The 72,089-nt window shown below is 44.7% G+C and overlaps 1 protein-coding gene across 1 annotated transcript; it reads left to right on the top strand.

Annotated features, from left to right (window-relative positions):
- The first annotated feature begins 51,828 nt into the window (after positions 1-51,828).
- On the top strand, positions 51,829-57,693 carry LOC119277416 (methionine--tRNA ligase, cytoplasmic-like). The gene is made up of 12 exons (XM_037558694.1): positions 51,829-51,986; positions 53,243-53,323; positions 53,415-53,582; positions 53,739-53,804; positions 54,320-54,400; positions 54,748-54,864; positions 55,583-55,806; positions 55,897-55,987; positions 56,092-56,160; positions 56,595-56,686; positions 57,101-57,164; positions 57,401-57,693. The coding sequence occupies exons 1-12, from the start codon at positions 51,909-51,911 to the stop codon at positions 57,503-57,505; spliced, it is 1,236 nt and encodes a 411-aa protein (XP_037414591.1). The 5' UTR covers positions 51,829-51,908; the 3' UTR covers positions 57,506-57,693.
- Positions 57,694-72,089: the final 14,396 nt, after the last annotated feature.

The following is a 72,089-nucleotide window of genomic DNA, read 5'->3' as shown; positions in this document are numbered from 1 at the left end:
GACACCTTACTCACTCAAAGTCCTCGTTCACGTCCTCGACTTCATCCTTGTCCCTCTTCCTCTTGGCCGATACTTCTTTGCTTGAACCGCACACTTGGCTCTTGCTCTTCATCCAACCCTTGTAGATATTAAAACAAAGGTAGCCATCCATTGCAGTGTAGTGGATGCGGTCTATATCTAGTACATTCCGCTGCCATGCATAACAATGAAATGTGTATGGAGGTTCCTCCAGTTTACCGTACGAAGGATGAACCATGGCTCCTGCCAGGGTCAGCATTGAAGGCTGAGGAGAGGACACCAGCCGATTCTTCTGGAGGTCAAAGGGGTTGCCTACAACGAGGCCTATCCGACCCAGGACTTCTTTGTCGTTACTAAAGTCTACAGTAACAAATTTGACTAGGTTGCTCTCAAGGAAGTCCTTAAAATCTAGGCATTCAACGTCGGCATGGCATATGTGGTAGACCAAGCATAAGTCATGCACGCAAACCTGGATCACGGCGGGCTTCTTCCTCTCTTCGTCCTTAGATCCTTGTCTCGTCCCAGGACTGTGGTGTACTCAACATCTAGCCCAGCGACCCACTCATCATCTGAGTTTTCGAACATGCGTCTGAAGCGAGAAAGGCATCCTTTCACCGTTGCGGAAGAACGGGTGTAGATGACTCGAACTCATCGCCGGTGATGGTTCTAACCTTGTACTCACCGCCAATCATGGAGATTTGGGACGCCATGGATTTGGGAGGAGGGTTATGATTAGTGGAACTACCGTAATGTGAAAGGACGGGACGACTAGGAGCAAACCGCTATAGTATTAAAGGACGTGCGGGGACGAGTAGGAGCGAACTGCCAGCATGCGAACGGCAGGGTAGTTGCTTTCCATTCTCCCATGATACGGGCTTCCGAGAGCCCTTGGATCTGAGATCGAATAGTTGCATGGTGTGATTCTAGACCTATGGGTGAATATCCTATCCTGGAGGGTTATTCTGCGAATTTTTAGCAACTTAGCATGCGACCGTTTGATCTCAGATCCAAGGGCTGCCAGCAGCCCGTATCATGGTCGCGCCTACCACGACCGTCGTGTCACTCGCGCGGTCGCGCCCTTGGAGATTTAACATGGTGCGTTAGGCTATCTGATGTTGGCATGTCATACATAGTCATCACTTAGTCACTCATACTACAACAAGGTTAGCTATAAGGTTGGCTATAAGTGTTTTTACATCTCTCTATCTCTTTCTTCGTGCTCCCTCCGTCCCATAATATAAGAACATTTTTTATACTAGTGTAGTTCCAAAAACATTCTTATATTATGGGACATAGGGAGTACTAGTATTTATTGCATTTGCCAAGGAGTGACCTCTTCCAATGAAATGGTGTGCTTATTAGTTTTTTGTTGCTAAGTTTGCTTCACTTAATTAGCTATAGACTCAAAATTGTCTTTTCATTCTCCTTGGGTCACCAAACTAGTCTCTCTCTTCTTGATTAACTTGCCACATCAGACTTTATGCCTATGTGGCAAGCTTAGCACCTGTAGGAGCAAGTAAGGCTGCTTGTAATGGGAGTATCATAGGTAGTAGTATCATGCATGCCAACTATGCAATCTTGATGAGGTGACGTCGAATTAAATGAAGGAAAGAGAGAGTTGAGTATCATAATATGATAATGTATCATATTAAATGATGTGCTACTATGTGTCATGCATGACAATAAATAAACTATCATATGATACCAACACATGATACTATGCATTACGGATGTAGTATCATACAAAAGTATATATGCATGATACTAGTATATGATACTCTCCATTACGACCAACCTAAGTACAATAGTGCGCTTTACATGGCATTTTTGCATATGTGGAGGAAAGAGAGGCAAGGAAAAAGTGGAGAAGTGGGCTCTCATGCAAGAGCCAGCCTCTACTACATGGTGGAGCATTGGGAGAGGCACCTGTATGGAGGTGGTCAGGAATCGGGAGACTCACGCCGGTCGTAGCGCCGTAGTTAAAATGATAATGGCAAGTCAAATCACGGGGCCCCACCTGTCCAGCAGTAACTCACGGTCAAATCACACAGACCTACATTTGCACCAGCCTACTCCCTCGTCTTCTCGCGTCTCTGTCGAACCGACTAGGCGAAACTGCCCCGCCTACCGTGCAGGAAAAGCCCCGCCCTCGACTTTTAAATACAACTACATCCGCTTAAGAATCCAATGATATACTTTTTCTGACATAGTAACTCATATTTAGTTAGTCAAATGGATGACCTAGAACTACGTCCATGCCCTATAAACCGAGATGCCTAAAAATAAAAAACCGAGACGGAGAGGGTAGTTCAGCACGTATCTTTTTAGATCAATATAGTCGGGATTCACCAAGGAGCAAAACCAAGTGGTAGGTTGCTCCTGTTGTGTTGGCGTAGCAACTCAAGCAGGGTCAGTCCGCACACGAAATGGCGACACACTTAACAGGACCCCTTTGGCTGACATGTGGCTCATCCACCATCTTGTTCCACGTGCGATGCACCAAATTACAGTTCGGAGCAGTGGTTGGAATTGGAGGCACCCCAGTCGTAGCACCGCAGTAGTAAAAAATGAGCGATGAGGGGTCAAATCACAAAGCCCCACATTTCCCGCATTAAGCTGGACAGACGAAGCAACCATCATTTCAATCTAGGGTGCAAGAGCATAAAGAAAAGAGAAAACAATGATGCGTGCGGCAGCTACCTAGGGCTCTAGTGTAGGGGTCTCCACTACAGATCCTTTTTTGAAAGCGCCTCCACTACAAATCGGCTTCTCCCTCGTCCTCTTGAAGAAAACCGATGATGAGTGCGGCGGTAGGGTTTGTAGGAGTACTACGACGTGCGGGGCCACGTCGTAGTAAAGGGGTTCGAGTCGACACCTTAAATATGTGTGGGCCGCTTGGTTTTACGGGAACGAGGCAACATTTTGGGTTCGGGGACCAGTGGAGATATAGTACATAGAAAAAATTGTGGACGTAGATTCAACCGAAAGGCAATGATGCATGGGCCCTGCATTTTGATATACCTGGGGCCGCGTGAAATTTGCAACTCTACTCAAAATTAGTAAGGTACACATGCATTGAACGCATGAGATTTTGAAACCAAATTATGAATAAATGCACACTATATCATGTAAAGCTTTGAGTCATATATGCATGATGTAGATGTTCGTTTAGTTCTTATAGTTCATCTCATTCAAAATCAATTACTTTTATAAAAATGTTAAGATTCATGGGGTTGTGCATTGTAAAGCATAAAGTAAAAACAAATAATGGTAATTCATTTAGAAAAAAATCAATTATGATACAGAAGATTCTAGAACAAAGGAGAGGTGCTTGTGTTTTGAGGTTTGTGCATTATGCTTAAGTTCAACCATGGAGTCTTCTAAATTGTACATGTGGCAGATCTGGTGGAATGTTGATGATATCCAACGGCCAGTAGTGCTCGGATTTACCATCTCTACACTGTCGGATTAGCTTCATCCAGCGACCATCTTTCAAAGTTATTAGCACACTATATAGTTCTTGTGCCATAGTTGCATGTTTTGGAAGAAAACTACTAGTGGGTTGTACTATCTATTTAGGAATAGAAGATGTATCCATGGAAGTTGTAGGGAAATAGATGACATGGAGCATCTCAATTCTTATGAGTAGGGATTGGAAAAGAGATGTCATTTGGTTCACATCATAGGAACTTTTCTGTTGAATCTAGAGATGAATGAAATGATATATACAGGGTATTTTGCATGTGCAATTTGGTACACAAAAACTCGGTAAAAGTTTGCGAGGTTCGAATTTTCAATAAAGCTATATGCACTATTTCGGAACGGAGGGAGCATACGGCAGTTGCTAACACTCGCGTGGAAGATTTGTGTGTAGGAGGAGTGGTTGTTCTGTTAAGTGACATGGAAAAACTGACACTGTCGAATGCCGATCTAACGGTTCTTACGGTGTTCGTCAGGAAAAGGCTTGTGGCGAATGTTTGTCAGATAATGATTTACGAACACATGCATTGCATTGATACGTGCCCCCCTCTCTCTCATGCACACGCACCCTCACAAGTCACGACTCTCCCGAGTCCTCTCGCAGACTCGCATGTCACACCCACCGTCTATCTGTAGGTAGACGTCATGCACATATGTGCTCTTCACACCCTACCCTCGGAACTTCTAAAAAACAAAAGACGTCACACACATTTTATTTTAGCTCACACGTCACACACTTATACTATTACTCTTGCGGCCAACGTTCTTTGGGCATAGTATATTGTACTCTTACGAAGAGAAGCGGTGCACGCACGCACTAGTTCTCTCACACCCATCGTGGGTACATGTAGGAGCGCATTTTTTGAAGCTGGTACAACAAAATCACTCCACTATATATATAAGCAGGAGCCTTAGCGCTTGCTTTACTAGGGTTCCTCTCGTTCACTCTCTCATGCTCTCCAGATCTAAGCAAGACATAGGTGGCCACACACTCTCTCAGCTCGCGGCTGGTCACAAATCCGGCCGGACAACCTCGACCGAGGCATGGGTGTAGGTGCATCGTTCACGTTGTCGTCGGCGGTGAGGGAGGAGACCAACAATTGCCCGCGCGTCCTGATCGGCGGCCGTGCCATTCTCTCCGAGAGAGCGCCGGCTCGGGAAGGCCTCAGGCCCCTTCTTCCTCCCTGCGGTATTGTGGCCAAGATGCGGCCTCCCGACGCCATGTTTGCCACATGCCGACGACCCTCAAGTATATATTCCTTCGAAACGGAACACCTACCTTGCTCTACTGCCCCAGCTCCCTTCGTGTGGATCTTTTTCTTCTTCCGTCCGCTGTTCCAAAGCCACCTAGACTTTTACTATTATTAGAGGTAAAGCTAGTTCATACAGTCGACTCTAAGAGTTGGTTCGAATAGGGAAGAAAGTGGGAAAGCTGTAGCATGAATCTAGGACTTGGTTCTAAGAGGAAACGGGGGAAAGTAGTAGATACTGGCTACCCAACCGGTCTCTTGGTTGAAAAGACGAAGAAAGCACGGTGGATGGCGAAGGGTGGGGGGAAGTGGACCTATCTCTTGGTTGAGAAAGGAAAGAAAGTGACGGGTGTTGGGGGACAACGCAAATGAGAATGAGCAGGTCTAGATTTGCTGTGCTCACATAGGAAAATGTCGCCGAGGAGATAACAAATGGGACAAATGCAGACATGCTGCCTGAGTGTTTGCCGCTCTCGGCAGCCACATCTGCCTCACCACTTTATGCCCCTACTGTCCCTACGCCCATATCGCTATCGTTAATGTAAAATCACATGAAGCATTAAGCAATGCCACCTAATGTCACTATAATTAATGGTCTAGTGTCGTCGATAAATTGAAGCAATTCCACCACCATTTTATGAAGTGCTTCTGTCTTGCTTTATTTCCCATGAATTGTGTTTTTGCAGTTACACTTAAATCTCACACCGCTAACATTGCTTCATCCCAGTGGAACTACACAAATTTGATTGCACATTTACTGACCATGTGCTACTCTCATGACAGTAATACTAATGCTATTGTTCTGCATGTTAATCTAGTGGCATTGTTGATGTGATGTGATGCTACTTACTTAAGGACTCTTCATACTATCAATCTAGTGCTAATATAACACAATAGATGTTGCTGTTAATCATACGCCACTGCAAATATCTGTCACTGTTTAAATAACCGTATTTCTTATTTGCCCAAACAGGGCTGTCTGTCTCCATATTGTTTCAGGATGTCTGTCTCCGTATCGTTTCTATCCGCGCAATCAAAAGCACACACCTCAATTTTAGTACAATTGCGCAAAATGAGATGGATATCCCTCGTTGTCGTTGTCTAACCTCCAGTCTTCAAGGTATTCCTACATTGGTAGTAACTAGGGTAGAATGACCAACGCAATCTAAAAGAAGCTGATTCGTACATTTTACTTCCTGATTGCAGTGCAGGGACGAGCGAAAACAACTCCATCCTAGTCCGGAATGCACTTTCTACCAGTTCATCCATGGACCGAGGACCAGCTAGCACGGCTGTGCGGCAGTTTTTTGGACAGGTGCGCGGACAAGAGGCATTGTGGTCTGCTTATTTCTATAAATAGCGGTGCTTAAATTTAGTGGAATGCACAAGAATTTCACCTGGACAGTACACTGCATGGTTCGGTTCAACATTCCAGCTGAGACCACAATTATAATTGGTTATTCTGGAATGAGAGAACCTAACCCTGGATGGTGGCAACAAGAAAAAACCAGAGTGAACTCCAGGAAATTTAAGCCTGCCGGGAGGCCCTTTGCTCAGAGAAGCCTTGCTTGTTTTTTTCTGATTTGTAAACCTTCTCACAACTTTGTCTTTTGCTGTGAACTATTATATGTTTGTTATGTTCTATGAATCATGGAGATGTATAAGATTTTCTTAACTTATGCTTTTCAAGTTTTTTATGAAGACGAGTTTAATGTGAGTGTTCCACATGAGCGTTGGACTAGCGTGTGAATGTTTGGAATTTACATTGTGGCCTCAGTTAACTGCATGAACCACTGTAACAAGATACATAGTTGCTTATATGTCAGACAACAGATTGTTGATTGTTAGCTGGTCGATAGCCTAGTGTTGAAGCGAGCTGAGCCAATGTGCCGTGTTTTGCACAACTGCTTACAAGTGGGGTAGCACCAATAGTGTTTACAAGTACTTATGTATACGTTGGTGCATAGTTCTCGAACGAGTGCTCTATTTCATCAAAACACACACTGCTTGTATGATAAACCGTGACAACTTATGTCTTACCATGCCATATTCATGAAAAAACTAGTGAGGACGCATCTGTGTCGGTAAAAATTACGATGGTTCTCACATGATTCACGAGCACACAAAAGTAGCAGCAGTTCCCATAGACAGATTCAAACAGAGTACTAGCCCCAGAGGGGTCGATAACAGGCAAGGTTCGGATAATTAGACACAATCCAAACTACTATTAAACACTAGCTGGGGCAACTATTTCATGCCTCGATCTAATTCGGGCTGGACACAAGACGGACCTTGCCATGAACATCGTCAAGGACATCCCGCAGCAGCTCAATCCTGTGAACCTTCATGAAGACAACCTTGTGGCCTTGCCACTGATAAACTTGTTTGTGGAGGCATGCCATGTCATCTTCTTGCATAAGCTTGACAAGAACAGTATGCCTCACAAACGAAGGAGTAGCTTTGAACTTCTTGTGCTTCAGTACACCCTGGACAACACGCCTGACAACAGTGAAGCTGGAATACAACTCTTCATTGGTATAACCACAAATGGCTTCTAGGATCCAATAGCCTAAGAACTCTGTTTTCCCAGTGCGTATATTCAGGTCATCCGCCTCATAGCGAGTGACATGTACAACCACACAATCCTTGTCTACATTCTACATCAGGGCTCTAATTGAAACAGAAACAAATTCTGAATTACTTTTCAGTATAAGAAACACAAGTTATTTAAACCACTATGTAGAGCATGGCATCGAAGCTAATAAAATTTTGCATTATTAATCACCACATACTTAGATGAAAAACCACAATCGAGATCGGCAAAGAAGAAAATCACCTTGGGCAGCTCAGCGGGGGGGGCACATACCCGAAGGGGGAAAACTGCTCCTGCAGTGCCACGGGGGCTGTAACCTCAAATGGGGCGTTGACCATCTCAGTAGTGGCCGTGAGTGTATCTGGGATTGGCTCGGTGGCTGCATCTAGGGCTGGAATTCGAGCCGAGTCGAGCCAGCTCGGCTCGACTCGCTAGAGCTCGTTTTGTTAGCGAGCTAGCTCGACTCGACTCGTTACTATAACGAGCTTAAACCCAAGATTGGCTCGACTCGTATAACTCGTGAGCTAGCTCGTTTAGCTTGTTAAGCTCATTAAAGATATGAACATAAAACCCTCAAAATGATAAAAATGATTATGTATATATTAAACATATATATCACTAAACAATTGTAATTTCCTTGTAACGCATGAGTCTCCTAGGCGGCTGGGCCTTGTGTTGTGCGCCTAGAACGTAGGGTGCTGAGTGGCTTATCTTTTTTGTATTGGAGTGGTTGATCTTTTGTACCGACTACCGAGCCTAACGAGTTACACGAGTACTTGTAAGATTGGCTCGTTTAACTTGGTCTATAAACGATCTTAAATTAAAGCTTGGCTCGACTCGTTATTCTTCGAGTTCGAGTCGATTCGAGCCGAGTCACGAGCTACTCGTTTAGCTCGTGAGCTTCGAGCTTTTTTTCCAGCCCTAGCTGCCTCCATCTTCTTGGAGCTCTCTGTCTTGTGGGGATCAGCCTCTCGCGTCTGCTCCAATATCGGCAGATCTTTGCCTGGTTCTCCTTGGTCCATCATGAAACTGACGAATACTAGGAGACCACTGAAAGGAAAACACAATCGCAATGACAATGAAACGAAAAAGAGAGTGAGGATCGGTTACTGCTTTACAAAAGTTCTTTTTTTCTCTGAACAAAAATATACCAACATCATGGATCCGCTTACCTTCCCTTCATTGGGAGAGAAGAACAGTGGCAGATGCAAGTGTTGCCTTTCTTGAAGACGGTGAGGGAGAAGGGGATTCAGCGAAGAGTGAAATGATGATTGCTTTGTCCATCAAACTTACACTGCGTGGAGGTGGGGTTTTGTGATATGACGGCTCGTTACTGTCACGCTACGAATGGGTGACTCTCTGCCTTCATACTGCCTTCTAATTTGGTGGATGGCATTTGGGCCTGCGTGCTGCATGGCCCGCATGTCGGTGAACAAAAGTATAACGGCATTCAGTAGAGGGAGACGTTTCAATGACCTAGGAGGAGCCAGAAGCGGTAGAGTGTCTCCACTGTACTAGTAGTGATTGTTTTTTTGGGTAGCTGTAGAGTGTCTCCACTATACTAGTAGTAATTGTTTCTCTGGGCCCAAGACAAAACAGCCCATCCACACTAGTAAATAGTAAAATCAATTCAAAAGCCCATATATTTACTGAATGAGAGGCGCTACCCACACCCAGCACACCGCCCCCCAAAAAACCTGGGTGCTCTTCTTCCTCCTCGCTCCCACCCACCTCACGTCAGCTCGCTCCACTCATACCCCAAAATTCCTCACCTCACTCCTACAGAAAACCCCAGCTCCCCTTCTTCCTCACTCCTACAGAAAACCCCCAGCTCCCCTTCTTCTTCATTCGCACTACTATTAGGCTCGTCATTTGTTACTCTGCTCATATCCGTGAGCGCGACACGACGCCCTCGAGGAAAATGGAGTCGGCTGACCCCAGCGCCAAGAAGATGAGGCTCCCGCCAGTAGCGACGCCTGTTGTAGATCCCGCACCCGGCAGCACGGGGAGAAGTGGTGACCCCACCCCCACCGGATCCCAGGAACTTGTAGAATCTCGGGTGGACCGCATCAGCGATCTCCCGGACACCGTCCTTGGGGAGATCATCTCGCTTCTCCCCACCAGGGATTGCTGCCACACCCAAGTCCTCTCAATTTGGTGGCGCCCTCTATGGCACGCCGTGCCCCTTAATATCGACTAACGTCAACTATCTCTCTTCAATGATTTTGAAATCCCCAGAGCCATCATCTCCTCCCACCAGGGCTCCGTTCAAAGCCTCTGCATCCCATCATGCTACCTAAGCAAGCATACCATGCCCTGCACAGCTGCTTGAGTTCTACTGTTCCCCTGGAAATCACATACCACATACCGAATGCCATGAACTTGTGCCCTCAGCACCGATGTCCATCTCGCGGTTTTCCTCCTCTCTCCACACCGCCACCTTTGCGCTGTGCTACCTACCAGACAATCTGGTACTAAACCTTCGACTCCCATTTCTCAAGAAACTTTCACTTGTGCGGGTTCGTATATCGGAGGCCTCATTGCACAGCATCATCCACTCCAGTTGCCCTGCCCTGGAGTGCTTGGTGCTTGTTTTCATAGTTAGAATCGGTCGTCTCCAAATAAAGCGCCTAACCTTGTAAGAATTGGAATTTCTTTTGACGGAAGGCAGCTCATCATCCAAGATGCCCCTTCACTTCAAAGGTTGATCCTTGATTCTAGTTATTCACCGTTGCAAATAACCATCCTCTCTGCGCCTAAACTGGAGACCTTGGGTGTAATACATGATCTCTGTGCTCATTTCAATATAGTGTTTGGCTCCACAGTTCTTCAGGTACTTTATATTATCATCTACACTTGTAACCATAAGTTGCATTTTAAATTTCTGCACATAAGTTATATATCATCTTGGAGTACACATTTTGTACTAATATTATGTTCTATGCTCAATGAAGAGTTTCTCCATGGATGGCCTATCAATGGTGTTGGATTCTGTCAAGATCTTATATATCCAAATGAATAGTTTTGATCTGAACAAGATTATTGGCTTGCTAATGCTTTCCATGTCTGGTGAAGTTGTATATAAAGGTGATAATTTCACGCACATTGGAAGCCCGCATATAGTGTACTAGAATTAACCGTTCAGCTGTTGCTCTTTCGACACTCATTTTTTAGACCTTAACTGTTTTCAATCTCCATGTCTATTTAGGTAACAGGACGGGGTAAGAAAGTTATAAGCAATCGGTGGATTCGTAAGCATCGGGATTTTCTCCCTTCTCATGAGATTCGATTGAAGACAATAACGCTAGAACGATATGTAGCCAACCGTGCAAACACTAGATTTATCACATTCTTCCTGCTGAATGCGTGGTTACTATTGTCCATCAGGCTTATGTTTATCAGCAGCATGGTTTTGACGGATGGGTATGTTGAAGAGCAAAAAAAGGAGTTTCGGGTGGGCAAAAGAGCTTCTGAACATGTCGGGCTTCTATTTACAACATATTGTGGTCATAATCCAGTAAATTTTACGACCCAAGATGTTCATTGTATGGACCTGACCGATCCATTTGACAGTGACTGCCGAAAACAGTGCTGGAGTTAGATGTTGTTGCCCTTTTCAACCTGGGTTTTTTGTAAACCTGATGAACAATTAACCCTCGTGACTGTCATATTTTATTTGAAACAAGGCAAATGGCTTGCTGTTCGTTTAATTTAGAGTGAAATATTATAACAAATCCCAACCAAGGAAAATAACATCACTCTCGCCGGCTGCTTGAGCTCACTGTGCATTACAGAAGCCAAGTGATTAGGCGATTAGCCCCCACCAGCACCCACAAACTTATTTCGAACTAGCACATCAAATGGCTGTAAATTTTCATAGGAAAGGTTGCATGACCATGACAGATTTGGATTCTGATATTTGGGACCCGCAAGGAAATAGCCTATCCAAGGTGGTGTCCACTTACTAGCCAGTCAACAAACGATTCTGCCTACCAGCCGTTGGATTGACATCCAACATCTGTTGTGTATCTTCTATCTCTTGTCTTCTTCTTCCTCCAGCCGCCCAAACCAAACCACCCCGTCGGCTCCGCCTGCTCCCGCCTCCCATGGCTGGCTGCGCCTCCGCCGCCCTACCGTATGTACCCTCCAACGTTGGCCAGTCCCTCCCTCTATTCCCCACACATCCTGTTATTCTCCGGCAATGTCAGCCCCAACACGCACCCGTGCTCAAACCAGTCAACCCTCATACTCCCCTCCGCCTGCGACTGGACCGGTGCATCTTCCATGGCTCATGTCCATTCCGTCTGAGGCCTCGCCGTCGTCCTCCTCCTTGCGGCCTTGGTTTTCTCACCGTGCGCGGTGTGCCGCCCTCTTGCGTTGTCAACGTCGTCAACAACCGAGAGGAACAAGGAGATGACTGTACGTGGAGAGGATGACAGTAGGGACCCACCAGCGTCATGGCAGTACGCAAGTAAGTGCCTCTATATTACAAGCCCAAAAATATGGTTCCTCCTAATGGTTCGACATCTGGGGCTCACGCCATTGTCAACATAGTCAATAGACGAGAGAATTACACTACGAGCGGCTGACACCAGGGACCCAGCAGGTCGCGCAATTTTTTTTGAGGAACAAGCAGTTATTATTTATACTAGTTTTAGTGACGGATCAGGGTAACAACGGGGCTGTGCGGGGGCTGTGGCTCGTCTAGCTAGGGTTTTATTTATGTTTACCACATCATGAGCCTAGTTGTGTTTTTTTCTTGCTGAAAATGGCTAGCCCAGTTCTATTTTTTTTTAAGAAATACCCAAACAAGGCCTACTTGCTTTATCGGCCCTGCTGGGCTGCAAATCTTTCAAGACGAGGAGAGTTTCATTCGGTTTGCCCAGAAATGGGTTGTACATTTTTAAAACACATCAAACCAGGAATTAGTTCCAATTTTTTTTCATTACAAGATTTTAAATTCCATTGATTTTTATGCGTGGACAATTATTTGGATTTTATATTTATATAAATTATTTTTCAAAATAGTTTGAATGTGAATCGATATTTCTGGATTAAAAAATTTTAACCGCACCGAAATATGCAAAATTTCATATACTTTTTAACTATGGCCACAATATGGGAGGTGATGCTAACAAAAAGAAGATGGGCTCCAAAAAAATTCTTAAGAATTAGCAAATGAGATGTACATTATTAGAAATAATGGCAGATGGGTTGTATGTTGTTTTCCACAGATTTGAGGCTGACTTGTGCGCCTACTACAGGTTGACGCGTATGATTTCATAAAAAAAGGTTGACACACACGCAACGCCCTGTCAACTTAGTCAACACACGAGAGCAGTGACTGTTGGATGTCCATCCAACGGCGGTCGTGCTTCTTCAATCTTTGCTCTTCATGCTCCAGCCACTCAAACAAGCGTCGGTGGGACTGCCTGCTCCCTCCTCCCGCGGCCGGCTATGCTGCCGCGCAGGCCTCATGGACCCACCGTACTCCCATCGCTGGCCTACCCATCCCTCTACTCACCCACATCTGTTGTTATTCTCCGGGGATGGTAGACGAACCAGTAAACCCTCGTACTCCTCCGCGTGGGAAACAACTGCCGAGTATTCCCTGGCTCCGTGTCGTTCCCTTCCTAGGCCTCGCCGTCGTCCACCGCCCTGGTGCTCTCGGTGCGGCCTGGTCAACATGGTCAATGAACGACATCCATCGGAAGTGGACTGTACGTGGAGAGGCTGACAGTTGGGTCCACGGCCGCATGCAAGGAAATGCCTCCTTATTACGCGCAAAATAATGATTCCTCCACCTGACAACTAGGACCCACAGGAAGGGCCTCTGTATTTCGTGAAAAAAACGTTCCCCATGCTGACAGGTCGGACCCACCAGCTATCTCTTCGCACGCAAGGAAGTGCCTCCTTATTATGCCCAAAAAATTGAATACCTCCCTGCTAGCTGGGACCCGCCATATTGTTGGGCTGACTTGTGGGCCTACTAAGTTGATGGGGATGGAGGGCTTTGTCAACTTAGTCAATACTCCAGTGACCGTATGATGTCCATCCAACGACCATAGTGCTTCTTCAACCTTTGGTCTTCTTGCTCCAGCCGCCCAAAGCAGCGCCGGTCGTGCCGCCTGCTCCTGCCTCCTGTGGTCGGCTGTGCTACTGCGGAGGCCTCACCGCCCCCATACTACTCCCACCACTGGCCAGGCCATCCCTTCACTCACCTACACCCCCTGTTATTCTGCGGCGACGGCAGCCTCACACTGCAGCCGAACCAGTGAACCCTCATACTCCTCTCCGCGTGGGCATCCACTGTTGCGTCTTCCCCGGCTCTGCATCGTCCCCTTCCTAAGCCTCACCATCGTCCACCACCTTGGTGCTCATGGCACGGCGTGGTCAATGTGGTCAACGACCGACTTCCATCGGAAGAGTACTATACGTGGAGAGGCTGACAGCTGGGTCCATGGCCGCAGCTGGATCCACGACCATAGCCCAGTTTTTTTGTGATTTGCCAAGTAAGTCGCTTTGTCAGGCCGGTTGGGCTGCAAATCTTTCAAGAAGAGGAGAGCTTCATTTGGCTAGCCGAGAAAATGGCCTATCAGTAATGAGAAATGGGCTGTACATTTTTAAAACACATCAAACCGGCAATTAGTTTCAAATTTCTTTTTTCCATTTCAAGATTTTAAATTGCATTTATTTTTATGCGTGGACAATTTGTTGGATTTTATATCGATATACATTTATTTTTAAAATCATTTTGAATGTGACTCAAAATTTCGGGATTAAAAACTGTTCGGACCCCACCGAAATATGCAAAATTTCATATAATTTTTTAACCGTGGCCACAATATGGGCTGTAATGCTAACAAAAAGAATATGGGCTCCAAAAAAACCTTAAGAATTAGCAAATGGGCTGTAAATTATTAGAAATAATGGTAGATGGGTTGTATGCTGTTTTCCACAGATTTGAGGCTTTCCTAAAAAAAAGGTTGACGCACAAGCAGTGACTGTTGGATTTCCATCCAACGACCGTCGTGCTTCTTCAATCTCGGCTCTTCCTGCTCCAGCCGCTCAAACAAGCACCGGCGGGACTGCCTGCTCCCTCCTCCCCGCGACCACTTCAATTATCCAGATCAAGAACTAAAAATATCAAGAACAAAAGTTGTGGAAAATCACAAGAAACATATACACTGATGCATGAAGGAAAATCAGAAGGGAAAAAATAAAGCGCATGGATATTACTCTAACAATGCACATGAAGAAAAACAAATCTAAGTCAGTCATATACATACCTTTGACCAGCAGTACAAAAACCTAACCTGGGGAAGTAACTAGAAGATAAAGCACCTCCCGTCCATGAACAAAGATATACTGCAAAGTTCCGTGTAGCTGCAGGTAACGCCAGCCGGATGCCGTCAAGTTTAGGCCTCGCTACTACTTGGCAGCCAAGATGAGACCTGAAAAATGTTGTTTAACAAATTATTCTTCATCATAAAATTTAACAATTTCCTTTTAGGAACTAATATACAAAGCTACAATGGCGTTTGACACCCACAGCCTACCTGTATGGCCATGTGGGATAACATAATTGGCTATTTTATCAGTTATTTCTCCTTGATTTCCGTTCATCACTAATAGCATAATATATATGTCCTGAACCTCCTGGTTGACTCTGCAGCACCACTTATAGTTCCTAAAGGTTGCATATATAGTTACGCAAAGGCAGTACTTGCTGGATGGATGCGGAGCACTTGTACACTCTACCCACTATTAATTCTATGCAATATACCAGGTTCCTCTTCTACACACACAAAGCTTATCCTACCAAATCAAGAATAAATCATACAATGGCTGATGGAGATGCACATACACATGAGAGAGGGGCACCTGGATGACCGGGAGGAAGAGGAGGCCGACAGGGAGGAGCCGCTGGAGAGGATGCAGCATCAACAATGGAGACGAAGCTTGCATCAGGGTCATGGGGCGGAGGCGCCGGATGGCATCGACTCGTTTTCCTTGCAGCCAGTGGTGGATCTCCTCCGTTCACCGCTACTGGATGGCCCTCCACGACTTGAGCAAGGGTTCTTCGTCGTCGTCGGACGTGCCGCGGGAGGCACCGCGTCCGTCCGCTTGTGCGTCGTCACCCCGTGGGAAGGGGAGGAAGATGGGCAGTGGCTGCGCAAGGGGAAGGAGGAAGGAGAGCGGCGACGCGAGGGAAGGAGGAAGGGAGCAGCGGCGGCGGTGCAGAGGAGAGGAGGAAGACGGGCGGCGGCGGCGTAGAGGAGAGGAGGAGGGCGGGCGACGGCGGCGCAGAGGAGAGGAGGAGGTAGGGTTACGGGAGGGAAGGACGGAGCGGGGTGCGCCCTGCGCGTGCGCGGGAGGTGGCGGCTAGGTTTGGGTTGCTGCACTTAGGCCTTGTACAATGAGAGGTGCTTAGGGGAGGTGCTTAGAGAAATAAATAAAGCTTTTCTTAAGTACCGGTGCTTATTTGTATAGGGTAGACAAGTGTCTCTCCTGTAGAAATAGGCACCGGTGCTTCAGAAAAACTTGGTTTATTTTTCTAAGCACCTCCCTAACCATCTCCCATTGTACAAGGCCTTATACGCCACAAGATTAAATGACGAAAGTATCCTTGGTGGGCCACCAAATTTAAAGGCGGTGGCATGGCGACTCCGAGCGGACGGCCAGGGTCATTGCTGGCTCGATCAGACAGTTAGAATCGGTCCACCCGAAGATCCGACGGCCAGGACGCTCTCGGGAAGACGATCGGACGGCTGCGAGGGCACATGGCCTGAGATTGCTTCATTTTGGTTCAGACTCTAACAACGGGATTTCTTATGTCAATATGAACTTTTATTTTGAATCATTTGGATCTGAACATTCATGCCATAATAAAGAAAAATACATTGATAAATATGCTAGGTAGCATTCCACATCAAAAAATCTGTTTTTGGAACAAATGCAAACCTGGAGACTTGGAGTGGAAGTCAAGAAACAAGGGAGGCGGCCACGAGGGTGCCCGGGGTGCCCCCCACCCTCGTGGGCCCCTCGAGCATCCACCGACCTACATCTTCCTCCTATATATACCCACGTACCCCGAAAACATCAGAACAGACCACGAAAACCTAATTCCACCGCCGCAACCTTCTGTATCCGCGAGATCCCATCTTGGAGCCTTCGTCGACGCTCCGCTGGAGGGGGAATCGACCATGGAGGTCCTCTACATCATCTCCAAGGCCTCTCCGATGAGTTGTGAGTAGTTTACCACAAACCTTCGGGTCCATAGTTATTAGCTAGATGGCTTCTTCTCTCTCTTTGATTCTCAATACAAAGTTCTCCTCGATCTTTTTGGAGGTCTATTCGATGTAACTCTTTTTGCGGTGTGTTTGTCGAGATCCGATGAATTGTAAGTTTATGATCAAGTTTATCTATGAGAAATATTTGAATCTCCTCTGAATTCTTTTATGTGTGATTAAGTTATCTTTGCAAGTCTCTTCGAATTATCAGTTTGGTTTGGCCTACTAGATTGATCTTTCTTGCAATGGGAGAAGTGCTTAGCTTTGGGTTCAATCTTGTGGTGTCCTTTTCCAGTGACAGTAGGGGCAACAAGACACATATTGTGTTGTTGTCATCGAGGATAAAAAGATGGGTTTTATATCATATTGCATGAGTTTATCCCTCTACATCTTGTCATCTTTCTTAATGCGTTACTCTGTTCTTTATGAACTTAATACTCTAGATGCATGCTGGGTGGCGGTCGATGTGTGGAGTAATAGTAGTAGATGTAGGCAAGAGTCGGTCTACTTGTCACGGACGTGATGCCTATATACATGATCATGCCTAGATAATCTCATAATTATTTGCTTTTCTATCAATTGTTCGACAGTAATTTGTTCACCCACCGTAATACTTATGCTATCTTGAGAGAAGCCACTAGTGAAACCTATGGCCCCCGGGTCTATATCTTATCATATAAGCTTTCAATCTACTTTTATTTACATCTTTACTTTTTCAATCTATATCATAAAAATACCAAAAATATATTTATCTTATCATATTATCTCTATCATATCTCACTTTCGCAAGTGGCCGTGAAGGGATTTACAACCCCTTTATTGTGTTGGTTGCGAGTTCTTGTTTGTTTGTGTAGGTGCGTGGGACTTTTGAGGAGCCTCCTATTGGATTGATACCTTGGTTCTCAAAAACTGAGGGAAATACTTACACTACTATTGTTGCATCACCCTTTCCTCTTCAAGGAAAACCAACGCAAGCTCACGACGTAGCAAGGGGCCGGGAAGCCGTATAGTGTGGTGGTTTTTAAGAGCTCAACAACAAATGACACAGGAAATTTGGCTTCCCTTACAATTTTGCTCGTTCATTATCGCACACGGTTCATCTCCGTCGCTTCTGGAAACAGTGTGCGCTGTGGCTATTGTGTGTTGCGTTATGATTGGCCGGAACCCAGCCATGCGGATCGCGCGTGTGCACCATAGGATGCGCCATGATCGAACGGCAATCCACGTCGCTCACATCACATCCGTGCAGCTGTAGCTGGATTGGATTTATATGCGCCAAATGCCTAGAAAATGCACATAATCCCCTAAATATGGTAAATGAGCCCGGAAAAAATGCCAAATTTGAACACGGTGATTTGTAGGGTGTATGTTCGTCGTAGAAAAAAAACTCCATGGCAAAGAACGAGCAAAATTTGGATTCCCCTTCAATCTTGGTGATTTCCCTCTCGAAAGCATGGAACTTCTCCGGTGATGGTTTGATTTATGAAGGGCGTGCATGACGACATAAGTCAAACCTTCTCAAATTTTTACCAGGGCATGTTGAATTCATACCATGGCACCATGCCAGGCGTCATGTTTTTCAAGCATTTATTTCATTTTTTCTATAGTTGAAAACCCAATAAACAAACGTTTGTGGTTGACTATTGCCACACATTTCATCGAAATATCTGTCCATTCCTTGTAAAAGGCATGACAATTTACTAAATGGCATGAGCATCATTTTCTAGGCCGTTCTTGTGTACCCTTTCATGCACCAATTGTTTGAACTTGAATTATGTGCATTAATGCCTAGAAAATGCACATAATCCCCTAAATATGGTAAATGAACCCGGAAAAGTACCAAATTTGAACGCGGTGATTTGTAGGGTGTATGTTCATCGTAGAAAAAAACTCATGGACAAGGACAAAGGAAATTTGGACCCCCCCCCCTTCAATCTTGGTGATTTCCCCCTCGAAACCATGAAACTTCCTTGGTGATGGTTCGATTTATGAAAGGCGTGCATGACGACATAAGGAAAATATTCTCAAATTTTTACCAGGGCACGGTGAGGCCATACCATGGCACCACCCCAGGCGTCATGTGTTTCCAAGCATGTATTTCATTTTTGTATAGTTGTTAACCCAGTAAATGACGCGTTTATGGTTGACTATTGCCACACATTTCCTTGAAATATCTGCCCATTCCTTGTAAAAGGCATGAGAATGTACTAAATAGCACGAGCATGGTTTTCCAAACCGTTTTGTGCACCTTTTCATGCACCGATTGTTCGAATTTGAATTATGTGCATTAACGCCTATAAAATGCAAATAATCCCCTAAATATGGTAAATGAGCCCGAAAAATGTCAAATTTGAACATGTTGCATCTGAGGCAATATGTTGATTGTTGGAAAAAATCGAATGACAATCTAGGACGGAAATTTGGACTCCCCTTCAATCTTGGTGATTTCCCTCTCGAAAGCATGGAACTTCCTCGGTGATGGTTCGATTTATGAAGGGTGTGCATGACGACATTAACCAAACCTTCTCAGCTTTTAACCAGGGCATGGTGAGGCCATACCATGATGGCACCATGCTAGGCATCATGTTTTTCAAGCACGTATTTCATTTTTCTATAGTTGCTAACCCAGTAAATGACACGTTTGTGGTTGACTATTGCCACGCATTCCCTTGAAATCTCTGCCCATTCCCTGTAAAAGGCTTGAGAATTTACTAAATACCACAAGTATGGTTTTTCCAGACCGTTCGTGTGCACCTTTTCATGCACCGATTGTTTGAATTTGAATTATGTGGATTAATACCTAGAAAATGCACATAATCCCCTAATATGGTAAATGAGCCCGAAAAAATGCCAAATTTGAGCACGTTGCATTCGAGGGGGTATGTTGATTGTAGAAAAACCTAAATGACAAGCTAGGAAGAAAATTTGGATTCCCGGGCCCTTCAATCTTGCTGATTCCCCTCGAAACCATGAAATTTCCTCGGTGATGGTTCGATTTATGAATGGCGTGCATGACGACATAAGGCAAACATTCTAAATTTTTTACCAGGGCATGGTGAGGCCATACCATGGCACCACGCCAGGGGTCATGTTTTCCAAGCATGTATTTCATTTTTGTATAGTACCCAATAAACACATTTCCTTGAAATATCTTCCCATTCCTTGTAAAAGGCATGATAATTTACTAAATAGCACGATCATGGTTTTCCAGACCGTTCTCGTGAACCTTTTCAAGCATCGATTGTTTGAATTTGAATTATGTGCATTAATGCCTAGAAAATGCACATAATCCCCTAAATATTGTAAATGAACCCAAAAACATGCCAAATTTGAACACAGTGATTAGCAGGGTTTATGTTCATCGTAGAAAAAAATCATGGACAAAGGACAAAGGAAATTTGGATTCCCATTCAATCTTGGTGATTTACTATCGCACACGATTCATCTCGGTCGCCTGTGCGAACCGTGCGTGTTCACTCACACATGCAAAAGGAAAAAGAAAATCCTCGCCCCCTTCGTCCCCACCCACTCGCCTTAGACTCCTCCGCAACTTTGCACCTCATCAACTTCCATCGCGGCGGCCACCCTAAGCTCGACGGCATTGTTGTCGGCGGGCGGAGGTCGCGCTCCAAACGGCACGAGATTTTGCCCCTAGCACTTTCCGTCGCCTATCTGCAACGACATTCTAGACTCTGGTTGACTAGGGTTTTCTGCGGGATTTGGTTGGGGATTTTTCTCATGGAGAAGGTAATGAACTTACGAAATATTCACTCATCTCTTATCGCAGTCCGTCCGTCGCTATTAATCAACCAGCGGAAATCATCGTCGAATCGTTTTTGTTCTAGCTGATTCGTGGGTGTTCATTCATGTGTCCATAGTCAAGCACAAATCGGGTAAGTGTGGTCGCGGCCAGTCGGAAACAAAGTTCTATCTCACCATTCCGGATGGCTTCAGGGAGCGCTCGGTATGTTCAATCTCAACCTACCACGGTCAGCATGGCCTAAATTTGTGAACATATGCCGTCTGTTGCTACATTATCTATATATTTGCATCAAATACTTGTTATATTATCTATTTTTAATTATATATTTTTGTACTTTGCTTTCATTTATATATTGATCTGTTCTATCAGTTACTCTCACATTTGCATCTTGCTCTGTTATTTCAATATATCTAATTTATGATCTTAATTTTCATTTCAAGCAGTACATCCCTTGCTTTGCAAGAACAGGAGTAGAAGGAAATCTTGGGCTTTACTTTGTTGATGACTCCCAGGATATCATATTGACAATGCAGCATGGACATACAATGATGGTTAGCGTAAAACTTGATAAAGATGGTCACTCCTATTTTAATGCGGACCTTTGGAGAAAAATGTCTAAGTGTTATGAACTGAAAGTTGGCAATAAAATTCTAGTGCGTTCACCACAGGTTGGTCTAATTAACATGGTTGTTTACTTCCCCAACATCATCAGTCGATCAAAGTTTGATCGAGGTTAGTGTCCTTTCAACATTCTCCGTGCTGTCATATTACTTAGCAAAATCGGGGTATTTGTTCTGACTAATTGATCACTATTTAAGCAACCAATTGTGATTTCATTTTCTAAATCTGTTCCTAGGCAGTAACAAATTCTATTTACCAAATTATGCGCACTATATATTCTTCTACCATGTTCGGAATAAATAATACCTTTCCACCTTTTAAGCAGGATATGTTGGATGCATAGTGAACGATCTGTATGTTACTAAGCGTACCAAATTTCACTGAAAGGACTTGAAGCATGTCATAAACTTTGTTGATAATCTGACACAGATAGCACAACGTATGAACACTGGATTTTGGATGGGATTAATTATACCTATGGTGCACACATTGAATAAGACCAATTATGTGCACAAAATGCTGGTAAAAAGTCTTATTGTAATATTGATGTCCATAAACTATGTATATCTTCAACGATATGTTACAATTGGTTTTTATTCTACATTTCAACAAAAATTGCTCGATGTAGCAGTTCCTGGTTCGATTTCCCGGTGTGGTTGAATTACAGTTGTGCCTGCTAATAAGGCTAAAGTGATTGCAAGGTACTGCATTTCCCGCAGAAATGGAACCATTCAAATTAACAAGTTCTCACTTGTCGTGGCAATGCATCCATATTGGAAAATTGGAGACACTGTTCTACTCATGCTCTACCAAGGCACATGAGGGCTCTTCCTTTTTATTGACGAGATGTCGAGTCACCGTGATCAAGCTGCTTCCAGCGGATAGTTGTGGCTGTTGGCCCTCAACCTCTTAAAATGTGCTAGTTGTTACTATGTTAAGTATGTAGATATGGACCATATGCTTGTTGGCCGTTAGCCTCTTAAGATGTGATAATTGTTACTATGTTAAATATCTAGATATGGACCATATGGTTGTCAAAACCATGTTACGAAGATCCTCCTTTTGTCAAATAGTGTAATCACTATATATATGTTACTCAAATGTTGTTAGTCAAGTTCTTAAATTTTCATGGAAAGTATTAGTATTGTACAAGGTTCTTTGAGTTTAAGCGTGTGTCCGATGGCTAGAAGGCATTTGCATATTAACTGTCCATATTGCAAATTCACACACATGTTAACATAAGGAAACATATGTGTAACCTACTAATCATCGCACACGAGTACTCGCAGACACATCGTGTGCGATACTCCTAGCCACCGCAAGCAACTAGTTTGCATTTTTCAAGTTTTTTTGTACACACATAATCGCACACGAACTTACTGTATTAACCGTCTGTGTTGTAATTTCTCATTGCAAACAGTTCATCCAAGTCGGCTGTTTGCCACATATCACACACATCTTGTTTACAAGACTCATTTGTGTTATTTTGGCTCATCGCAAACAGTTCATCCATGTGAACTTTATGCCGCATATCACACACATCTTGTTAAGTTGAACTATTTATGTTGTGTTTCTTAATCGAAAACAGTACGCCCGAGTGAACCGTATGACATATATCACACACACCTTGATCTGGCTAACCATTTCTGTTGCACTCCCTCATAGCAAACAGTTCATCGGAGCGAACTGTATGTCGTATATTGCACACACATTGATATGGCTGCCCGTTTCTGTTGTTCTGCCTCATCGCAAACAGTTCGAATGGACTAACAATGTGCCTTGCATCGCACACGTAACTAAAATCTGAACCATGTTTGATGGCTTCGCCATCGCAAACGTTTTGCACCTTTTTGACGGTTCTTTTACACCACTGTCTGTGATTAATGCATCGCACACAGTTTCGTCAAAGGGTCTCTGATCGTAGTGTCGCGTTAGCAGCATCCTGCAGTAGTGTACCATCACGGTGCATGGAGACAGGAAATAGCTCTGGAATGTGAGGAAGGTGATGTTGCTTATGCTGAAGCTGTTTGTGCAACGGAGGAGCTGGAGTTTTATAAGGAAAATGTTGACCCGACAAATATGACCTCTTTGAAGAAGCCAACAACAGAGCATGACCCAGTGTTGAAATTTAAGTCGGCAGATGACACCAAACAGGTTGACTTTGTCCCCGGTGATTCATCCAAACAGTTCACTATTGGTGCTAATATGGACCCAAAATAGGGAAGCGTGTTCATCAAGTTCATCCGTGAGAACCGGGACATCTTTGCATGGAAACCTTCAGACATGCCAGGTGTACCGAGGGAACTCGCCGAGCACACTCTAAATATTGATCCCAAGTTTAAACCGGTCAAGCAATTCCTTCGTTGTTTTAATGAAGAGAGACGCAGGGCCATTGGAGAAGAAGTGGCCCAGCTCTGCTCAGCTGGGTTCATCATTGAAGTTTTCCACCCTGAGTGGTTGGCTAACCCGGTGCTGGTACTTAAGAAAAATGGCACTTGGTGCATGTCTGTGGATTACACAGACCTTAATAAGGCTTGCCCGCTGATCCCTTTACCCTCCCCTATATTGATCAGATCGTAGATGCTACGGCGGGTTGTGAGCGCTTGTGTTTTCTGGATGCTTACTCTAGATACCATTAGATCAAGATGGCAGTCAAAGACCAAGAGAAGATGAGTTTCATCACACCTTTTGGAAATTTCTGGTATGTGTCTATGCCTTTTGGGCTTAAGAGTGCCCAGGCGACTTATCAGCGTTGTGTGCAGAACTGTTTTCACAGTCAGATTGGGCGCAATGTTCATGCCTATGTGGATGATATTGTTGTGAAGGCCAGAAAGAAGGAGACTCTATTGGAGGATCTGAAAGAAACCTTTGATAATATCCGGGTCTACTAGATGATGCTTAACCCGGCCAAATGTGTTTTTGGTGTGTCTGCAGGCAAGCTTTTGGATTTCTTGGTTTATGAGAGAGGCATCGAAGCTAACCCAGAGAAAATCAAGGTTATTACCTCACTGGCTAAGCCGACCTGTGTCAATGATGTTCAGCGTTTGGCAGGTCGTATTGCCGCTTTGAGCCGGTTCATAAGCTGCCTCGGTGAAAATGCTATTCCTCTGTACCAGATGATGAAGAAAATAGATAATTTTGTTTGGAGTGACGCTTCTAATGAGGCGTTCGAGGCACTTGAAGCAGCTGGCTAAGCCGCTGGTTCTTGCAACTCCTATTGAGAAGGAACCTTTACTCTTATATGTGGCAACAAATAGCAGAGCTGTCAGTGTAGCAATTGTGGTGGAAAGGAAAGAGCCGGGTAAGGAGTATCCGGTTCAACGGCCGGCTTATTATGTTAGTGAGGTCTTGATTGAGTCAAAACAGAGATACCCCCATTGGCAGAAGCTAGTATATGGGGTGTTCATGGCCAGTCGCAAGTTGAAGCAGTACTTTCTAGGTCATCCTATTACGGTGGTTAGCTCTACTTCCTTAGGTGACATTATTCAAAACAGAGAAGCCACAGGTCGTGTGGCCAAGTGGGCTATCAAGCTTGGACCCCATGGTCTAAAGTATATGCAAAGGACAACCATCAAGTCTCAAGCTCTGGTGGATTTCATCAATGACTGGACAGAATTGCAGATGCCTGAGGACAAGCCAGACAATACTTATTGGACAATTCACTTCGACGGGTCTAGGCAGCTTGAGGGCTCAGGAGCTGTAGTTATTTTGGCTTCCCCTCGAGGTGAAGAGTTGTGTTATGTTATCAGGTTAATGTTTCCTTGTACTAATAATGCAGCTGAGTATGAGGCCCTGCTCCATGGTTTGTGAGTGGCTAAGGAGATGAATTTAAGCCGGGTCAGGTGCTTTGGTGACTCAGATTTGGTGGCTCAGCAAGTTTCAGGCACCTGGGATTCTAAAGACCCGCTCATGGCGGCTTATCGTCGGGCGGCTGATACCATTGCTAGTCACTTCAAGGGTTATCAAGTGGAGCATATTTATCGCAGGAAAAAATGAAGCAGCCAATGCTTTAAGCCGTCTGGGATCTCAGTGTAAACTGGTGCCACCCAATGTTTTTCTTGACATATTACATAACCCTCCAGTTAAATTACCAACAGAAGAGGATCTTGCAATCCCTGTCCCGGAGGCACATTTGGTGGCGGCTCTTCATGTTATTCCTGATTGGACGGTTTCTTATTTGGCTTATATGACCCAAGGAGAATTGCCTGAGGATGAGGCGTTGGCCAGGCAGATAACCCGGAGGTCTAAGTCAATGGCGAGTTACACCGATGCAGCGTCACAGGTGTGTTCCAGCATTGTGTTTCCCCTGAAGAAGGCCATGAGATTCTGAGAGAGATTGCTGAAGGAGACTGTGGCCATCATGCCGGGTCTAAGTCTCTCATTACTAAAGCTTTTCGTCATGGGTTCTATTGGCTGACAGCTCATGCTGATGCAGAAGACCTGGTTAGCAAGTGTGATGGTTGTCAGAAATTTTCTAGACGAGCTCATGTGTTGGCTCAAGAATTGAGAATGATTCCAATCACTTGGTCGTTTGCGGTCTGCGGGCTTGACATGGTTGGACCTTTTAAAAGGTCTAAGGATAAGAAGACCCACCTCTTGGTGGCGGTTGATAAGTTTACAAAGTGGGTTGAGGCAGAGCCGGTAAGCAAATGTGATGCGGCAATAGCGGTTCAATTCATTAAGAAGGTGATCTTCTACTTCGGCTACCTGCATAGTATTATCATTGATAATGGCACTAATCTATCCAAAGGTTCTACGAAAGAGTTCTGTCAACGAGAGCATATTCGTCTTGGCATTTCCTCTGTCGCTCATCCCCAGTCCAATGGTCAAGCTGAACGAGCCAACCAAGAAATCTTGAGACGAATCAAACCCCGGCTTATGGTCCCTTTGCAGAGGACGCCGGGTTGTTGGGTTGAGGAGTTACCCTCCGTGTTGTGGAGTATAAACACCACCCCCAACAGATCGACGAGTTACACACCTTTCTTCATGGTTTACGGGTCGAGGCGGTTCTTCCAAGTGATATCCATCATGACTCACCCCCGTGTGGCGGCTTATGTTGAAGCTGATAATGAAAAAGCACGACAGGATGCTCTTGACTTGTTGGATGAGAAGCGTGACTTGGCGGCAGCTCGTTCAGCGATATACCAGCAAGATCTACGCTTATATCGTAGCTGCCGGGTTAAAACTCGCACCTTTCAAGAATGCGACTTAGTGCTCTGGCTCATCCAGGATCAAACAGATATGCACAAATTATCCCCACCTTGGGAAGGGCCCTTTGTGGTCAGCAAGAATCTGAACAATGGATCATGCTACCTCATTGATATTCAAAAAACAAGGACTCACGTACATCGGAGGAGGAGACCCACCGGCCGTGGAACATTGCTCATCTGCGGCCATATTACACTTGAGCCACCGGCTCTTGCTTGTACATACTTTCATCAATGTGTATATTTTGATAAGTATAATAAAGCTGGCATCCCTGAAAGTTCGAGGCCTCTGTCGTTTCATTTCAAAATATGAGTCTTTATTATTTGTTCACAAAAGGACATTTGGGGGCTTCCTATTCAATGAACATAGCTCGCTCACCCATCTTGATCCGGCCTCTGGCCACCTTATTGGACATTTGGGGGCTTCCTGTTCAATGAACATAGCTCGCTCACCCATCTTGATCCGGCCTCCGGCCACCTCATTGGTCGCATGTGGGCTTCCTGCTCACCGAGCATAGCTATTCACACCCATGTGATCCAGTTTCCAAGCCGAACATTGAGTCAAACCTGCCTGTTTGCTTGATGCTACTCCACTAGGTGACCCACAGAATTCTTGACAGTTACTCTTTCAATAAGACCTTGAACTTGTCAAGGTTCAAACGACGGCATTTGTCACATGAGAACCAGCTCACAGGGAGCTAGGATAAACTCACCTATTATCACAGCTTCTCCACTATGTGGCCCGTTTGTACACTTACCAGTTACTCTTTTAGATAAGACCCTGAACTGGTTAAGGTTAAAACAACGGATTTATGTCACATGAGAGCCGGCTTATGGGATAAAACTAAATTTTTTCAAAAAACAGAATCGAGCTACTCTTCTGGACCTACCGAGCTTCTGGCTCACATATTTATTTATTCACAATATCATTATGCTCTTGGTCTGCAGGTATGACCTCATATTTTGAATAAGTATTTGGGTTTTTCCACCCACCCTGGTTATAGACTCTGAGTCACCAGAATATATTATGTTGGACATTATGACCCGCCCGGGCATAAGCCGCCAAGGTGTCTGTTGTTCACTATGTATGGAGGAAGCTTGCAAAACATATGATATTCCTTGCACGATCATCAAAAGCATATGGAAAAATCATAAGCAATTTCGAAAGCTAAAACATGCACGATGGCATGACATGTCATTATTTTCACTAGCCTATTACAAGGCTCTCTAGGCCCAAATGATTAAGTGTTTTGTAAGAAGAGGCGCTGTCATACAATCCGAGAGTTTCCCTATGGATCAGTTATCCTGGCCTTGGCGAGTTGAAGCTTCCGGGTCATCCTGTGCTGGCTCTTCCTCTTCTTCTTCCGTCGTTTGGAAGTTCGGTGATGCCCAGTTGAGGCCAGTCAGGGCTTGGAATTCAGCTTTGTCATCAATAAGTTCAGACGGATCAATTTCAGGAGCAAAAGTGTGCTTACGCGCAGGAGGGATGAGGTCCACAATATCGTAAGTCGTCGCCCTCACTTTGGAATTTTCTGATGTATAAGCCGCCTGATATCTAGTTAAGTCCGTCTCTTCGGCAAGCTGGCTTGCTAGGGGGCGCATCTCCTTCACGCACGCAGCAAAGTCCTCCTGGTCAAAGGGAGACCCGTCTTCTTTAAAGCTTGGGCAGCCAGTGCCTAGCTCTGACAGGTCTAGCTCTGCTTGCCACGCTTTTGCCCGGCTCAAAGCAGTAATTGCGCCGGCTCTCGTAGATGAACGCTTTATTTCTTCAATTCTTGTGGGCTGGACAAACAACTTGTTTAAAACATCCCTGAGAAGTGAAGGAGCTTGCTTGGTGTGCGAGATGGCGACTACTATGCGCTGAGCACCTGTATAAAGTTGCTCCACCAGCGTATAAACCCCCTTCAGCTTTACTAGCATATCTTGGCCAAGGTTGGTACTCCCAGGGTCTGTTAAACAAACCCGCAGTTAAGTCGCTAGGCGGCTTAAAGAAGTTGAGCATTGTAAATGATCAAAATATCTTGTATTACTTACCAAAGATAGTGGCAGTCATTTGCGTAATATGGCGCTTTAAGCCGGTGAGCTCTGCGGTGACCTCTTGCAAAGAAGATTCAGCATTTTCATCTCTCTGCACTAAGGCAGTCTTTTCTTCGGCCCAGGCGGTTCTCTCTGCCGCAAACCCGGTTTCTAGTTTTTCAGTTTCATCCAGGCTAAACTTGAACTTGGAGTCAGCCTTCCGGTTTTCAGACTCTTGACGTTCAAGCCGAATTTTCAAATCGGCCAACTGGGATTCAGCTTGAGCTGCGGCCTCCTATAAACAAAAGGTTAAATAATCAACAACAAAAATGTCAAGGTACAATACATATAAGTCCCAAGCCCTTTGCAAGCAAAGCACTTGGCACTTGGGGGCTAATGTGTGGAAAAGTTCTTTCAAGGTGCGCAAAGATCCAGCTCATCTTTTTTCAAAAATGACCCGCCCTGGGAAGGTTATAAGGTGAAGCTTTGTTTTATGACCTAATTTACATGATCCAACTTATCTTTGTCAAGACAGGCCGGTTCATGGGGGCTACGGCTCGAAGTTTACTACAACATACTAATTAAAGTCTTTGCCATAGTCACTACTTTCCTATGGCTAAGACTTGGGGGCTGGATAAGTATATTCATAGAGGGAGCAAATGTTCATACCTCATATTTTTGGCGCATCTTCTTGATGATGTCCACTTAAAGTTCACGGCCAGTATGAAGTTGGTTTAGATAGCCAGAGAATAACGCATTGATGTCCAAGTGTGAGTAGTTGGCTAGATCAAATTTGACCTTCTGCCTTTCAACGAGCTCTTCTTTGGCAGAATGTTTGGCCAAAACTGGAGGATTCCCTGGTTCTGTATAGCTGGTGCCAGTGACAAAGACGTCTTCAGCCTCTTCAGCAGGCTTGGCAAGGCTTGGCGGCTTAGCGCCTGATGAATCAATGTTCATGGGGTCCACGGAGGTCTCTGGAATTATTGGTGGCGGCTCGTCAGCAATGTTTTCAAGATTCTGAATCGAGGCTTCATACTCTGGTGGTTGTTTTTCCGGTTCATGAACCTTGGGGTCTTCAACCGTCTTATTTGTCTTGGCCTTCTTGCTTGGCTTGGCTATTCCACTGAAATTGAAAGATGATATAAGTATATCGGTTTGCAAATGGTTAAAACAACAAAGTCAAAGATTATTACCTAGGAGCGGTATTGAAAGCCGGCAACTGAGTCTCCGTTGAGTTGCTAGAAGAGGAATTTGAAGTTCCCTGATAGTTTGAATCAGAAGGATTAAGTGGCTGGCGAACAAGACCCGCCTTTGGATAAAAAGAGATGGAATTCCGAGGCACCTCTTTCCGGCGCTTGCGAGGGGCAGGTGTGTTGGGTAACCCAGAGGATAGCTCTTTGCCTCCACTATGCTGAGTTCTGTGCCGGTTCTCATGTTGTTGTCGCTTCAAAATAAAGTTTGGATCCAAGTAAGCTAAAGGGTGAGAAAACCTTACTTTCTGGATTACTTGTCAAATTTTCTATCTTGGCAAAGGCTCTGAGTCAGAGGAAATAATAATTACCTCTTCATCACCCGCATGGCTGGCTTCCTCATCCTCCTGAGAGTAGTCAGTGTCAATAAGATGTATAAAAAGGGAACCAAGAGAGTTAAGCTCTACCTCTGACTCATCATCATTTAAAGCAAACAACTCTGTGGTGGTTGATTTCTTCTTATTTTTCTTCGGGGCCTTGGCCTTAGCCCTGGGCTTCCTGGGAGCCTTTTCCTTTTCTTCATACTTCTTCTCCCAAAAAGCAGATTCAGCCTGCATAAGTTACAAGAAGATAAGAGATATGCAGATTATATAAACAGTGAGAAAAGGTAAATGAGTTGGAGATTTTACATCTAGTGGCGGGTTAAGTTTGCAGAAGGGATTCAACCCCACTTTGTTGCAGTTCTCCAAGCTTTCCCAAAGAAGGGTCTTGGTCATGTCATTGATCGCTTTATCAGTCGGGCGAACTTGGCAGTGCCGTTGCGGATCTTTGACATCACCGGGATACGTGCACATTAAGCCGGGCCGACGGCTCAAAGGCATGACCCTCCAAGCAACCCAGCAACAGACCAGGTCGACGCTAGTTAACCCGTTGGCCAGCAAAGCCCAAACCTTTGAAAAGGTAGGCATATATTTGGCTCGTTCATCACTGATGAGCCGGTCTGGAAGAGGGTGCTTTGGGTTGAGCCGGTGGTCATGATAACCCGACAGAGGATTTTCTTCGGCAGGAGATGTGTCTTGGCAGTAGAACCAAGTTTGATTCCAATCCTTAGGATGACTTGGAAGTGCAGCAGAAGGAAAAATAGCGTCTCTTCGCCGTTGAATTGAGACTTCGCCAACTTCTAGGTTGGGTCAGTCTGTGAACTCAGTCTAGCGGTTCAAGTAATAATACTCTCTGAAGAGTTCAATGTTGGGTTCTTCTTAATGGTACACTTCATAGAAGACTTGGAAATTGCAGATATTTGAAATGGAATTGGGTCCGATATCTTGGGGATGGATTTGAAAAAAGTGCAGAACATCACGAAAGAATTTTGACCCGAGCGGTGAGAAGCCCCGGTTTATCTGATCAGCAAAAATGATAACCTCATTTTCATTCGGCCGAGGTCTAGCTTCATCTGGGTTTGGAACACGCCAGTGAATGATATTCTTCGCCGACAAGATGCCTTTTAACATAATCATCAAGCATTTCTTCTGTGACGATGGAGGGGACCCAGTCGCATGAGGTGGCGGTCTTAGTCATGTTTGCAGTGCATGGCCTAAAAAGAAGATTAAAAGCATGGTTAAGCCGGCAAGGTGTAGCCGGGTTATGACAACGTTAAATTGGCAGTTTAAAAGGGAACTCAGAGCTAAGCCGGCAAGCACTTGGTGGGTTCTAGGTTATCATTTAAATCACCATGGAGGGTAATGTCTACAGATCTGGAGTGGAGCAAAGATTTTACTAAGTACAGGAAAACAGGTTCTGCAAGGTTTCGCTTCTGATTTTGGATCTACAGCGGTCCCGAAAATAGAAGTAATTCCTAAACCTAAAGCTACGGTAGTGGAAGAACGTGTGAACTCAGATTGAGTCTTAGGCAGAGAGGAGTAGTTGCGGACTTGTGGTTGAAAAACAAAGCTAAACTAGTACCGCACAATCTTTATGTTGTTTCTAGATCAAAACTACTCATTCTAGAGGATGAACATGAAGAACGATGAAGAACACCGACGAACGAGTGAGAACCCTAATGCAGATCTAGTATGGAGTGAAGCTAGAACTTACTGATGCTGATGAACAGCGAAAGGGTGCCGCGTTTCTCTAGTCTGATCAGGTTGATGCAACGGCCGACGTGGTTGTTGCTGAAGGAGGATGGCGGCGGCGGAGCTTGGTTGCAGCGACATCGCGAGGAAGAAGATGTAGAGGCAGGGGTAAAAGTGAAAACATGGCCCCCTTCCCCTATTAATAAGGAAAAAGTGGGATGGTTGGCACGAAAATCGAGGAGACAAGATGATTAGGTTAACAAGAAGACACCTCGATTATCAGGAAGGCTATTAATGATAAGTATCCATTAAAGGTTTACTCGGTTTTGTGCAAAATCAATATGCATGACGTCATGGCGGGTTACAAAGGTTTGCTGGTGTTACATCATGGCGGGTCACAGAAGTGTGAATAGAGTTTTCACACTTGGGTGCAGTTCTGTTCAGGTTAAGTTGATAAAGATTGACATGAACAAGTTCAAATCAACCCGGGGATATAACTCCTAGGCATGACCCGCCTAGGAGGGACCGGGTTATACCATCGGCGACTCATTATGAAGAAGTTTAAGGAAGCCCAAGGCATGAGGATGGTGACTCATGAAGGCAGGCCTGGATAAGGCCCAGAACCAGGGTCCATGAACCGTCGTATGTTAACTTGTAGATTTTTTTTTCAAAACTATGATATATTTTATAGCATTTTCGGAAACTATAGGACGTAATGCAAAAAAACCAAAACTAGTAGCCCGTCGGCCATCTTCTGGCCGAAGTAGTAGTTTTCGGCCATCTTTTGGCCGAAGTAGAAGTTTTCGGCCACAGTTAGGCCGAAGTAGGGTTTTCGGCCAACACTTGACCGAAGAGTGGGGCACCTGGCCGAAAAGTTAACTTTTGGTCAACTCTTGGCCGAAATAGACTTTTTGGTCAAGTCTAGGCCGAAAAGTACTACTTCAGTCTCGCGTAGGCCGAAGTTGCATGGCTCATGCTGAAATGTATTTTCTCGCCACCCGTTTCCCGCCAACCCCTTCCCGCCACTCGTTTCTCACCAACCCCTTCCCGCCATATGTTCCCGCCACCCGTGTCCCGCCAATCCCTCCCCGCCTTATTTTCCCGCCAATCCCTTCCTGCCTTATTTTCCCGCCAATCCCTTCCCGCCTTATTTCCCCGCCAACCCTTTCCCGCCATAACGCAGTTATTCTTTCCCGCCATTTTCTCCTCTATATCTATAAAACCCCCTTCAGGCGAAGGTGGATAAGCATTCCAGTGTAGTGTAGTCGAGATGTCCCATTATCCGTTTGATCGTAGTTTTCACCCTGGGATGAGCAGCACTCTTCTGAGTCTAGTTACCGATTTCAGGATGGACAATAGGATAGTTCCATGGGACGAACTCACCGGTAGTGACACCATAATGAATGAGTTGGCTCACCAATTACGTAGGTCTGGGTGGCCTGAAAGGACCTATGAGGAGGTACGTCAAGAACTTCTTAGGTTGCATGAAAGGTGGAAGAAGGTAGTGGAGCCGAAGAGTGAAACTTTCAGAAGGACTGCAGCAAAGAATACATTTTTATGGACTGAGGAGAGCGAGGACGATGAAGATATCTTCATGTCGTCGCTTCCGGGTTCTGCATCGTCGAAGGGCAAGAGTTATGCATCGTCCAAAGGCAAGACTTCTGCATCCTCGAAGGGCAAGAGTTCTGCATCCAGCAAGGGCAAAAGTTCTGCATCGACGGAGGGCAAGAGGACCGCATCGTCGAAGGGCAAGAGGGCTGCATCAACGGAGGATGACGATTATGACTTCATGTAGTATGTAAGATGTATTCCAGTTGTACCGTTTCATTCAGATGTATTTGCATTATTAGTTTGTATTGTATTGTGTTCTATCTGAATTTCATTTTGTAGTATGTAAGATGTATTGCACAAGTTCAACTGGAATAAGAATGCGAATTAATAGTAATATGTCTCTCGCATACATAAAACAATATATGTCTCCTGATCAGATAGAAGGAAGTGTGATAGTAACACATACATGAAGCATGTCTCATACATAAATACTGACACACATATGCGAATAGTCTGAAACTAACATAGATAATGAGTCATACATAGATAGATAAGCATATCACTGCGGGGGACGGCGACGAGTCTGGGTCTTCCTCGGGCGAGGACCGGAAGGCGATAAGCGCTGAGGCGGTGGACGAGGCTCGCGATAACCACGACCATAGTTAACCTCGTCTGTCACGGTCTGTGTCTCCTCCGTCGGTGGTGGTGGTGGAGTGTGAAACACTGTCTGCGAGAAGCCATAAATGTTTGTAGCATGGTCATCATCCTCACGGTCGCCCTCAAAGTAATCAGCACCACCACTAAGGATGGGTGACTGCTCTGAATGCATGAACGGTTGCGACTGGTTGCCGCCTGCGGTAAAGTAAAACATGTAAAATTGATACAAATGCATGAACGATTACTACTCTGTTGAAAAGAATGTAGTGAGTAGGGTTACCTAGTTCCATCTGCTGATGCCAGTAAGCGCTCCCTAGTTGTGAAGGAGGTGGCTCATGCCAGGAAGAGCTCCCTGGCTGTGAAGGAGGTGGCTCATGCCAGGAAGAGCTCCCTGGCTGTGAAGGAGGTGGCTCATGCCAGGAAGAGCTCCCTGGCTGTGAAGGATGAGGTTCTTCACGGTGCACAGAAGGTCGTGGTTGTGAACGGTGCACAAAGGGTCGTGGTTCTGAATGCTGTACAGAGGGACGTGGCGGACGATGTGCTGGAGGAGGAAGTGCAACATCCGAAGACCGTCTACACGTAACAGCTGCGTAAATCCCGCGTAGCTTGTCATCAAGACGCCTCAACCATGAGACGCCCTCTCGCGGTGGGATAGTTTCTCCCCTCTGAAAGCGCCGCATTAAAGCGGAAACCTCCTCTCGCGCCTATACTGTCAAGTCACCCTGTAGATGAAGAGTTAACCAATTATATCCTCGTTGTATGATAGACACCACGAATAGACACCCAAGCGAATATGTCCAGATTAACAAAAGACTCAACATATAAGAACCAAGGCATTTACCGCGTGGTGTCTGGTTCCCACAATAGAGGCAGTTGGGTACATATCGCTGGTGAGAGGGGCTTCGATCTGATCAGGAGCAGCTGATGGAACCAAGTAGATCCTCGTTGTATGCCGGTAATGCTGCAGATACAACCCGAACATTTCCCAGTTAAAGGCCCGAACCTCACCCTAGATATTTGTCGCAGCGGTAGTCCATTCGTCAACGTAAGGGATAGTGCTCTTAAGCCAGTAATCCATGGACTTGTTTCCTCCTAGGCGACTATAAAGTAGGCGCCATCTCTCCCCATGGAAAGTGAAACGTATGTGTCTCTGGCCTCCATCTATCTACTAAGCAGGTAAGGAGTGACTTGTCGTAAGAGAAACGTTTCACTTGCCTCTTGTGTAACTGCACTGGTTCACCTGCCTCATCTAAGTCCGGACCATCAATCCACTCATCCAATGTACCCTCAACCAGCCGTGCCAAGGGTAGAAGTCCAGCCCAACTTAACCTACAAAATAACAAGATTGTTAGCGGCTATGAAAAGTATGTCAAACATAGTAAGTCATTATATGCACACATACCTATCAACCCATGAATCGTGTATCAGCCAGTTAGTCTTTGGGGTACGAGTGACCAACACGTCTAAGTTGTTGCCCGCTTCCAATAGGGCGCCCAGGTGCTTTCTATCGATGTTACCATTAAGCAACGGATACAAAGACATATCTGCAATTCAAACAACAAATCTCAGGTGCAAATACAAACATAGTCCCGACATATTACAAATTAAAACATAGTCCTGACATATTACAAACTAAAACATAGTCCTGACATATTACAAATTAAAACATAGTCCTGACATATTACAAATTAAAACATAGTCCTGACATATTACAAATTAAAACATAGTCCTGTGAGTTATTTCTTCCTTGTTCGCCCTACGACACATTATATAGCTTGTGAGTTATTTCTTCCTCGTCCGCCCCTTCGGCCTCGACTGCCACGACCACGCCCGCCTCTTGCTCTTGTTGTCGCAGCCGTCGATGTGGAAGCACTCGTCGATGTGGAAGCACCATCTTTGTTCAGGTCGGGACAATATTTCATCCTATGCCCATAAGCCGCACATAACAAACATTGCCTGGTTGCTCCACCAGCTTCAGACTGGTCCATATCGTTCCGGATGCGACGGGCCTTTCGTCTGCCCCTACTTGTTCGCCGAAGGTCTGGATGCGGGACGTATACTCTCTCACCGTTGTTTACCTTGTTGAAATTGCCGACGACTCTAAACCCTGTCATCTCGCCTGTCCAGGTGTTGAGCACTTCCTCTTTTAAAAAGTATGGGGACACGAAGGAGATAGCATCCAACTCAATCTGGCCACAGGCAGCCAACACATGAGAGCAAGGTAGGTGCAACAACTTCGGTTTGTTGCATGTACACTCACACGTTGGATAAAATTCCGTTCCAGTTTTTACCTCGTGTGTCTTCACCTCATTTCCAGAACCAAAACCATCGGTAGGAAGCTGAACCTCATACCTCCTTTCTTGATTCCCTATGAGTCTGACAGTGTGCTTCTTTGCTTTCTCTATCTTCTTTGCCATGTATTCCATGACACGGCTACAATAAGGTGTGTTCTGATTATCTTCAATATGCTTCTTTGCTAACTCGTGCCTTTCTCTGAAATATCTCAAAGTGCCGTGGAATACAGCCTCCACAATAGCTGTGAGTGGCAATGCTCTATTCCCTCTCAGCACAAAGTTATACACCTCTGCAAGATTGGTTGTCATGTGGCCATACCTAGCTCCATGTGTGTCATGCAGCAAAGACCAATTCACTGGAGGCTCTTTCTCTATCCACTCAGAAAAATTCTTTATTGCCCTTCCCTTCTTTCTCTTAGTATTAGGAGGGTCAATTGCTCGCAAGTCACAAAGACCTACTGGCTCCTCTAGCTCCGCGATGAGTGCTGCTAATTTAACTTGATCTTCTTCCATTTTCTTCCTCGCACGGACCTGCTTCTTAGTAAACTCATCTAGTTTTGACCAAATAAATTCGTATTTGCGCTGTTGGCTCTGCTTGCATAATTTTTTGAACAAGTTCATCAACCGCTTGTTCTTGAACTGTGAGAGAAAATTAGCCCCAAGATGGCGCATGCACCATCGACTCTGCAAGTCCCTCCAAGGTGTTGGTTCGTCATCTGTTGGATTACGAAGTGTCTTCACGGCCTTCAATATACCAGCATGTCTGTCATGAATGACACACACGTTTGGTCGGTCCTTCACGATGGCAATTTTCACTTGGTGGAAGAACCATACCCAGCTGAGAAAGTTCTTGTTGGGGAACGTTGCAGAAATTCAAAATTTTCCTACGCGTCACCAAGATCTATCTATGGAGAAACCAGCTACGAGTAGAAGGAGAGTGCATCTACATACCCTTGTAGATCGCTAAGCGGAAGCGTTCAAGTGAACGGGGTTGATGGAGTCGTACTCGTCGTGATTCAGATCACCGATGATCCTAGTGCCGAACGGACGGCACCTCCGCGTTCAACACACGTACAGCTCGACGATGTCTCCCACGCCTTGATCCAGCAAGGAGAGAGGGAGAGGTTGAGGAAGACTCCATCCAGCAGCAGCACAACGGCGTGGTGGTGATGGAGGAGCGTGGCAATCCTGCAGGGCTTCGCCAAGCACCTACGGGAGAGGAGGAGGTGTCACGGGAGGGAGGGAGGCACCAAGGGCTCAGGTCTGGATGCCCTCCCTCCCCTCCACTATATATAGGGACAGGGGAGAGGGGGGAGGCGCAGCCTTGCCCCTTCCTCCAAGGAAGGGGTGCGGCTAAGAGGGGGGGAGGAGTCCATCCACCCCAAGGCACCTCGGAGGTGCCTCCCCCCTTTAGGACTCTCCCCTTTTTCCTATATCTTGGCGCATGGGCCTCTAGGGGCTGGTGCCCTTGGCCCATGTAGGCCAAGGCGCACCCCCTACAGCCCATGTGGCCCCCCGGGGCAGGTGGCCCCACCCGGTGGGCCCCCGGGACCCTTCCGGTGGTCCCGGTACAATACCGATGACCCCGAAACTTGTCCCGATGGCCGAAACAGGACTTCCTATATATAAATCTTTACCTCCGGACCATTCCGGAACTCCTCGTGACATCCGGGATCTCATCCGGGACTCCGAACAACATTCGGTAACCACATACAAACTTCCTTTATAACCCTAGCGTCATCGAACCTTAAGTGTGTAGACCCTACGGGTTCGGGAGACATGCAGACATGACCGAGACGTTCTCCGGTCAATAACCAACAGCAGGATCTGGATACCCATGTTGGCTCCCACATGTTCCACAATGATCTCATCGGATGAACCACGATGTCAAGGACTTAATCAATCCCGTATTCAATTCCCTTTGTCTAGCGGTATTTTACTTGCCCGAGATTCGATCGTCGGTATACCGATACCTTGTTCAATCTCGTTACCGGCAAGTCTCTTTACTCGTTCCGTAACACATCATCCCGTGATCAACCCCTTGGTCACATTGTGCACATTATGATGATGTCCTACCGAGTGGGCCCAGAGATACCTCTCCGTTTACACGGAGTGACAAATCCCAGTCTCGATCCGCATAAAACAATAGATACTTTCGGAGATACCTGTAGTGCACCTTTATAGTCACCCAGTTACGTTGTGACGTTTGATACACCCAAAGCACTCCTACGGTATCCAGGAGTTACACGCTCTCATGGTCAAAGGAAGATATACTTGACATTGGCAAAGCTCTAGCAAACGAACTACACGATCTTTGTGCTAGGCTTAGGATTGGGTCTTGTCCATCACATCATTCTCCTAATGATGTGATCCCGTTATCAACGACATCCAATGTCCATAGCCAGGAAACCATGACTATCTGTTGATCACAACGAGCTAGTCAACTAGAGGCTCACTAGGGACATATTGTGGTCTATGTATTCACACGTGTATTACGATTTCCGGATAATACAGTTATAGCATGAATAAAAGACAATTATCATGAACAAGGAAATATAATAATAACTAATTTATTATTGCCTCTAGGGCATATTTCCAACAGTCTCCCACTTGCACTAGAGTCAATAATCTAGTTCACATCGATATGTGATTAACACTCAAGGTCACATCCCCATGTGACTAACACCCAAAGAGTTTACTAGAGTCAATAATCTAGTTCACATTTACCATGTGATTAACACTCGATGAGTTCTGGGTTTGATCATGTTATGCTTGTGAGAGAGGTTATAGTCAACGGGTCTGAACCTTTCAGATCCGTGTGTGCTTTACAAATCTCTATGTCATCTCCTAGATGCAGCAACCACGTTCTATTTGGAGCTATTCCAAATAACTGTTCTACTTGGAGCTATTCTAAATTGTTGCTCCATTATACGTATCCGGTATCTCTACTCAGAGCTATCCGGATAGGTGTTAAGCTTGCATCGACGTAACCCTTTACGACGAACTCTTTTACCACCTCCATAATTGAGAAAATTCCTTAGTCCACTAGTTACTAAGGATAACTTTGACCGCTGTCCTGTGATCCATTCTTGGATCACTCTTGTACCCCTTGACTGACTCATGGTAAAGCACACTTCAGGTGCGGTACACAGCATAGCATACTGTAGAGCCTATGTCTTAAGCATAGGGGACGACCTTCGTTCCTTTCTCTCTATTCTGCCATGGTCGAGCTTTAAGTCTTAACTTCATACCTTACAACTCAGGCAAGAACTCCTTCTTTGACTGATCCATCTTGAACACCTTCAAGATCACGTCAAGGCATGTGCTCACGTCAAGATCACGTCGGTATACCGATACCTTGTTCAATCTCGTTACCGGCAAGTCTCTTTACTCGTTCCGTAACACATCATCCCGTGATCAACCCCTTGGTCACATTGTGCACATTATGATGATGTCCTACCGAGTGGGCCCAGAGATACCTCTCCGTTTACACGGAGTGACAAAATCCCAATCTCGATTCGTGCCAACCCAACAGACACTTTCAGAGATACCCGTAGTGTACCTTTATAGCCACCCAGTTACGTTGTGACGTTTGGCACACCCAAAGCACTCCTACGGTATCCGGGAGTTGCACAATCTCATGGTCTAAGGAAATGATACTTGACATTAGAAAAGCTTTAGCATACGAACTACATGATCTTGTGCTAGGCTTAGGATTGGGTCTTGTCCATCACATCATTCTCCTAATGATGTGATCCTGTTATCAACGACATCCAATGTCCATGGTCAGGAAACCGTAACCATCTATTGATCAACGAGCTAGTCAACTAGAGGCTTACTAGGGACATGGTGTTGTCTATGTATCCACACATGTATCTGAGTTTCCTATCAATACAATTCTAGCATGGATAATAAACGATTATCATGAACAAGGAAATATAATAATAATCAATTTATTATTGCCTCTAGGGCATATTTCCAACACGGGGCAGGTGGCCCCACCCGGTGGGCCCCCGGGACCCTTCCGGTGGTCCCGGTACAATACCGATGACCCCGAAACTTGTCCCGATGGCCGAAACAGGACTTCCTATATATAAATCTTTACCTCCGGACCATTCCGGAACTCCTCGTGACGTCCGGGATCTCATCCGGGACTCCGAACAACATTCGGTAACCACATACAAACTTCCTTTATAACCCTAGCGTCATCGAACCTTAAGTGTGTAGACCCTACGGGTTCGGGAGACATGTAGTCATGACCGAGATGTTCTCCGGTCAATAACCAACAGCGGGATCTGGATACCCATGTTGGCTCCCACATGTTCCACGATGATCTCATCGGATGAACCACGATGTCAAGGACTCAATCAATCCCGTATACAATTCCCTTTGTCTAGCGGTATTTTACTTGCCCGAGATTCGATCGTCGGTATACCGATACCTTGTTCAATCTCGTTACCGGCAAGTCTCTTTACTCGTTCCGTAACACATCATCCCGTGATCAACCCCTTGGTCACATTGTGCACATTATGATGATGTCCTACCGAGTGGGCCCAGAGATACCTCTCCGTTTACACGGAGTGACAAATCCCAGTCTCGATCCGCATAAAACAATAGATACTTTCAGAGATACCTGTAGTGCACCTTTATAGTCACCCAGTTACGTTGTGACGTTTGATACACCCAAAGCACTCCTACGGTATCCAGGAGTTACACGCTCTCATGGTCAAAGGAAGAGATACTTGACATTGGCAAAGCTCTAGCAAACGAACTACACGATCTTTGTGCTAGGCTTAGGATTGGGTCTTGTCCATCACATCATTCTCCTAATGATGTGATCCCGTTATCAACGACATCCAATGTCCATAGCCAGGAAACCATGACTATCTGTTGATCACAACGAGCTAGTCAACTAGAGGCTTACTAGGGACATATTGTGGTCTATGTATTCACACGTGTACTACGATTTCCGGATAATACAGTTATAGCATGAATAAAAGACTATTATCATGAACAAAGAAATATAATAATAACACTTTTATTATTGCCTCTAGGGCATATTTCCAACAGTCTCCCACTTGCACTAGAGTCAATAATCTAGTTCACATCACCATGTGATTAACACTGACAGGTCACATCACCATGTGACCAACATCCAAAGAGTTTACTAGTGTCACTAAACTAGTTCACATCATCATGTGATCAAGACTCAATGAGATTTGGGGTTTGGTCATGTTCTGCTTGTGAGAGAGGTTTTAGTCAACGGGTCTGAACCTTTCAGATCCGTGTGTGCTTTACAAATCTCTATGTCATCTCCTAGATGCAGCTACCACGCTCTATTTGGAGCTATTCCAAATAACTATTCTACTTGGAGCTATTCTAAATTGTTGCTCCATTATACGTATCCGGTATCTCTACTCAGAGCTATCCGGATAGGTGTTAAGCTTGCATCGACGTAACCCTTTACGACGAACTCTTCTACCACCTCCATAATCGAGAAAATTCCTTAGTCCACTAGTTACTAAGGATAACTTTGACCGCTGTCCTGTGAGCCATTCTTGGATCACTCTTGTACCCCTTGACTGACTCATGGCAAGGCACACTTCAGGTGCGGTACAAAGCATAGCATACTGAAGAGCCTACGTTTTAAGCATAGGGGACGACCTTCGTCCTTTCTCTCTATTCTGTCGTGGTCTAGCTTTAAGTCTTAACTTCGTACCTTACAACTCAGGCAAGAACTCCTTCTTTGACTGGTCCATCTTGAACACCTTCAAGATCATGTCAAGGTATGTGCTAATTTGAAAGTACTATTAAGCGTTTTGATCTATCCTTATAGATCTTGATGCTCAATGTTCAAGTAGCTTAATCCAGGTTTTCTATTGAAAAACACCTTTCAAATAACCCTATATGCTTTCTAGAAATTCTACATCATTTCTGATCAACATATACTCATCAGAAATTCTATAGTGCTCCCACTCACTACTTTGGAAATACAAGTTTTTCATAAAACTTTGTACAAACCCAAAATCTTTGATCATCTCATCAAAGTGTACATTCCAACTCCGAGATGCTTACTCCAGTCCTTAGAAGGATCGCTGGAGCTTTGCATACTTATTAGCATCTTTCGGGATTGACAAAACCTTCCGGTTGTATCACATACAACCTTTCCTCATTAAAATCGTCGAGGAAACAATGTTTTGACATCCTATCTGCAAGATTTCATAAATAATGCAGTAATCGCTAATATAATTCCAACAGACTCTTAGCATCGCTACGAGTGAGAAAATCTCATCGTAGTCAACTCCTTGAACTTGTCGGAAAACATCTTAACGACAAGTCGAGCTTTCTTAATGGTGACATTTACCATCATTGTCCGTCTTCCTTTTGAAATCCATCTGTACTCATTAGCCTTACGACCATCGAGCCGTTCTGCCCAAGTCTACACATACATGGATCCTCTCTCGGATTTTATGGCCTCAAGCCATTTATCGGAATCCGGGCCCACCATCGCTTCTCCATAGCTCGTAGGTTCATTGTTGTCCAGCAACATGACTTCCAAGACAGGATTACGTACCACTCTGAAGTAGTACGCATCCTTGTCATCCTACGAGGTTTGGGAGTGACTTGATCCGAAGTTTCATGATCAATATCATAAGCTTCCACTTCAATTGGTGTAGGTGCCACAGGAACAACTCCCTGTGCCCTGTCACACACTAGTTGAAGAGACGGTTCAATAACCTCATCAAGTCTCCACCATCCTCCCACTCAATTCTTTCGAGAGAAACTTTTCCTCGAGAAAGGACCCGATTCTAGAAACAATCCTTTATTGCTTTCGGATCTGAGACAGGAGGCATACCCAACTGTTTTTGGGTTGTCCTATGAAGATGTATTTATCCGCTTTGGGTTCGAGCTTATCAGCCTGAAACTTTTTTCACATAAGCGTCGCAGCCCCAAACTTTTAAGAAACGACAACTTAGGTTTCTCTAAACCATAATTCACACGGTGTCATCTCAACGGAATTACGTGGTGCCCTATTTAAAGTGAATGTGGTTGTCTCTAATGCCTAACCCATGAACGATAGTGGTAATTCGATAAGAGACATCATGGTACGCACCATATCCAATAGGGTGCAACTATGATGTTCGGACACACCATCACATTATGGTGTTCCAGGCGGTATTAATTGCGAAACAATTTTCACAATGTCTTAATTGTGTGCCAAAACTCGTAACTCAGATATTCATCTCTATGATCATATCATAGACATTTTATCCTCTTGTCACAATGATCTGCTACTTCACTCTAAAATTACTTGAACCATTCAATAATTCAGACTTGTGTTTCATCAATTAAATATTCTCAACATCTACTTGAATCATCTGTGAAGTAAGAACATAACGATATTCACTGCATGCCTCAGCACTCATTGGACTGCACACATCAAAATGTGTTGCTTCCAACAAGTTGCTATCTTGTTCCATTTTACTGAAACCGAGGCTTTTCAGTCATCTTGCCTATGTGGTATGTATTGCATATCTCAAGTGATCCAAAATCAAGTGAGTCCAAACGATCCATCTGCATGGAGTTTCTTCATGCGTATACACCAATAGACATGGTTCGCATGTCTCAAACTTTTCAAAAACGAGTGAGTCCAAAGATCCATCAACATGGAGCTTCTTCATGCGTTTTATACCAATATGACTTACATGGCAGTGCCACAAGTAAGTGGTACTATCATTACTATCTTATATCTTTTGGCATGAAAATGTGTATCACTACGATCGAGATTCAATAAACCATTCAGGTTTAATACTAATCTTGATGGTAGAGGGAGCGTGCGATGTTTGATCACATCAAACTTGGAAACACTTCCAACACATATCGTCAGCTCACCTTTAGCTAGTCTCCGTTTATTCCGTAGCTTTTTATTTCGAGTTACTAACACTTAGCAACTGAACCGGTATCTAATACCCTGGTGCTACTAGGAGTACTAGTAAAGTACACATCAACACAATGTATATCCAATATACTTCTATCGACCTTGCCAGCCTTCTCATCTACCAAGTATCTAGGGTAATTCTGCTCCAGTAGCTGTTCCCTTTATTTCAGTAGCACTTAGTCTCGGGTTTGGGTTCAACCTTGGGTTTCTTCACTAGAGCAGCAGCTGAATTGCCGTTTCATGAAGTATCCCTTTGTTCCCTTGCCCTTCTTGAAACTAGTGGTTTCACCAACCATCAACAATTGATGCTCCTTCTTGATTTCTACTTTCGCGGTGTCAAACATCGCGAATACCTCAAGGATCATCATATCTATCCCTGATATGTTATAGTTCATCACGAAGCTCTAGCAGCTTGGTGGCAATGACTTTGGGGAAACATCACTATCTCATCTGGAAGATTAACTCCCACTTGATTCAAGTGATTGTTGCACTCAGACAATCTGAGCACAAGCTCAACGATTGAGCTTTTCTCCCTTAGTTTGCTGGCTAAGAAAATCGCCGGAGGTCTCATACCTCTTGACGTGGGCACGAGCCTAAAATCCCAATTTCAGCCCTCGAAACATCTCATATGTTCCGCGATGTTTCGAAAAACGTCTTTGGTGCCTCTACTTAAACCATTTAACTGAACTATCACGTAGTTATCAAAACGTGTATGTCCGATGTTCGCAACATCCACAAACGACGTTTGGGGTTCAGCACACTAAGCGGTGCATTAAGGACATAAGCTTTCTACTGTCCGCATAATTGCTACTTTCAACTTTCAACTATATTTTCTCTAGGAACATATCTAAAACAGTAGAACTAAAGCGCGAGCTACGACATAATTTGCAAAATCCTTTTGACTATGTTCAGGATAATTAAGTTCATCTTATGAACTCCCACTCAGATAGACATCCCTCTGGTCATCTAAGTGATCACATGATCCGAGTCAAACTAGGTCGTGTCCGATCATCACGTGAGACGGACTAGTCATCATCGGTGAACATCTTCATGTTGATCGTATCTGCTATACGACTCATGCTCGACCTTTCGGTCTCCGTGTTCCGAGGCCATGTCTGCACATGCTAGGCTCGTCAAGTTAACCCTAAGTGTTTTCGCTGTGTAAAACTGTCTTACACCCGTTGTATGTGAACGTAAGAATCCATCACACCCGATCATCACGTGGTGCTTAGAAGCGACGAACTGTAGCAACGGTGCACAGTTAGGGGAGAACACTTCTTGAAATTTTGTAAGGGATCATCTTATTTACTACCGTCGTCCTAAGTAAACAAGATGCATAAACATGATAAACATCACATGCAATCAAATAGAGTAGTGACATGATATGGCCAATATCATATAGCTCCTTTGATCTTCATCTTCGGGGCTCCATGATCATCTTGTCACCGGCTTGACACCATGATCTCCATCATCATGATCTCCATCATCGTGTCTTCATGAAGTTGTCATGCCAATGACTACTTCTACTTCTATGACTAACGCGTTTAGCAATAAAGTAAAGTAGTTTACATGGCGTTCTTCAATGACACGCAGGTCATACAATAAATTAAGACAACTCCTATGGCTCCTGCCGGTTGTCATACTCATCGACATGCAAGTCGTGAATCCTATTACAAGAACATGATCAATCTCATACATCACATATCATTCATCACATTCTTCTTGGCCATATCACATCACATAGCATACCCTGCAAAAACAAGTTAGACGTCCTCTAATTGTTGTTTGCATGTTTTACGTGGCTGCTGTGGGTTTCTAGCAAGAACGTTTCTTACCTACGCAAAACCACAACGTGATATGCCAATTGCTATTTACCCTTCATAAGGACCCTTTTCATCGAATCCGTTCCGACTAAAGTGGGAGAGACTGGCACCCGCTAGCCACCTTATGCACCAAGTGCATGTCAATCGGTGGAACCTGTCTCACGTAAGAGTACGTGTAAGGTCGGTCCGGGCCGCTTCATCCCACAATACCGTCGAAACAAGATTGGACTAGTAACGGTAAGCATATTGAACAACATCAACGCCCACAACTACTTTGTGTTCTACTCGTGCAAAGAATCTACGCAATAGACCTAGCTCATGATGCCACTGTTGGGGAACGTTGCAGAAATTCAAAATTTTCCTACGCGTCACCAAGATCTATCTATGGAGAAACCAGCTACGAGTAGAAGGAGAGTGCATCTACATACCCTTGTAGATCGCTAAGCGGAAGCGTTCAAGTGAACGGGGTTGATGGAGTCGTACTCGTCGTGATTCAGATCACCGATGATCCTAGTGCCGAACGGACGGCACCTCCGCGTTCAACACACGTACAGCTCGACGATGTCTCCCACGCCTTGATCCAGCAAGGAGAGAGGGAGAGGTTGAGGAAGACTCCATCCAGCAGCAGCACAACGGCGTGGTGGTGATGGAGGAGCGTGGCAATCCTGCAGGGCTTCGCCAAGCACCTACGGGAGAGGAGGAGGTGTCACGGGAGGGAGGGAGGCGCCAAGGGCTCAGGTCTGGATGCCCTCCCTCCCCTCCACTATATATAGGGGCAGGGGAGAGGGGGGAGGCGCAGCCTTGCCCCTTCCTCCAAGGAAGGGGTGCGGCTAAGAGGGGGGGGGAGGAGTCCATCCTCCCCAAGGCACCTCGGAGGTGCCTTCCCCCTTTAGGACTCTCCCCTTTTTCCTATATCTTGGCGCATGGGCCTCTAGGGGCTGGTGCCCTTGGCCCATGTAGGCCAAGGCGCACCCCCTACAGCCCATGTGGCCCCCGGGGCAGGTGGCCCCACCCGGTGGGCCCCCGGGACCCTTCCGGTGGTCCCGGTACAATACCGATGACCCCGAAACTTGTCCCGATGGCCGAAACAGGACTTCCTATATATAAATCTTTACCTCCGGACCATTCCGGAACTCCTCGTGACGTCCGGGATCTCATCCGGGACTCCGAACAACATTCGGTAACCACATACAAGCTTCCTTTATAACCCTAGCGTCATCGAACCTTAAGTGTGTAGACCCTACGGGTTCGGGAGACATGCATACATGACCGAGACGTTCTCCGGTCAATAACCAACAGCGGGATCTGGATACCCATGTTGGCTCCCACATGTTCCACGATGATCTCATCGGATGAACCATGATGTCAAGGACTCAATCGATCCCGTATACAATTCCCTTTGTCTAGCGGTATGGTACTTGCCCGAGATTCGATCGTCGGTATACCGATACCTTGTTCAATCTCGTTACCGGCAAGTCTCTTTACTCGTTCCGTAACACATCATCCCGTGATCAACCCCTTGGTCACATTGTGCACATTATGATGATGTCCTACCGAGTGGGCCCAGAGATACCTCTCCGTTTACACGGAGTGACAAATCCCAGTCTCGATCCGCATAAAACAATAGATACTTTCGGAGATACCTGTAGTGCACCTTTATAGTCACCCAGTTACGTTGTGACGTTTGATACACCCAAAGCACTCCTACGGTATCCAGGAGTTACACGCTCTCATGGTCAAAGGAAGAGATACTTGACATTGGCAAAGCTCTAGCAAACGAACTACACGATCTTTGTGCTAGGCTTAGGATTGGGTCTTGTCCATCACATCATTCTCCTAATGATGTGATCCCGTTATCAACGACATCCAATGTCCATAGCCAGGAAACCATGACTATCTATTGATCACAACGAGCTAGTCAACTAGAGGCTTACTAGGGACATATTGTGGTCTATGTATTCACACGTGTACTACGATTTCCGGATAATACAGTTATAGCATGAATAAAAGACTATTATCATGAACAAAGAAATATAATAATAACACTTTTATTATTGCCTCTAGGGCATATTTCCAACAGTTCTCACCCTCCACAAATGCCATGGCAAGTGGGATGATTTGATTGTTCCCGTCCACACCAATAGCAGTCAGAATTTGCCCTCTATACTGACCGGTCAGGAATGTACCATCCACACACATAATAGGAGGACAATGCTGGAAAGCTTCGATGCACATACCAAAAGAGAAGAACACTCGTTTCAACACCTTCAAATCTGGTATACTCAGCAACCTCATGTGTTGTACGTTCACATAAGTGCCGGGATTCCTCTCCTTCAGTATGCCCAGGAGACGGACAACATTATCATATGAGTCGAAGAACGTCCCAAACCTTTCCTCCATAGCCTTCTGCTTAGCCCTCCAAGCCTTCCCATAAGGAATGACATAATTCCATCTGACCTTCACTGCTGTCTGGATGTGTTTTGCTTCCATATCTTTCTTCTCTACTATCTCAGTATACATGAGTTGCGCAATGAGACTTGAAGTCAGGTTCGGATGCTTCACCAACAGGTTCTTCCTCACACAATTATGTGGGACGACAATGGTGACAACCCAGTGGATGTCATACTTCGGCACATGCCCGTGCACCTTCCTAGGACAACTTGTTTCAACACATTTCACGGTATAGTTTGTTGGACTTGATATGTGTGTCCGGAAAACCCTCTGCGTAGACATAGCCCACTTTATCACCGCATACTTCAATTTTTTCTTTGTATCAAACACATCCCCTATTTGTACTTGGTTCAGATTATACTGCCATGGAGTCTCATGGCCATCGTTAACCGTAAGGCCGGTGGATATGTCCTGCTCCCATGCAAAAGGAATCGGTACCTCCACTTCATCCTCAGAATTTTTAGAATCCAGTTCCTCCACCAATCCATCCTCGTCCTCTTGCTCCATCATCCTCTGCATTTCATCCCCTTCCTCATCCCCATCAGCAAAACCAGAACCAGCTAATATTATCGACTGGCTACTCTGCTCAGTATCAGGACCACAAACATTGTGTGGCACGTACTCCGACTCTTTCTCGGGTTGGCTAGCATACACATCTTGTGGCTGTGACCCGGATAAAACAATCTCGGTCGCCACTTCACTGCCCTGACCGGTTTCATACCCCCTGTGGAGTTGTACGACATTCTCCTCCTTCGGCACAGATTGCACAAGTACATATGGGTGGATTCTTCGGTCTCGGGAGCGTCTTAACAGGGACAACCAATGTTGGCTCCTATCTACCGGCATCAACTCCCACTTGACATTTTTACAAGATTTGGTCCACAATGCGTGAATACTGACGGAACATACTTCAGGATCAAGCCCGAAACTAGTTGTCAACCAGTACTTCAATTGTCTAATGTCCAGTCTGTCCGGGTCTGCTAGTGTCATGACGCCATTTTTAAACTCGCTAAGATCAACTCCCAACTCATTATATCGAACGTTACCAGCGCCGTAGTAAACCGTCAAATTTACTGATTCAGACATTTTCACCTGTCAGACATTGTCATCTTCTCATTAATCACAATGAACACTAATATTACCCGCTACACTGACTACGCGCTAAAATGCCACCACAAACATATTAACACTAACTAATAAACTATACAATTTAGAGAAATTTTGTGACGCCATGGTTATACCTTCGAAGCGTGCGTCTCTTCGGTCACCGGCACCGGCCACCGGACAACGGCAGCGCCGCCCACTCGACGGCCGGAGGTTCAACTCCGGTCACCCCCCAAGCTGCTCCTCCTCCTCACCACCTCCTCCTCCACAGCTGCTGCTCCTCCTCACCACCACCTCCTTCCCAACCGGACCTCCTCCACCCAACCATGGATCCTCCCCCAAGCGCACAAAAAACTATCCCATAACAAAAAAAACACCATAGGCCGGTGGAGAATGCTATGGTCTATCTATTCTGTGCCTTGGTTGTGTAAATGAGTGCAAATTGGAGGAGATCAGGGAGGAGACCGGAGCTCTACAGAGAAGAACGAGAGGAACGAGAGAAAGAAGAGGCGAGCAGGAAGAGGAAGGTGACGACGGGATTGGCCTTATCCAGACCTTTTCGGTCTAGGCCTGGCCGAAAAGCTTTTCGGCTGCGGGCTGGCCGAAAACGGCCCATTTCGGTCTAGGCCTGGCCGAAGCTACTATTTTCGGTCCAGCCCCAACCGACAAGACCTCTTCGACCCAACTGAGGCTCATTTCGGCCTACAGCTGGACGAAAAGTCCTTTTCGGCCTAGTTCTGGCCGAAAACTACCACTTCGGCCACCACGAGACCGACAGGGTCATATTTCTGGTATATTGGCAATGGGTACTATAGTTTTCGAATTAGCTATAAAAAAGGTGATAGTTTTGAAAAAAAATCTAACTTGTACTGTAAGGTAAGGAGAAGTTACAAACAGAGCCGACCACGATGTGTGAGCCGGCCGGGACTCTGTAAGCCGCCTGGCCTCAACCTGTGTATATTAAGGTGAGACCCGTCGGCAGGTTAACTCAAAAAAAACAAGCAATTGAAAGCTAGGTCAAGCGTATCTCGCTCCCTGGTAATCGAAACCCAGGCAATACAATCTAAAGCGGGAGTAGGCTTTTACCTCCCTCGTGAGTGGCCGAACCTGGGTAACTCTTGTGTCCTTTGTCCCGTTCAACCCCTTCAAGCTAACCTAGTTGCGATGGCTCCACGCTTAAGTCCTTTCACTAGGACATCTGCCGTGACAAAACCACGACAGAACCCGCTGACATGCTCTTTATAAAGATGTCCCAACATACCGCAAACAACACACCAATCGGGGACTTTCTCATATCTCACCCTGTAAATTTGGCGCTCACCATCTTGAATCATAGATACTGCATTCCTTAGAGGCTTTGTGACGTTGATTCTGACCCAAACACGATGAAAATTACGAGTAAAGTCCTGTGATTGCGGTTCCGTAGACATCACTTCGCCCACCTTGTCCGCAAGAGCTGGCACTAGATGATAATATAGGGGTGGAACATCATGAATTTGAGCCCATATCTTGATAGAGTCAAGCGGGACAGTTGTGGGTTTTGCCAGACCCATATGGCTTGAGGATAACATCGTCGCCCCTGAAGTGCCATGGCCCGTCCTGGGTGACTCTCTCCCAATCCCCCAAGCATGAGAACTGATCATTATAAAGGTTTTCCTCAAGTGGCTTGAATTTCACCTCTTGTGCAAGATCCCAAGCTGCTCTCATATTCCGAAAGAACCAGTATTACGAGTAGGTTTTGGCGGAGTGCACCCTGGCGAGCGCGATTCACCATGCCGCCTCCACCGGAGCTTCCTTTTCATCAAACACCACATCATCGAGATCTTCCTCTCGCAGCCCCAACTCCTTCATCAGCATCTCTACATCATCGGTCTCTGCCAGATCAGCCGCAGCCGAGCCCGAAGCCTTTCCTGAAGACATCTCAAACCCTAACCCGACTAAACTTAGATCGGGTCTTCCAGATGGAACCCTAGCCCTCCGCCTTACCCAGCCCCGCCAAAGACCAGTGGGCGTGGCAGAGCACACCCCCCGATCAAGCATGAGGACCAGGGGATCGAAGCGGAGGTAGGGAACGATGTTCTCGACGGCGGCGAAAAATCGCCCCGGGAGGAAGGGTTCTAGCAAGAGGGAAAGAACAAACTTTTTTTTTTGAGTGGCAGAAAAAGAACAGACTTTTTTTTAGGGCAAGCATTTAGCTTTATTACGAAACGTTGTGGGCAAGATCGCCATTACACTCAGCAACAATGGCTGGAATTACATGATCAGCAACTAAGTCATCACCAACTTGGCGAGCAAGGCCTAACTTGGCCATATGGTGCTTTTATTCGCGTCCAGCTGTTGCTATCGACCGTCCGGTCATGTACGTGCTGCTCCGGCCTATGCACGGTGCGCGCATGGGCTATCATTTGGTAAGGCCCATGAGGATATCCCGAGCCCATAAAAACAAAGACTCAGTACAGTCCAAAGGAGACCAGTACCACTCATAGAAAAAAGGGGCCAGCGGCCCAAAATGACTAGACCCTAAACCATCCCTCTTCTCCACTTCCCCTATCCCTCTTTTGCTCGTGGAAAAAGCTCGACCTGCTAATGGCGGCGGCGGCGGACTTCACGCAGAGCAAGCAGGCCATGTCGTACGCGCTCTGCAAGCACCTGAACCTCGATCCAGTAAGCCCCTCCACCCTTCTACTCTTAAAACCTTTGGGTTCCGATTTCTGTTGCTTCGGAGGTTCGGAGCGATAGTGTTCCGTGTTTGTTGTTTACTAGTCATGTGGGCGTGATTTTCCATTCTTACAGGTGCGTGCTGAGATTTTTTAATGCAGATTTGTGGGGCTCTGGGCATGGTTAGTTCACCGATAATCAAGTTTGCATAGTATCGTGGCTTAAATCCCATGTTGTAATTATGCTGCGTTGTGGTATCTAGGTTTGGCGATTTTATACATGATTTGGTCGGGGAAAGTGAAGATATCTAAGTTACCGACAGTTAAATTGCCGGATCAGTTAGGGGCCTGAATAATACCTGTTATATTATGAAGATTCTCCAGTTAGGGGTCCGTTTTGCTATCGAGATTGTTTTGCTGATAAAAATAATACGGTACGAAATACATAATTTGTTAAATAAGTGAGGCGTCTAAATAAGTTCAGAATGTCAAGTTACTCGTATGTTTTGTTCAAGATAAAAGGTAGAACTATATTTGGTCAAACATATGTTAATATGCAAGAGCTTTAGACATCTAACACACATCTTTTGTGCTTAATATCCTGTTTAATATGGCTGCGTATTTCTCTCTGGTTATGGAGTAATTGTTATCAATCGGGTTGGAACATAACATTCTTGTTCTCATGGTTGCTATACTAATCCCTCAAAGGTGCTTGTTTGATTGCCAAGAATGTGATAAGGAATTGAGTAGGCTAGTTAGATGCATATTCTGTGGCTACCATCTGGCACATGGCTAGAACATACTGTAGTTCAATAGTTTTGTTGCAAAGATGAAGCTTGAAACACTAGTCCTCGAATATTTTTGATACTTAGATGTAAAGAGGCCTTCACCACATGCAGCATATGCCCTTTCTCCTCGGCATAGTCTCTGTCATATATCTTAATTTTTATGGAGTAGTGTATTCTCTTGTTCAAAACATTTGCCTCATTTTTTTTTCTTCTGGTGACTGACCATGGTCTGATATGGCACTTATTGAGTAACTTTGGGATGGTTTGTATTTTGGGTACCCCTGGTCCCTGGACCAACATGTGTAGTGCACAATGTGCAAACTTTGACGCGTACTATGTACCGTGTTATACTGTTATCTTTCATAATTTGCTACTTCTTTCGAGCAAATTTTGCCCTTCTCACTCTTATCAAGCTTTATTTGCATGGAGATTTATTGCTAGAAACAGTTGCTAATTTATCTGCTGAATATTACAGAAGAGCATATCCAGTACACTTATCAAGGAGAATGATATTGCGAGCCTATTCTCACATATCGTGACCTCACCGCAGGATGAGGTAACTGTTTTTGCATGTATGTGCAATGTAAACTAATTCTGTTCACTACTGCTTATGTACTCTTACACAATCTCCTTTTCTTCATTGGTAGGTCAAGAAGTGGGTTGAGTTCTCCAGCAATTTTGTTCTAAGTGATGGAGAACAGCATGCGTTACTTGGTAATTTGAATCAACATTTGTCCCAGATGTCGGTACTATTAGCAGGTTTCAAACCATCAGCGGCGGACATTATTGTGTTTGCAACCGTGCATGTTTTCATGGTATGTATGTTGCAACTTTACCCATTTACGTGAACACCATCATATCTTATTTGGTATTTTGGGATGTATTTTTATGGTCACTGTCTTACTACTCAATAGATATGCCTTTTCAGACATTTACTTCCCCAAGTTCTAATTGTTCATTGCTTTTTTCAGTGTCATCTTAGTGACAGTGAGTCGCAGAAATATCCAAATATATTGCGGTGGATGGACTACATTCAGGTTTGAGATGGATCTTTTGATTATTTTTTAATAATGGCATCTATCTTTTGTCTTAAATTGTTCCTGTGGGCTGTACCCACCATCTCTTCTAGAATCAAAGAATCAAATTCATATAGATTTGAGTTTCTTGCCAACACAGAACTAAATACATCTCCAATGTTTTCCGTCTCATTTCTTATCAGTCACTATGCCGCCCATTCAAAGATGTCATTTTAATCTCATATCTGAAATTACTGGACCAGATTTTGGAAATAGCCATGTTTTCAACTATCAATTTTATCTGATATTTGAAGCCTACCCAGCACACTCTCGTAAAACTAGTTTTTACACCTTTCGACACTAACTCATGGTTTATATTGTAATTTGTAGCTGGGAAGTTATTTTAGTATCATTTGTAACCATGGCTTTATGCTGGTGGGAGTCTCTTCTAAAAAATAAATACCAGATTGTTATTAATATATGCCCACATTGTCAGTCATTTATATCATCTCATGTGAATTTACTGATTGATGCAGAATGTAGTTGATTTTGGTATGACGCTGCAAAAGATAAACTTGACCAAATCTATCTTCAACCCACCTGCATCTGCACCTTCTGTAAGTAATATTTTGGTGATCTGAAAGTATTTTATATTTTCCTTCTAAATTAATTTACTTTCATATCAAGCTGTATGGGAAATTATCCCCGTAGCATGCTGTTGCTAATTACTGTGTTACAAGATCAAATTTGTGCTTGATCTGCTAAATAAGTGCTTGTTTATATTTGTAGAATCTAACTGATGCTACACTATTGTTAGTACTACTAAAGTGCAAAAACATTAGTCTTCAGAGAATTGATAAATCACTGATAGACTGTTTCTTTCAACTATCCTAAAAATGTCTATCAAAATGATTATGTTTAAATCATAAAAATAACCATACCATTTCTTAATTCTACTTGACAGCACCCAAAGAAAGCTGATAAAGGAGATGGTGAACCAAATTCCAAGAAAGCTGTTTCAGGACAGAAGATTGCGGATAAGTCAGATGGAGCTGCTGATTCCAAAAAGGCTGCAGGGGAGGTACTGATCTACATTAGTTATTGATATTTCTGGACTATTATTATTTGTAGAAGGCACTCTTGGTACATCGTGCTGTGAAGATTTGGCTGGAACTTTACCATTTTTACTCCATTTCTGGCCTTAGTAATGCATGGTAAACTATAGGATATGTTTGTTTGATGCTATTGCTATATCATGCCCTATTAATTTTCTCCGGCCATTGGCTGGCCAAAAGACCGGTCATACTATCAGACTGCTTGACCCTTTGTTGACCAAAGTTTTGGCAAGATATGAAGGGAAGGAGGGCAGGTTAATTTTCATGGGCAGCCAATATTTTGGAAACTAAACAAGCAAGACCCAGAATATCATAGGCTGCCAAATTTTTGGTCGAGCAAATTTTGGCACCAAACTAAGCATACCCTTCGTACTGATTCATGTAGCCACTTGTGCAATACACCAGAGAACATGAAAGACTGTAAGTATTAAAATGTTTAGTATGTACTCCCTCCGATCCATGAATAAGCGTTGCAGTTTTGAACTAATCTTAGTTCAAAACTGCGACAGTTATTTTGGATTGGAGGGAGTACAACTTTTGCATAGCGGTGTTGATTTTCATGTTGTTGTTGTGGTGGTGGTGTTGATTTTTCATGTTTGTACACCATTGTCAGAACCTATTTCTTGTGCAATATGTCATTTTCTATTAGTTGGTGAGTTTCTTTGCTGTGTTGATTCTTGTCAGAATAAGGTTCCTGGGGATAAGGCAAATCCTACTTCTGCCAAAAACAACAAACCTTCTGGGGATAAAAAGGAAGTCCAAGAGAAGACTGCCGGCAAAACAACAGAGGCAGCTGCAGAGAAAGCTCCACAGAAAAGTGCAGAAAAGGATTCTGAGTGCAGTGTTAGTATCCTGAATATACAGGTCGGCGTTATTCGCAAAGCATGGAAACACCCATCAGCTGACAGGTACAGTAAATTTCCACCCAACACCTGTAAAAAGGTCCTCTGTTCTTTTGTCAGTCTTCTTTCTGACATTCCAACTGGTTATCTTTGCAGTCTTCTGGTGGAGGAGATAGATTTGGGAGATGGCAATGTGCGTCAAGTTGTTAGTGGTCTTGCGAAGTTCTTCAGCCCAGATGAACTTGTTGTAAGTACTCAACAGCAGCAATGAACTTGAATGATTCTTGTTCATTTTTCTCTCTTATACATGATTCTGTGTTCTGTTATAAATATTTGCCCTTACTTTTGAAGAATCGCCATGTTGTCTTGATCACAAATGTGAAGCCTGGGAAGCTGCGGGATGTAATGTCTGCTGGATTGGTATGCTCTGTTGCATCCTATTGTAATTGTGTTCTATCCCTAAGCAAAGCTTCTTGAATTTTGGCTATTAGTTTGTTTACCATCTTTCCCCAAAATACTACTGTGGTGAAATGCAAGCTCCAGGCAAGCTTTGCTGTGCACTGCTAACTCACTAGGCATGTGCATATTACTAGACCTCATACTGATAGACTAAAATCATCACTGTAACTCATGGAAGAGAATGAGAAACTATTTTGAAATGAACTTATGATGTGAAACCCTTACCATGTAGTTACAGTATCTGAAGCGGACCAATGATAAATTTATGATGTGAAACCCTTACCATTGTGTTTGTCTGTCTTCTGATGTTGTCAACCCTCAGTCCAAACTGTAAACGTCCTTGTGTTTATAGAAATTTTTGTTTTCGACATGTTCTAAATTAAACATATTACCAGGTCTTGTGTGCTTCAAATAAAGATCATACAGTTGTGGAGCCTTTGATTCCTCCGGAAGGAGCCAAGCTTGGAGAACGCATTTGTTTTGCTGGGTAAGAATCATATGTTGTAAATGGCGAATTTATACATTTTATAAGGGGTCCCATTTTATAAAGGTGTGTTTGTGCTCTTCTATAGAGCTTTTACTATGTTTAGTTTTCTTATCTGCATTCATAGCTATGACATATCCGGTATGCCATTTAGTATGCAGTTCTGGACTTCTGGTGGTTGATATGTAAGCTGTTGCAAAATATGTTGGTCCGAATTGGATGGACCAAAGGATCATGCTACCTGTTGGGTAGTTGTCTTTTAGTTTTAAGGAATATCTGCGCTCGTGGCCACCTGCGAAACAAAATGTTTTAGTTTTAACACTTGTGTCAAATTTTGCTCAATTGTCTCCTATTTGGTTCCTATTTGATCTGCATCTGTTGCAAATATTTATGGTTACAATTTTCCAAATTTTCTAGGTTTGATGGGAAGCCGGAAGATGTTCTAAACCCAAAGAAGAAACAGTTGGACAAGATAACACCGGTAAGCATTTATCAATGGTCAATTTTGATGTTATCTCGCTTATTTTTTACCTTTTTGTGATCAAAAGTTGGCCATTCAGCATGATTTGAGTAAATGCACTCAGTTTTGTCATTAGTTGGAGAACCTACCCTTATATTGCCATCAAATATAGAAAGGCCTTCCTGAATGCTATTGCATAGTTATTCTGCATGGATTGAATGAATTAACAAATAACTTTGCTTTATTATGTAATCCAGCATCTCCGTACCGACGAGAATGGAATTGCAACGTTCCGAGGGGTACCATTCACTACATCAGCTGGTCCGTGTAGATCCTCAGTTCCGAATGCGGATGTTAAGTGAGCAACTCGTTGAACATGCTGATTTCAAACATTGGTGTGCTACTAAAACACATGCGGATGTACCATTTTGTCTTAATGCCCATATTAAATGTTGCCATATGTTAACAGAGTTGTCAGTTCTTGACTTATAGTATCCGAGAACAAATTTTGTTTTGTCTATGCGCAAAAAGGAAAAAATGACCCTGATGATATTGTTGTGCAAGAGGTGATCGACCGAGTGCACAGTCCTGTGTGCTGAGAATGGGGTGGCTCAGTTCTTAACCGTGGTTCCAGTTAACTATTATTGCTCTATCCCCCGCAAAAAAAAACTATTATTGCTCTATAATTGTGCAATGCCATATCCACAGTAATTACCTGTAGCTGTTTAGAGACCACCCAGTGATCTGAAGCAGTTACATCTTTAGTAAAGCAAGCAATACCTTGCTTAGCTGGAGAGTTTGCATGAGGCCATGGGAATCGAGTTCCTCTCTCTTTCTTGGCCCAAGACTTCTTCCTTGTGGGGCTCCTTTTGCCTGACCTGCATCTTGCCTCTCTCCGTGGCAAAGTATTGTCTGGAATCTGATCAAAACTTGCCCTTCTCGCACACGAGGGAATACATCAATTCTTTGATTCCTAGGTTTTGGCCGCAACCGTCGTAGCAAGTTTAGCCTAGAAGCTGAATGTCTCTCAAAGTACTCCGGAGTAGTAGCTCAGTTGCGGTCTTTTGCCATGCCCAAGCAACCATCACCAGGCATGCTTTGGTATGTGTTCTTTTGGTGTCATCAAGCAACCATCCATTTGCGCCCACGTTCAGTTTGCTCTTGGCACGGTGTCCGCGCCATGTCTGGGAGAAAATATTTCACATACGGTGCTTCCATGTGCTCGAAGAGTAGCGAACACACACAAATAGCAACCTCTGGCATCATTTTACTGGTTCCTACGTCCAGAACTGGAGCTGACCCTCGTGACCTGAAAAATGTACTCTAAAGTCATGGTATCCGCTCCAACAAACTCCACCTTCACGAATATGTACATCACTATGTGCATCCATCGACTCAAGTACTTGGGTGTATCATTTTGAATTAACTGGCACCATCGATGTGCTTGGAGCTACAAGCCTCCTTAGTGCCGCCACACTCTAGGTCTACGCCTTGTGTTGTCACACCTCAAAAGTCAAACATCATCGGGATGTGTCGTCGTCTCCGCTCTTATTTTCGTCTTTTGTGACATCGTTGATCTATTTGACCGTGTATAGCTGTTTGTCTGGTGTGTCATCTTGCCATTGAATTTGTTGTGCAACCATGTTTTACCCTATACAATGTTCGCTTTGTACATTGTACACGTGTTGCTTGCGCATCTGTAAATGCATGACCCGCACAACGCGCTCCAATGCATATATCATTTTTTGCGGGGTAATGCATATATCATTTGCATATGCGTTTGTCTTGTGTGTCTTGTCGTTGAACTTGTTAGAGTGCAACAATGTTTCACCCAACACCATGTCCGCTTTGTATAGTGTGCATCGTGTGTTGCTTGCGCATTTGTAGACACATGATCCCGCACGACGTGCTCCAATGCACACATCATCTGCATGTGCCTCATCAACTTCTTGCATGTGTTCAACAACTCAGGGCAGAACACCCCCCTGCCCAGGGTAACGGTACCAGAACACACATTTGATTGTGCATTGGTTTGCTCTATGTGAATGCACGCCTCATATGACGCATGTGATCTTGTATGCTGGTACTCTCCTCCCATGCACACCTGATATTTGTCAAATTGACATTGTTTTTCGATTGCTTCTCGAAGGCTATAAAAAAGTGCATGACTTATATCGCTCACACTCACCGACAACTTAAGTGCCACACATAATAGATCAAAGCTCGTGTTGTGTGGTCGTTTTGTTTCTTCTCTGGATCATCTTGTACATGACCTTTCTTGAAATCCAGCTCAGATTCCGTTTGTTAGAAATCTGAGACCTGCGTTTAGCTAGTTGTGTTGGAGATATGTCCTAGAGGCAATCATGTATGATGATATTTCCTATGTGTTTATGAATAAAGATAGTCCTTGGACATTATCAATGATGTATATCAGCAAGTACGTGACTTGTTTGTGGGATTATGCATTATATGATGATTGTCCTGAAAGGTCCCTAGTCGAAAGGGTCGTGTGGACGCGCAGCCGACTAGACTAGCATATGACACAGTCGATGGCTTGATCTCACTATACATGGAGCACTGGATGCTAATCGGATAATATGGACTCCGAAGGATCTGGTCGGATCTGACATAGTCGGATCCGAGTTGAGATAAGGTCCGAGTCAGACAGACCCAACTATGAGAAGCATCGATAGGTCATCTGTGAGTCTCTAGTACAACATATGTTCTATGTCCTAAGACCCGAACTGGCGCATGTACTTGGGATGGTGACAGATCTGCTTAGGGCTGACCAAACGCTACTCCGTGACTGGGTAGTTACAAAGGTAGGTTTCGGGCTTGTCCAGACCCATGCTGCGAGACATTCGAGCAAGATGGGATTTGCCCCTCCGATCAGGAGAGATATACTCTGGGCCCCTCGTGTGATCCGACCAAGATAAGCATGGCCATGCAACAAGGATTATGAGATAATCCGGTTTGTGGTCGGCATCACTGCAACGAGAAAAAGGTCGGGCTAGCACAAGGATGATAGACTCGCCTTGAGCCCGACAACATATACCATGTGGCAAAGGGAACAGAAGTGTGATGTATAGGTTCGCCTAACCAGCTTCATCAGACACTTGGAGTCGGCATGCTTTGCTAGAGGCCGCTACCGACTAGTCGAGCCAGATGTGATCTGACTCGTGACCAAGTGAATGAGAACATAAGGGGTCGCGCGCTTAAGGGAAGAAACCAGTGAGGCTGGATTCGACTCCACGAGTCAGATGTGATCCTACTCGGACTCGGACCCAGACCGAACATACTTTAGGCTTGAGGATCCATGTGAGGCCCAAGTGTTGAGCCCACAAAGGATGCCTATATAAAGTGGAGGTGCGGCACACTCTTTGGTTGATCACTTCGGCGCCGTCACTAGGGCTTTGCATGTGTTGCAAGTAGCCACCTCCACTCGCTGCCGACTGTGTGATCGGACCTAGTAGTCCGTCGCATGGTGTTCCTTCTCCACATGCGGATACCGTTAGAGGCGGTGCGCTTGCGCCGCTCTGGCGAACCTGTACGTAGGATTCGATGACCGGCTGTTCGAGGGAGATCGGACGTTAAGGAGACCGACTCCGGAGACGCTCTGCCTCAACTCTACTTCTGTTGCACGGCACTGCACGTCTAGTGGTAACGATCTGTGATCCATTCCCGTAGCATGTTCCTGGTTGTTCTGTGCGTAGGAAATTTTAATTTGCAGTCGATGCATCCTACCATAGAACCCAACAGTGGTATCAGAGCCTCTGCTATAGGATTTCGATTCAGACCGTATGCATATTAGGTATGTGGAGGCGGCAGATGAGATCTATTGTCGTTTATGAGATCGGCTATGTGCACGGTTGATGAGATCAACTGCACATGGGGATCGATGTGGCTATGTTTTCTGATGATCGGAATCGATGAGGTTGTGACACAACCTACCCCTACCAGTCAGTATACACCATCGGGGTTAACAGTAAAACCTAAATCCTAATCAGATTCACGATGATCGATAAGATCGGTCAAGTCAGAAAATTCGGTGTGATCGGAGTACAGATTCTATCTGTGATTTCCGAAAACTTCGGGCGCTACCCGCACTCGCGAGGGGCGTTGGCCCTTCAAACCCCGCCCGCTAACCAGCTAGCGGGACTGCAGTGTGCGTACCGCCTTGTATTTTGTACATGATGACTCAAATCGGTAGAATGCGATTCTATGCATAAATTTTGTTTTGCAGGTTTGATGTGAATAGGCATGTGTATGTGATGCATGTGTATAAATTATACATGGCCTGCGTGTCATGATTTGTCAGCCGGTAGGAGCCAAAGAGTTGTCATTATAATGTATAACGACCTGCGTGTCGACTTGTGATTCTCTATAAAATTCATTACTAGTTGAAGTAGTTGGAAGACAGAGATCAATTTGGTGGCTTGGCATCCCGGTGTGACGAACAAGTCGGAGCCGTCCTGAAAGAACGTCCATGAAGGAGCCATACTATTTCATAATATATTTGTTTATTTGTGATTGGAATTGCTTCTTGTTTCTATGCATGTTAAAATGGTAGAAAGAACCCTCATTAATATCAAGCAAATTGACATCCCAGATGTTGCACCTTCGCACGTCAAGTACGTCTAGTAGTGGGCTCATAAAATTGAGGTGCTACTAGGTGTCCTTGAACTGAAGGGTTCGTGTCGGACACGGACATGCACCGCATCATGTTATCTTGACAAGGCTATCAAAATGTTTTTGGGCCTTGTGGCAAAGAAGGTTGGGAGCCGGGGTATAAGATACCTACCCGACCGATAGGAGTCGTATAGAGATACGATTAGCAAGGGGTTGCTTACCGGATAGGTATGTTGGCTAGCAGTGATGCTAAAGCTCACTAGTCACGCGCGCTAATCGGATCTTGAATCACTGAGAGTTTGGGGAGGGATGCCGACTTCAGTGGGAGTATTTTTTAAGGCTAGAATTACTCTACATAAACACATTGCTTAGTGATTGCATATTTTTCCGTTGTAGATCAATGGCACCACCTTCTCAACCAAACTTTGCATTGAAATTAATTCTGGAAAAGGATAAACTGAATGGAACAAACTTTACCACATGGTATAGAAATTTGAGAATTGTTCTCAAGCACGATAAAAAGGAACATGTTCTAGAGCATCCACTTCTAGAGGAACACACCGATGATGCTAATTCCACAACCAAGAATGCCTACCAGAAACTAGTTGATGAATCAAACGAGATGAGCTGCCTCATGTTGGCTTGTATGGAGCCCGAGTTTGCAACAACATTTCAAAGATATTGGGGCTTTCAATATGATCGAGGGTCTCGAGAGCATGTTTCAGGTGCAGGCTAGGACCGAAAGGTTCAACGTCTAGCGATCCTTAATGGATTGCAAGCTGAAGGAAGGTGATCCACTGAGCCCGCATGTGATCAAGATGATCGGATACATGCAAGCTTTGGATCGGCTAGGCTTCCCTCTCTTGGATGAGCTGGCTACTGATGCAGTTCTGGGTTCTCTCCTGCCTAGCTATGGGACATTCATCTCGAACTATCATATGCATGACATGGATAAGAAGCTCACTGAATTGCATGGGATGCTCAATGTGGCAGAGCAAGATATTAAGAAATGCACGCATCAAGTGTTGATGGTGAAGAACTCGGCTAAGTTCAAGAAGAGATGGTCCAAGATGAAGGCTAAGGAAAAGGGCACAGAGATGGTAACCTGTGCCGCTGCGCCGAAGTCTGGACCGGACTCTAAGACCATTTGCTACCATTGCAAGGAACTTGGTCACTAGAAGAGGAACTGTAGCAAGTGTCTTGTTGAGCATGGCAAGAAGGCCGGAAATGCTTCTTCATGCAAAGGTGCACTTGTTACATATGTTATGGATGTTTACCTTGGTGGCATACCTAGTAGCTCTTGGGTATTTGATACCGCGCCGGTTGTTCATATTTGAAACTCGATGCAGGGGTTGGTAAGTACTAGGCGTGTGGCTCAAGGGGAGATTGACATCAGGGTCAGCAACAAAGCAAGAGTTGTTGTGTTGGAGGTCGGCACAATGCAGCTCCAGCTTCCTTCTGGATTTATTTTGGAATTGAATAATTATTACATTCCTACACTTAGTCGAAACATTATTTGTGCCTCATGGTTGATGAGTCAGGGTTATGAATTCAATTTAAAGGACAATGGTTGTTCGTTTTATTTGAATGGAATGTTCCGCAGCTTTGCACCCATTGTTGATAGGCTTTTTGTATTAAATCTAGAACAAGAACTGGTCTATAACATGAATGTCAAGAGGCATAAGCCTAATGAGATAAATCTGACATACTTTTGACATTGCCGGCTTGGACACACTAGCCTGAAACGCATGAAGAAGCTCCATGATGATTGATACGTCTCCAACATATCTATATTTTTTTATTGTTCCATGCTGTTATATTATCCTTCTTGGATGTTTTACAATCATTTTATAGCAACTTTATATCATTTTTGGGACTAACCTATTGACATAGTGCCCAGTGCCAGTTGTTGTTTTTTGCTTGTTTTTTACTTCGCAGAATATCAGTACCATACGAAGTCCAAATGCCACGAAACTATTTGGAGATATTTTTGGACCAGAATACAACTTGGGAGCCAAGGAAGCACCTAGGGGGAGGCCTGTGGGGCCCATAATACACCAGGGCGTGCCAGAGGCCCCTGGCGTGCCCTGATGGGTTGTGGGGCCCACGGGGGTTTCCTCCACCGCCTCTCAGCTCTATAAATCCCCCAAAATTCCAGAAACCCTAGAGGAGCAAACGAAACACAATTCCAGTCGCCGCAAGTTCCAGAACCACGAGTTCCAATCTACACCATCACGGAGGGGTTCATTATCCTCATCGGTGCCTCTCCGATGATGCATGAGTAGTCCGCCATAGACCTACGGGTCCGTAGGCAGTAGCTAGATGGCTTCTTATCTCTTCTTGATTCTCAATACAATGGTTTCTTGGAGATCTATTTGATGTAATGAATTTTTGCGGTGTGTTTGTTGGGATCCGACGAAGATCGAGTTTATGATCAGTTTCTATCCATGAATATTATTTGAGTTTTCTTTTGATCTCTTATATGCATGGTTACTTATAGCCTCGTATTTCTCCTTTGAATCTTTGGCTTAGTTAGGCCAACTAGATTGATTTTCTTGCCATGGGAAGAGGTGCTTTGTGATGGGTTCGATCCTACGGTGTCCTCACCAAGTGACAGAAGGGCTAGAGAGGCACGTATGTATCATTGCTATTGAGGATAACAAGATGGAGTTTATTCCTACATGAATAGATCTTGTCTACATCATGTCACCATTCCTATTGCATTACTCCGTTTCTCCGTAAACTTAATACACTAGATGCATGCTGGATAGCGGTCAATGTGCGGAGTAATAGTAGTAGATGCAGAATCATTTCGGTCTACTAATCTTGGATGTGATGCCTATATAATGATCATTTCCTTGGATATCGTCATGATTATTTGATCTTCTATCAGTTGCTCAACATTAATTTGTTTACCCACTGTATGTTATTTTCTCAAGAGAAGCCACTAGTGAAATCTACGGCCTCCGGGTCTATCTTTCATCATATTGCTTTTCGATCTATTTTTTGCTGCATATGTTTGTAGATCTATTATCCCAAAAATCCAAAAATACCTTGTTGTACTTTTTATTTACATCTTTTATTTTATGCTTATTTCAGATCTATTTATCCAAACTCATACTATCTAATTTATCTTTTACCGAGGAGGGATTGACAACCCCTCTTATGCGTTGGGTTGTGAGGTTTTGTTCTTTGTGTGCAGGTACCATTTACATAGTGTTACTTGGTTCTCCTACTGGTTCGATAACCTTGGTTTCATAACTGAGGGAAATACCTACCATGGATGTGCTGCATCATCCCTTCCTCTCTGGGAACTACCTACGCGATACAAGCAACAACCATCAATGATGGACTCCTAACTTCGTCCGACTTCGAGTCATTCGAAACATGCGAGTCATGCTTGCTCGACAAGATGACTAAGTCTCCTTTTGCAAAGAGCTGCGAGAGGGCGTCTGAGCTGTTGGAGCTAATACACAATGATGTGTGTGGTCCAATGAGCACAACTGCCAGAGGTGGCTATCAGTATTTCGTGACTTTTACCAACAACTTGAGTAGATATGGATATATCTATTTGATGAGGCACAAGTCTGAAACTTTTGAAAAGTTCAAAGAGTTTCAGAACGAGGTTGAGAATCAACTCGACGAGACTATAAAGTGATACGTCTCCAACGTATCTATAATTTTTGATTGTTCCATGCTATTATATTATCGATCTTGGATGTTTTATATGCATTATTATGCTATTTTATATCATTTTTTGGGACTTAACCTGTTAACCTAGTGCCAAGCGCCAGTTGATTTTTTCCTTGTTTGTCTTTACAGAAAATCAATATCAAACAGAACGAAAGTTTTTGAGGATTTTTCTTGGACAAAAATACACCCAGAAACCTTCGGGAGGAGGTTTGAGGGGCCACCATTTGGCGACAAGCTCAGAGGGCGGGCCCTGGGGGGGCGCCGCCCAGGCTTGTGGGCCCCCTGATACTCCTCTAACCCTAATCTTTGCTTTATAAATACCCAAATATTCCCCATATACTAGAGGGCACACCAAAAATACTTTTCCACCACAATCTTCTGTTCTCATGAGATCCCATCTAGGGGCCTTTTCCGGCACTCCGACGGAGGGTGATTCGATCACAGAGGGCTTCTACATCAACCTTGCTGTCCTTCCGATGATGTGTGAGTAGTTTACCACAGACCTATGGGTCCATATCTAGTAGCTAGATGGCTTCTTCTCTCTCTTTGATCTTCAATACAATGTTCACCTCGATGTTCTTGGAGATCTATTCGATATAATCTTCTTTTCCGGTGCGTTTGTTGAGATCCGATGAATTGTGGATATATGATCAGATTATCTATGAATATTATTTGAGTCTTCTCAGAGCTCTTTCATGCATGATTAAGATAGCTTTGTATTTCTCTCCTATGTATTAATTTGGTTTGGCCAACTAGATTGTTTTTTCTTGCAATGGGAGAGGTGCTTTGTAGTGGGTTCAATCTTGCAGTGCTCACACCCAGTGACATGCCATGCCATGTATTTGTATTGTTGCCACTAAGGATAAAAAAGTGGGGTTTATTCATATTGATTGGATCTATCCCTCTACATATATCATGTCATCTTGCTTAAGACGTTACTCCGTTCTTGTTAACTTAATACACTAGATGCATGCTCGATAGAGGTCGATGTGTGGAGTAATATTAGTAGATGCAGGCAGAAGTCGGTCTACTTGTCACGGATGTGATTCCTATATTCATGATCATTGCCTTAGATATCGTCATAACTTTGGGCTTTTCTATCAATTGCTCAACATTAATTTGTTTACCCATGGTATGCTTTCTTTCAAGAGAGAAGTCTCTAGTGAAACTATGGGCCCCGGGTCTATTTTTATCATATTATTTTTAGATCTATAAAATCAAAAACACAAAATACATTGCTGCAATTTATTTACCTTTACTTTATTTTGCACTTTTACTTATCTTTTATACCATCTCTATCAGATCTCATCCTTGCACGTAACCGTGAATGGATCGACAACCCCTTTTTCGCGTTGGGTGCAAGTATTTGTTTGTTTGTGTAGGTGCAATCACTGGGGACTTGTGTGTTCCTCCTACTGGATTGATACCTTGGTTCTTAACTGAGGGAAATACTTATCTCTACTTTGCTGCATCACCCTTTCCTCTTCAAGGGAAAAACCAACGCAAGCTCAAGAAGTAGCATAAAGCTTCTACGATCTGATCGTGGAGGTGAGTACACGAGCCAAGAGTTTGATGATCATCTAAAAAGCCGAGGTATAGTACCTCAGCTCACACCTCCAGGCACGCCACAGAGAAATGACGTGTCGGAACGGAGGAATCGTACCTTGTTGGACATGGTCCGGTCAATGATGAGCAAATCAGATTTACCCTTGTCATTCTGGGGATACGCTCTAGAAACTGCAGCTTTCACACTTAACAGGGTACCATCAAAATTCGTAGACAAGACATCTCATGAGATGTGGACCGGGAAGAGTCTTAGGTTGTGTTTTTTGAAGATTTGGGGTTGTGAAGCATTTGTCAAGCGACTTATGTCATACAAGCTTACACCCAAGTCGGATAAATGCATATTCGTGGGATGTCCGAGGGAAACTTTGGGATACAACTTCTACAACCGAGAAGGGAACAAAGTGTTTGTTGCTTGGAACGGGGTTTTCCTTGAGAAAGAATTTCTCAGTCGGGAAGCCAGTGGGAGGACGGTCTGACTCGAAGAAATCCGAGGATCACTCGGGGATGACTCGGCTGGTGATGAGATCATACCAGAGTCGGTTAGGGAACCCGTAGTGGAAGCGGCACTGGAACCATGGAGGTCGAAAAGATTGCGCAAAGTGCGCGATGTTTTGTTGCTGGAAATCGACAAGCCGTCCACGTATGCGGAAGCGATGGTGAGCCCAGATTCCGAGGCATGGTTGGAGGTCATGAGGTCCGAGTTAAAGTCCTTGGATAAGAATCAAGTCGAGGACTTGGTTGATCCGCCACCTGGCGTAACAACCATTGGTTGCAAATGGGTGTTTAAGAAGAAAACCGATGTGGATGGAAATGTTCAGATCCACAAAGCTCGGCTTGTCGCTAAAGGTTATGGACAGCTTCAAGGAATTGACTATGACGAGACTTACTCGCCGGTAGCGATGCTGAAGTCGGCGAGGATCATACTAGCTATAGCTGAGATATGGCAGATGGATGTCAAAACGGCTTTCCTTCACGGAAATTTAACCGAGGACGTGTATATGATACAACCCAAGGGTTTTGTCGATTCGACTAGCGCTAATAAAGTATGCAAGCTCAAGAGATCCATTTATGGGTTAAGACAAGCATCTCGGGGTTGGAATATTCATTTTGATGAAGTCATTACTGGTCTCCATTTCATCAAAATTGAAGAGGACACTTGTTTATACAAGCAGTTAAGTGGGAGCTCGATAGTGTTTGAAAGATCGAGGATGTCGCCTAGAGGGGGGGGGGTGAATAGGCGCTTTAAAATAATTATGGTTTAGGCTTGAACAAATGCGGAATAAACCTAGCGGTTAATTTGTCAAGCACAAAACCTAAAACAACTAGGCTCACCTATGTGCACCAACAACTTATGCTAAGCAAGATAAGCCACTATGTGATAGCAAGATATATGACAAAGAACAATATGGCTATTACAAAGTAAAGTGCATAAGTAAAGGGCTTGGGTAAGAGATAACCGAGGCACACAGAGACGACAATGTATCCCAAAGTTCACACCCTGGCGGATGCTAATCTTCGTTTGGAGCAGTGTGGAGGCACAATGCTCCCCAATAAGCCACTAGGGCCACCGTAATCTCCTCACGCCCTCGCACAATGCAAGATGTCGTGATTCCACTAAGGGACCCTTGAGGGTGGTCACCGAACCTGTACAAATGGCGACCCTTGGGGGCGGTCACCGAACCCGTACACTTTGGCAACCCTTGGGTACGGTCATCGGTACCCGTCAAATTGCTCGGGGCGATCTCCACAACCTAATTGGAGACCCCGATGCTTGCCCGGAGCTTTACACCACAATGATTGAGCTCCGAACAACACCAACCATCTAGGGCGCCAAGGCACCCAAGAGGAACAAGCTCTAGGGTGTCCAAACACCCAAGAGTAACAAGCTCAAGGGTACAAAGCACCCAAGAGTAATAAGCTTCTCAACTTGTAACTTCCACGTATCGCGTGGAGAACTCAAACCGATGCACCAAATGCAATGGCAAGGGCACACGGAGTGCCCAAGTCCTTCTATCTCAAATCCCACCGAAGCAACTAATGCTAGGGAGGAAGATGAGAGGAAGAACAAGAAGGAGAACACCAAGAAACTCCAAGTTCTAGATCCAATGGGTTCCCCTCACATAGAGGAGAAAGTGATTGGTGGAAATGTGGATCTAGATCTCCTCTCTCTTTTCCCTCAAAAACTAGCATGAATCCATGGAGGGATTGAGAGTTAGCAAGCTCGAAGAAGGTCAACAATGGGGGAAGAACACGAGCTCAAAGGATGAGGTTCAATGGGGAAGAAGACCCCCTTTTATAGGTGGGGAAAAATCCAACCGTTATGCTCACAGCCCGCACAGAGCGGTACTACCGCTCCAAGGAGCGGTACTACCGCTAGGGCGGTAGCACCCCATTGAAAAACAACAACGAGGAGGCAAAAGGCCAGTAGAACCGCCGGAGCGGTACTACCGCTCGCCCTCACGGTACTACCGCTAGGGATCGCGGTACTACCACAAAGGGTAGCGGTACTACTGCTTGCGAGCGGTACTAAAAAAATACATCCGGGCCTACCACCGTAGGACTTGGGACGAGTTTTTGGTCCGGAGCGTGACTACCGCTGTAGGAGCCGCGGTAGTACCGCTCTTGAGCGGTAGTAAAAAATTACATCCGCTCCAATTCGCGGTAGTACCGCTGCAACCTTTTCAGAACACCAAAACTGCCACAACTTTTGCAAACGGACTCCAAATTCGATGAAACCAAGTTTGTTGGAAAGCTAGCGACAAGGGCTACCACAATCTTGAAAGAAATATAAATAAGAAGCAAATTAGACAAGGTCCATAAGAAAATGGTGAGAACCCTTCCTTAGATAAGACCGGTAAAACCTCCAACACCGAAAACATCATAGAAGACGCATGAACTCCATTTTCGATGAACTCAAGCTTGTCATCAAGATGACCATAAGCTCTAAGACTCACAAAGATAACCAAACAAGAACCAAGAAACTTGATGCAAGGATGCAATGGTTTGAGCTCTCTACTAACGATACGATCAAACTACCAACTTGAGAGCCCCCCTTGATTGTACGACAAACGATCCTATAACACGGTCTCCCAACTACCACCACGAGACCGGTAAAATAGGAAACCTATCAAGGGCAAAACTTTTCCTTGCACATGGTCCACTTGAGCTAGATGAAGACAATCTTGACTCCCTCAAGTTGGACCACCTTTCTTGGTTGCGTTGGCTCGATGAAGACTAGATGATTGCTCCTCCATAGTCCACTATGGGTAAGCCACTCTTAGGCACATTTCACAAGTCCATTGACACCACAATGGATGGCAAGATTCAAGCACTTGATCTCTTCGTGATGCTCCACTTGAACTTTCACACGGCAGTCTTGATGACGATCACCACTTGATGTCATCCTTTCCATGGGTTGTTGATAACCCAGAAGTATAGGGGATCGCAACAGCTTTCAAGGGTAGAGTACTCAACCCAAATTTATTGATTCGACACAAGGGGAGCCAAAGAATATTCTTGAGTATTAGCAGTTGAGTTGTCAATTCAACCACACCTGGATAACTTAGTATCTGCAGCAAAGTATTTAGTAGCAAGAGTGGTATGATAATAATGGTAACAGTAGCAACAGTAAAGATAAATGTTTTTGGGTTTTTGTAGTAGTTGTAACAGTAGCAACGGAAAAGTAAACAAGCGAAGAACAATATATGAAAAGCTCGTAGGCAATGGATCAATAATGGATAATTATGCCAGATGCGATTCCTCATGCAATAGTTATAACATAGGGTGATATAGAACTAGCTCCAGTTCATCAATGTAATGTAGGCATGTATTCCGTAAATAGTCACACGTGCTTATGGAAAAGAACTTGCATGCCATCTTTTGTCCTACCCTCCCGTGGCAGCGGGGTCCTAGTGGAAACTAAGGGATATTAAGGCCTCCTTTTAATAGAGAACCGGACCAAAGCATTAACACATAGTGAATACATGAACTCCTCAAACTACGGTCATCACCGAGAAGTATCCCGATTATTGTCACTTCGGGGTTGTCGGATCATAACACATAATAGGTGACTATAGACTTGTAAGATAGGATCAAGAACACACATATATTCATGAAAACATAATAGGTTCAGATCTGAAATCATGGCACTCGGGCCCTAGTGACAAGCATTAAGCATAGCAAACTCATAGCAACATCAATCTCAGAACGTAGTGGATACTAGGGATCAAACCCTAACAAAACTAACTTGATTACATGGTAAATCTCATCCAACCCATCACCATCCAGCAAGCCTACGATGGAATTACTCACTCACGGCGGTGAGCATCATGAAATTGGTGATGGAGGATGGTTGATGATGACGACAGCGACGAATCCCCCTCTCCGGAGCCCCGAACGGACTCCAGATCAGCCCTCCCGAGAGAGATTAGGGCTTGGCGGCGGCTCCGTATCGTAAAACACGATGAAACTTTCTCCTTGATTTTTTTCTCCGCGAGACGGTATATATGGAGTTGGAGTTGAGGTCGGAGGAGGTCCGGGGGGCCCACGAGATAGGGGGGCGCGCCCTAGGGGGGCGCCCCCCTGTCTCATGGACAGGCCCTGGGCCCCCTGGCCTTGATTCTTTCGCCAAAAATTCTTATTAATTCTGAAAAGTCCCTCCGTGGATTTGCAGGTCATTCCGAGAACTTTTCTTTTCTACACATAAAACAACATCATGGTAGTTCTGTTGAAAACAGCGTCAGTCCGGGTTAGTTTCATTCAAATCATGCAAGTTAGAGTCCAAAACAAGGGCAAAAGTGTTTGGAAAAGTAGATACGTTGGAGACGTATCAACTCCCCCAAGCTTAAATCTTTGCTTGTCCTCAAGCAATTCAGTTGATAAACTGAAAGTGAAAAAGAAAAACTTTTACAAACTTTGTTTGCTCTTGTTGTTGTAAACATGAAAAGCCAGCATTCAAGTTTCAGCAAATATTACGAACTAACTATACTCACAATAACACATAGGTCTCACAATTACTCATATCAATAGCATAATCAGCTAGCGAGTCATAATAATAAA

The sequence above is a fragment of the Triticum dicoccoides genome, chromosome 3B (genome assembly GCF_002162155.2).
Source record: "Triticum dicoccoides isolate Atlit2015 ecotype Zavitan chromosome 3B, WEW_v2.0, whole genome shotgun sequence".
NCBI classification, from domain to species: Eukaryota; Viridiplantae; Streptophyta; class Magnoliopsida; order Poales; family Poaceae; genus Triticum; species Triticum dicoccoides.
This window is presented reverse-complemented; position numbering and strand designations above follow the sequence as displayed.

Excerpts from the sequence above, each read along its gene's own strand:
- LOC119277416 (XM_037558694.1), top strand. The coding sequence starts at position 51,909 with ATGGCGGCGGCGGCGGACTTCACGCAGAGCAAGCAGGCCATGTCGTAC. Across the intron at positions 53,583-53,738 it reads CAACCGTGCATGTTTTCATG|TGTCATCTTAGTGACAGTGA; the intron begins GTATGTATGTTG and ends TGCTTTTTTCAG. Across the intron at positions 54,865-55,582 it reads CCAAAAAGGCTGCAGGGGAG|AATAAGGTTCCTGGGGATAA; the intron begins GTACTGATCTAC and ends GATTCTTGTCAG.